This window comes from Thalassophryne amazonica, chromosome 6 (assembly GCF_902500255.1).
Source record: "Thalassophryne amazonica chromosome 6, fThaAma1.1, whole genome shotgun sequence".
Taxonomy (NCBI): Eukaryota; Metazoa; Chordata; class Actinopteri; order Batrachoidiformes; family Batrachoididae; genus Thalassophryne; species Thalassophryne amazonica.
In genome coordinates, this window is record NC_047108.1 from 108,144,558 (window position 1) to 108,216,646 (window position 72,089).

Here is a 72,089-nt window from a genome sequence, read left to right on the forward strand (position 1 = left end):
AAGTGAATAATGTGTAAATAATTTAGAGGTGATTCAGCAGAAGGAGTGCTTTAGTTAAGGCACGTGAAGAAACACTGGGAAACGTTACACTGGGAAACAAATCGTTATCTAGATAACTAGATCAATCTAACAGCGCAGATTAAACAGCTAACAGATACAGAAAAACACCACTGTGCTCCGGAACAGGAAGTGATACAATACCGCAGTGAGAGCCAACCACCAATATGAAAACACCATAATATTCACACATACTACATACCCATGGAACAATGCAATACCACTGTAATAGAAAACATGAATCATTACCCTGACCTCCAGTAATACTGTGAGAAATCTTGGAGTCATTTTTGATCAGGATATGTCCTTCAATGCGATATTAAGCAAATATGTAGGACTGCTATTTTGCATTTGCGCAATATCTCTAAAAGGGGGTCGTTTTGACCGTTTGGGTTTTTCTGTAATTATTGTATGGCTTTTGCCTTACAATATAAAGCGCCTTGGGGCAACTGTTTGTTGTGATTTGGCGCTATATAAAAAAAAATTGATTGATTGATTGATATTATCTGGGGTACGTGAGAGTAACTGTTGAAGATGGAAGAACCGGCCTGGTCCGTCTGCCTCGTGGGTACACTGCTTGTACCTGTGTTTTGTTGGTGCTATATAAATAAAATTGATTTGATTTGATCTCCTTCAATGACAAGCCATAGGACATTTTATTTGTTTATTTGTTTTTTCATCAGTATTTGCTAAGAACCTTTTTATGTTTTATACCATCTTTGGTCAAAACAATTGACTTCTGGATATAAATTAATGGAGGTTATGATGCAAGCAAGAATAGTTAAGATTTGTCAATTTGTATGTGAAATATATCTGAAATTAGAAGAAAATCACTTTTTCTGATAATGTATGCAAAATATGCAAATTAACTCATTAAATATCCACCATACAAAAATGTATGAGGAAGAATTGGATTCTACAGAAACAAAAGTACATAAGAATCAGTTGAGACATTTTCAGCAGGTTAATAAATCGAATTATCAAATTATGCCTATCAGTATGTGTACATTAACTGCGCCACATGCACCTGACCACTGGATGTTCCGTCGCTGACCGGTACAAGTGCTGTGGGCTTTGGGGCTCGCTGTGCCTCTTCCGTGCTCTTTTGGAGCCAGGCAGAGTCGTTTGTTTAATATTTATTTGATGACATGTTTCTTCGTCCTGCAGTGTTCTTTCAAGGTTTTGTTGATAAAATCCGAACATAGCGTGCAGAGGGCTTTACTGGGCAGCTCAACCTTGCGGGCAAATTCACAGAGTCTTGCCTTTGTCCCGTCCCGTCCACGCTCTAAACATGTCCACTTAAACCTTTTTCTTTACACCAATATCAGTGTCTTTAATGTGGTCTTCATCCTGTCTCTCTTTAATTTTGGCCATGTTACAGATGCAGCTCGACAATCCAAACTTGCAGAAAATCAAAATGTTCAGGTACCTTCAGTGACTTTAGATATTAACGAGATTCTGATTGGCTGAAAGTTAGGTGTTGTAGAAAAAGTAACCAATGACATTGTGCATTTTAGCTTACAGTTTCAGCAATGCAGTTCCCGTGCATATGAGTAAAGGTTAAACAAGCACAGCTGGCCCTGCTGCACGTCCACCCCCACTCCAATTTTTCTCAACGGATTTATGCTGATCTCAGGAATCCAGAAAAAGTCTGAAATCCACGGATCTGCGGCGAATTCTCATCCCTGATTAGGCCTATGAGATGATCACACTGGGGTTCACGCATGTGCCAGTGGACAGTGCGTTATATTTCATTACACTAGAAGTCTTTCAGAAAGTGCTGTAACTAGGTTTAAGGATATGATTCCTTCTTTATGTTCTCTAATGTCATATACCAACACAGAGCAGAGTAGCTACCTAAACTCTGTAAGGGAGTTAGAGTATCTTGTCAATAGTTTTACATCCTCATTGAAGACAACTTTGGATGCTGTAGCTCCTCTGAAAAAGAGAGCTTTAAATCAGAAGTGTCTGACTCCGTGGTATAACTCACAAACTCGTAGCTTAAAGCAGATAACCCGTAAGTTGGAGAGGAAATGGCGTCTCACTAATTTAGAAGATCTTCACTTAGCCTGGAAAAAGAGTTTGTTGCTCTATAAGAAAGCCCTTCGTGAAGCTAGGACATCTTTCTACTCATCACTAATTGAAGAAAATAAGAACAACCCCAGGTTTCTTTTCAGCACTGTAGCCAGGCTGACAAAGAGTCAGAGCTCTATTGAGCTGAGTATTCCATTAACTTTAACTAGTAATGACTTCATGACTTTCTTTGCTAACAAAATTTTGACTATTAGAGAAAAAATTACTCATAACCATCCCAAAGATGTATCGTTATCTTTGGCTGCTTTCAGTGATGCCGGTATTTGGTTAGACTCTTTCTCTCCGATTGTTCTGTCTGAGTTATTTTCATTAGTTACTTCATCCAAACCATCAACATGCTTATTAGACCCCATTCCTGCCAGGCTGCTCAAGGAAGTCCTACCATTATTTAATGCTTCAATCTTAAATATGATCAATCTATCTTTGTTAGTTGGTTATGTACCACAGGCCTTTAAGGTGGCAGTAATTAAACCATTACTTAAAAAGCCATCACTTGACCCAGCTATCTTAGCTAATTATAGGCCAATCTCCAACCTTCCTTTTCTCTCAAAGATTCTTGAGAGGGTAGTTGTAAAACAGCTAACTGATCACCTGCAGAGGAATGGTCTATTTGAAGAGTTTCAGTCAGGTTTTAGAATTCATCATAGTACAGAAACAGCATTAGTGAAGGTTACAAATGATCTTCTTATGGCTTCGGACAGTGGACTTATCTCTGTGCTTGTTCTGTTGGACCTCAGTGCTGCTTTTGATACTGTTGACCATAAAATTTTATTACAGAGATTAGAGCATGTCATAGGTATTAAAGGCATTGCGCTGCGGTGGTTTGAATCATATTTGTCTAATAGATTACAGTTTGTTCATGTAAATGGGGAATCTTCTTCACAGACTAAAGTTAATTATGGAGTTCCACAAGGTTCTGTGCTAGGACCAATTTTATTCACTTTATACATGCTTCCCTTGGGCAGTATTATTAGACGGTATTGCTTAAATTTTCATTGTTACGCAGATGATACCCAGCTTTATCTATCCATGAAGCCAGAGGATACACACCAATTAGCTAAACTGCAGGATTGTCTTACAGACATAAAGACATGGATGACCTCTAATTTCCTGCTTTTAAACTCAGATAAAACTGAAGTTATTGTACTTGGCCCCAAAAATCTTAGAAGCATGGTGTCTAACCAGATCGTTACTCTGGATGGCATTTCCCTGATCTCTAGTAATACTGTGAGAAATCTTGGAGTTATTTTTGATCAGGATATGTCATTCAAAGCGCATATTAAACAAATATGTAGGACTGCCTTTTTGCATTTACGCAATATCTCTAAAATCAGAAAGGTCTTGTCTCAGAGTGATGCTGAAAAATTAATTCATGCATTTATTTCCTCTAGGCTGGACTATTGTAATTCATTATTATCAGGTTGTCCTAAAAGTTCCCTAAAAAGCCTTCAGTTGGTTCAGAATGCTGCAGCTAGAGTACTGACGGGGACTAGCAGGAGAGAGCATATCTCACCCGTGTTGGCCTCCCTTCATTGGCTTCCTGTTAATGCTAGAATAGAATTTAAAATTCTTCTTCTTACTTATAAGGTTTTGAATAATCAGGTCCCATCTTATCTTAGGGACCTCGTAGTACCATATTACCCCATTAGAGCGCTTCGCTCTCAGACTGCGGGCTTACTTGTAGTTCCTAGGGTTTGTAAGAGTAGAATGGGAGGCAGAGCCTTCAGCTTTCAGGCTCCTCTCCTGTGGAACCAGCTCCCAATTCAGATCAGGGAGACAGATACCCTCTCTACTTTTAAGATTAGGCTTAAAACTTTCCTTTTCGCTAAGGCTTATAGTTAGGGCTGGATCGGGTGACCCTGGACCATCCCTTGGTTATGTTGCTTTAGACGTAGACTGTGGGGGGGTTCCCATGATGCACTGTTTCTTTCTCTTTTTGCTCCGTATGCATCACTCTGCATTTAATCATTAGTGATCGATCTCTTTTTCCTGGTTCTTTCCCTCAGCCCCAACCAGTCTCAGCAGAAGACTGCCCCTCCCTGAGCCTGGTTCTGCTGGAGGTTTCTTCCTGTTAAAAGGGAGTTTTTCCTTCCCACTGTGGCCAAGTGCTTGCTCATAGGGGGTCGTTTTGACCGTTGGGGTTTTTCATAATTATTGCATGGCCTTGCCTTGCAATGTGGAGCGCCTTGGGGCAACTGTTTGTTGTGATTTGGCGCTATATAAGAAAAAAGTTGATTGATTGATTGATTGATATGGGATATATATTTCATGGTGGATGAGGCATGTGCCGTTGGCACTTGACTAATTTAAACATCTCATGGCGCACCCAGGATGGCTGGGATTTTATCACAGGCTGCTGCCTGGCTGTTGTTCGCCCTGCACTTTGAGACACATCTGGAGCTGATCCAAAGGTGATTTTTTGCAATACAGTTGGAACGTCATTCCTCCTAAATAGTTTGATGGTGTATATGTCATAATATGTGGGTGATTCTTTAACTACGGGCACTATTGGCCTTCTAAATGTAATTTCCACCACACCATTGCCTTACAATATAAAGCGCCTTGGGCAACTGTTTGTTGTGATTTGGCGCTATATACATGTGCTCTGATGTCACTGTTTATCTCCATAGAAACTACCCAAACAATCTTTCATAGAAACTGTTTAAAGGGACATTAGTGTTGTGGTGGAAATTACGGCAATAGTGTGGGACAACTACATTTTGTTTAAAAAAATCACAACAGTTGTATGACATTGAATACCCCAATTATGTTTTTATTATTTTACTGATATTTTATTCAGAGATATTTTAAAACATTAGAAAAAATGTTTCTTTACCATTCGTTTTTATCATTGAAGATCAAAAGTCTGGGTGTGGGACAAGCACAAAACGGCAATATTTGCATATAATGATGCTGAAAAAAGGTGAAAAAGTCATCATAGACTACTAGAACAAATTTCTTAACACACTTTCATTGTAAAGATGACTATAAAAGTGTGAAATTTCCCCTTTTTTCTGTTTTTCATACAATATGATCAAAGGACATAGTAAGTGCCCGTAGTCTAAGAATCACCCGTGTATTCCAGCTGCTGTGATACGCCATTCAGCTGCAATGGGTCACACTGCGCCGAGCCTTTGAAATGCATTGACTTGCTGTGGGGCAACAGTGTGGCGCATCTGCTCATGGTGTTACAGCTATGATGATCATAATATTTCACATAAATTATCTAACCCATGGGAAGGAATGACACTGTATCAGTAATAGAAGGTTTATTAGTGAATATAACACCCTATTGAGATGTGGGCACTGCTCCGCAGCTCTGAGACGCATTGACTCACAGTGACACACGGTGCTTTTGGTTTGATTGTGCAAGGATCACATCTAGTTCACAAGATGAATATGTGCCACAGACATTGGACATAATATGTGCACCCCAAACAGGATCCAGTGGAGGTGCATGTACAGCTCATCCATGGCACACAAGGGACATGCCGGCAGGATTTGACAAGCCTGACAATAGCAAATTTCCCTCGAACATGATCAGACTGTTTCAAATGCTATTATGACACCGTCAGAATATGTAGAATGCAGTCGGATTGCGACCAGACTGCACGTTGACCGCTGTTCGAGATGTTTCCACCTTGAGCGTGCTTCAAGAGTAGAGAGCATGTTCTCTACATTTGGGCTGGTTGTATGACTGTGCAGTCTGAGTGTTTGGAATACACTCAGACTGCTGTTGGAGGTTTTCGAGTGGGCCTCGTCTTGCCTGGATGTACGTTGAATTTTCATTCGGGTGGCATTCGGCCTCTAGTGTGACAGGGTATAAAGTAAAACAGTTAAACTTCAAATGAAACCAGTTAAACATCAAAGTAAGCCAGTTAAATGTCTAGTGGAAACAAACACCAGTACCAGAGGAAGCTTCAGCCCTCGTGCGGCTAGAGCCCACTCCAGAGGACACTAGTCACCCTACTGAGGTTTCAAATCCCGCAAAATCTCATGCATTGAGACGCTCTGATCAGGCTGCACTTTAACCGCTGCACATGAACAACAGCATTAGGGTGATTCTTTAACTACGGGCACTATTGGCCTTATAAATGTAATTTCCACCACACCATTGCCTTACAATATAAAGCGCCTTGGGGCAACTGTTTGTGATTTGGCGCTATATACATGTGCTCTGATGTCACTGTTTATCTCCATAGAAACTACCCAAACAATCTTTCATACAAACTGTTTAAAGGGACATTACAGTGTTGTGGTGGAAATTACGGCAATAGTGTGGGACAACTACATGTTGTTTAAAAAAAATCACAACAGTTGTATGACATTGAATACCCCAATTATGTTTTGATTATTTTACTGATATTTTATTCAGAGATATTTTAAAACATTAGAAAAAAACGTTTCACCATTCATTTTTATCATTGAAGATCAAAAGTCTGGGTGTGGGACAAGCACAAAACGGCACTATTTGCATATAATGATGCTGAGAAAAGGTGAAAAAGTCATCATAGACTACCCGTGCCCGTAATAATGGGAAATTAAACAGAAACTAAGTGATAACAAAACCTGACATCACAGTACTACATAGAACAGAAATGAGAACAGCAAAAATAGGCAAACAGTAAATGATAAACCATGAAAACACAGACTGATAGAGCAAACAAGAATAGTTTTTGGTATGTTATTGTAACCCAGGTTAGCAATGTCAACTTTAAAGTAAAAGCATGTTAATAAAACATCAATAAATACATTAAAAAAAAAAGATAATAACTATGTCAGTATGGTTATTTTGGTTTAAAATGTCTTTAAGAGATATGTACAGTCCAGCAGAGGGCGTTAACTCTCAGACGGATGCACAGATCAGAAGGTTAAAGGGCGGCTCGCCATCTTGTTTCAACCTCGTGCTCAAAGATGACTTAAGTTGGCTATTTCTCCAACCCAACTCTGAATGGCCTACCGTAAACATAAAATGTGCATAAATACACAAAATACATAAACAGGTAGCTCTAAAATAAAGAAAAGTCTACTCTTTGTCTCAACTTGTGCCCATCAAAATGGCTATGTCACATAGACGGGCGGCAGCAAGTCCAGACATTGGACTTGCCTGCACAGCTGATGGCTTGGATGGAACTTCAGTCATAGACCTCATACAGTCTTCCAAGGTTTCTCACAGTATGATTTCCAGCAGTAACCATGAATATCTGGTGGAGCAGCTAATAAGCAAAGACAATTATGCCCAAGTAGCTAAGTGCACTGAACTTCAGACAAGAACTCCAGTAGCTGTAAAGGTTCAAAACCTTGAAGCTGCACAACGTGAACGTGACATGATGATGGTCATCAGCACTTTGGATCCAGAAAAATCTCATTTAATTAGGTTTTTTGAAGCCTTCATATATGAAGGACGTCCCTATATGGTCTTTGAATTGCTGGACAGGTCACTCATGGAAGCCATGGTTGAAGGATCACGCATTAGACTGGAGGAAATCAGGCCAATCATCAAACAAATGCTGGAGGCCTTGCGGGCCCTGGAAAGCATTGGCATGATTCATTCCAACATCAACATGAACAATGTAAGATTTGTAAATCATCAAGTTCAACCATACAGGGTCAAGTTAACAGAATTTGGTGCTGTCTTTCCAACACCTTGCTGGCACCAAAGATCAAGAAGAACTGAAGCCTTTTGGTGCTGGCATGAACACGATGTTATGGTGGTTTGAAACATCTTAAGTGCCAAATTTGATTATCTTATCTAATATAATGTAACACCTACGAGGGGTAATTACAGGGTAATAACCAGCAAAAGTGCTAATCAATATCCTATGGACCAGACCCTTTGTTCTTCCCAGTTTTCAATAGTCCTTTACTGTCTTTGAATTAGCAGTTCAGTGTCCACGGCAGCTTGCAGAATTTTGGGTAAATCCTACCAGTTCAGAAGGAATATATGTACAGTCCAGCAGAGGGCGTTAACTCTCAGACGGATGCACAGATCAGAAGGTCAAAGGGCGGCTCGCCATCTTGTTGCAACCTCGTGCTCAAAGATGACTTAAGTTGGCTATTTCTCCAACCCAACTCTGAATGGCCTACCATAAACATAAAATGTGCATAAATACACAAAATACATAACCAGGTAGCTCTAAAATAAAGAAAAGTCTACTTTGTCTCAACTTGTGTCCATCAAAATGGCTACGTCACATAGACGGGCGGCAGCAAGTCCAGACATTGAGCTCGCACACACAGAGTTTAGTTTTAGCTTCAATGCTTCACATTTTACCACAAAAGAACATAAATTCAATACTTTAGCTTCATATTTCCCTAAAGTATAACCACATTGTACAGCTCTCCATTAAAATAAAATACAATTCTTCTTTTCACTCACCAAGTCCCGTTTCTCCAATGTACAATTCGTCTCCTACACACGACAGGTTGAAAAAACAAAAATTACTCTTCTCTGTACCGTTTTTCTTAACAAAAATATATTTTTAACGTCTTTAGACTTCTATTTTGCTCCCTTCTTTCCCGAGGCTGTTATATATGTTAAGGATTTTATATATATATATATGTTATCACTGTTAAACATTTGTACCTTTTGTCTTCTTTCTCATGAGAACGGTGTTGTGCTGTTTTGCACTTCACCCTGAGAACGTACGTGTTATTCAACCTTGTTTTAGCTTTGTCGTCTTTCTCATGAGAACAGAGATGTGCTGTTTTGCACCTGTCTTAATGCAATCCTGAGAATTCAATTTTGTTTTAGCACTCTGGGGTCAATCTGAACTGGGAATGAAGGACTGGATGTACTTATTATTATTATTACACAACTTGTTTTCGTAGCCGCTAATGACTGGGAGTAAAAAGAACTGAAGGTTGAATTTTGACTGATTGTGATGTGATGCTTAGTGTTCCAGGCAGATGCAGAACAGCTGATAACTGCAACAGACGAACGAGATGTGCTGACCTCCGACGATAAGAGTAAAGAAAGAAACTGTTCTTCCTTACAGCTGCACTTGACGTATGCGTTTATGTTATGGGAAGAAACTTGTCTTGCGTCATTACCCCCACCCTTAGGACAAGTTTCTTGTTTATGTGATGAGGGCGTCTCTTAATAAAAAGAGCGGAAAAGCAGGCCAGACTTTAGTGTAGCCTTGGTGTACAGCCTGGCCGCACTCCGCGCGTAAAATTTGACTTTCTGTCTCACTGGTGTTTCTTGACTCTGTTTGTCTTGTTAAAGGTTATAAAAATGTTTGGAGGAGAAAATACCCAACATTGACTGGGGGCTCAGTCCGGGATCTCAACAATACCGGAGGTGTCCAGCGGAGGTCGTCAAGTCCAGACGTAAATCCTTGGCCAAGGTCCGATCGATTGATCGTGTCTGCAATTGTCGACCACCGTTGGCATCGTCTGGTTGACGAGATTTTCCCGAAGAAGACAGACAGGAAGTCGAGTCAGTGAGTAGAATTTCTTTGTAAATAGTACTGAGTGAGTGGTGATCAGATCACATAAACAGTTAAATTCCGCAAGCGATGATACAGAATCGTCTGTTAATGCAAAGCAGTTAAACTCTGTAAGGAGGGTGCGGACTCCTCTGTTTATATACGCGTACCGGTAGGGGATAAAAGTGATCACATAAAACAGTTAAACTCCGTAAGCGATGATACAGAATCGTCTGTTAATGAAACACAGTTAAACTCTGTAAGGAGGGCGGACTCCTCTACGGTTGCGAGGGACGCACGTAGTTAAATTCCGGAAGGAGGATACGGACTCCTCTGTTTTAATACGTAAAGGAAATCCCGGGTAGAAATACGTGCACTGTAAAAAAGCAGTTAAATTTGGCAGGGACGGCGGAGTCCCCTAAGGCAGGACATTAGTTAAATTTCACGGGAGGGCGAGCTCCCCTGACATAAGAATACGCGTACGATTATTAGGAGTGTTTCTATGGGTAAATAGTGTTTTGCGCAAGTGTAAATAACTGTGTGAAAACTGTGTGTGTGTAATACTTTGGACAACGTTAGTGACAACCGTGCGTGTGGAAGCAGAGGCAAGTGATTCCGCTTCCTACGGGGAGGTGAAAGGAATCAACCACACGACGGCAAATTAATTGTCACGTCCAAAGAAAGTGTGAAAACTTCAGATTTAGAACACCCTAGGTGTGCCCCCGTCTGAAGTCCAAATTATAACAAGGGATAATAAAAAATGGGGGGTAAGACGTCTATAAATAAGGGAAATTTATCAACTGACGACTGGAAATTTATGGAAGCAAAAAATCCAAAAACAACAAAGAAATTGGAGACCTGGATAAATAAACATGACTTTGACGGACGACTGAACCTGATCAGTATACAGAAGCTGAAGAAGGAGTTAGAACAGCAACATAAAGGTGATGAGAAAAAGATGCAGAAAGTAGGGGCAGATTTAGTGGCATTTTGGGAGGAGGAAGCAGAGAACAGACAGAAGGGAGCAGAGAAGCGACGATTAGAGAAAGCAAGGAAAAAGAAAGCTGTAGGTAAGGCAGAAGAAGATGTGATAATTCAGCACAGAGAACCAGAACAGCCTCAACAACCACCGCCGGCTGGATCGTCGGTGACAACAACACCCTTATCTCCTCTACCAGAGGATGACGATGTACCGCCACCACAGTATGATTTGGCAGTAAAACCTAAGGTAAAAAGTGAAAAACCAGAAAAAACCAGAAAAACCACAAACACGCAGTCAAGCGAAAGTGCCCACAGCCCCTCCCATGGTGGAACATAGTGATCAGGGAGGTGCCTATCCTATGATAGAAGTACCAAATCCTCGTGCAGGAACAGCAGGACAGCTATCAACCATGCTCGTATATCGAACATGGAATGCTGATGATATCAAAGCAGCAGTCGACATGATACCATCGCCACATGTCGATATTGAGGGATTTATGCAGGATATAGAAAACATTAGAAGTTCTTACCACCTTAGTGGACCTGAAGTCCAACAGGTGTGGATGAAAGCATGTGGCCCTAAATGAAGTCAGATACGCGGAGACTGGAATCCTGCAGACCAACAAGGTGTACCACTGACACATGATGATCCAGTCTTAGAAACAAGAGTGGAAGCTATGATTACACGGGCAAAAGGAGTGTTAGGACCAAAGATAAATTATACTGAAATTACCAGGACAACTCAGAAAGAAGGAGAACCATGGACAGAGTTTAGATGCAGATTTGAGAGTGTATTTAGAGTCCATAGTGGCATATTGCCAGGAACACCAGTGTATGAAAACAAATTGAAAAATATTTCACCTGTGAAGCTGACAATGACCGATTTGATTCATGATGGCAACTCAACAGCTGTCATAACAGTAACAGGTCCCACTGAAGATGTTTTAAAATTGAGATTCACAGGTATGCCATTACATGTGTCACTTTGTAAACCATATTTGACAGAATGGCAAGAATTGGGACTGACAGTCATAACAGCTTTGTCAGCCTCTGATTGGAGCAGAGTTGGACCACGAACGGAGTTCAGTCCATCAACTAAATTGTATAAAGTGCCAGTTAATGTCTCATTGGTGCTGACAGCTGGAACACACATTGATGTGTCCACTTCACTATCCTGAGTGTTTCAGTTGAGTCCTGAAGAGGATGCTCTTCTCTCTTCAGTACCGTCAGGATTGTGGACAACAGGTCCTTCAGACGTAGGACTGATAAAAAATGCACAACCTGTAGTTATAAGGCCAAAAACAGAATACAGACCATGTGTAAGACAGTATCCATTGAAACCTGATGCAATTGAAGGAATCAGGCCGGTAATAGAGGATTTATTAACAGCAGGAGTAATAGTGCCATGTCCAGATTCACCATGTAACACACCCATATTTCCTGTGAAAAAGGCTCCGCCCTCAGTGGGGTGGAGAATGATTCAAGATCTGCAGGCAGTAAATGCTGCTGTGATTAAAAGAGCACCATGTGTCCCAGATCCACATACCTTGTTAAATTCGCTGAGACCAAATTCTAATAGTTTCTCAGTAATTGACATAAGTAATGCATTTTTCTCTGTGCCAGTACACCCGGATAGTCAATTCTGGTTTGCTTTTACCTTTAAAGGACAACGATATACATTCACCAGATTACCGCAGGGTTACGCAGAGAGTCCAACTATTTATTCTCAAGTCATGTCAGCATGTTTAGCCAATTTCGTTCCACCGGCAGATAGCCAACTATTAGTGTATGTCGATGACATTCTGATTGCCTCTGACACACGGGACAACTGCATAACTGACACAGTAGCATTATTATGTTTCTTATTTGATAATGGCCACAGAGTGAGTAGAAACAAAGTTCAGTTGTGTAGGGATAAAGTAAAATATTTAGGACATGAATTATCAGCCACAGGGCGTACGATCCTGTCTGACAGGAAGGAAGCAATTTTACACGCTCCAAAACCACAAACCAAAAAGCAGATGATGTCATTTCTTGGACTGACTAATTACTGCAGGGCATGGATTCCCTGCTATGCAGAATTGACTAGTCCACTTTCTGATTTGATGTACAAAGATGATATTTCAATGTCAACCGTGTTGGAATGGAACAAAGAAGCTGAGGAAGCCTTTGTAAAAGTAAAACAAACATTAGTGTCATCCACAGTTTTGGCACTACCAGATTATAGTAAACCATTTACTCAAACAGTTGATTGTAAGAATAAGTTCATGACTAGTGTTTTGGTTCAAGTGTATGGCTCAAAATTGAGGCCAGTTGCCTACTACTCATCTAAATTGGATGCAGTAGCAAGTGCTTTACCACCATGTGTACAGGCTGTTGTTGCAGCCTCTATGGCTGTTCAAAGTAGCAGTAATGTTGTTCTATTCCATCAGCTGACATTGAAAGTTCCACATGCAGTCTCTGCACTTTTGTTGCAGACAAACATGAGCCTTTTGTCCCCAGCAAGACATCTTTCGTGCATGTCCTTGCTATTATCACAACCACATCTTACGGTAGAGCGCTGTACAACATTGAATCCATCCACATTGATACCCTTACCTGAGGATGGTGAGCCGCACAATTGTCTTGATGTAGACGAAAGCACGCCCAGACCTCCAGGACACACCCATTCCAAACAGTACAATTGCGTATGTGGATGGTTCTTCCACTAAAAACGCTTATGGACAAACACAATCTGGATATGCTGTTGTCACAAATTCAGAAGTATTGGATTCTGCTTCATTGCCATCCTCATTTTCAGCACAAGCAGCTGAATTAGTTGCTTTAACTGCAGCTTGCTATCTGTTTAAAGGTACGGCTGTAACAATTTATACAGACAGCCAGTACGCTTTTAGCACAGTGCATGTGTTTGCAAAACTGTGGGAAGAGCGTGGAATGGTGACATCATCTGGAAAGCCAGTGACTCATGCCACTCTCCTAACTGCCCTACTGCAAGCTGTGAAGTTGCCTCAACAAATTGCTATATGCAAATATGCGGCTCACACTAAAGGCTCTGACAGTGTTTCAAAAGGAAATGATTTTGCTGACAGAGTAGCAAAAGAGGCAGCAGCAGCTTCTTCTATTTTTGTTATACAGGAAACAACTCCAGATTTGTATATTGGTCGTACACTGCTTGCTGACATGCAACAGCAGGCAACAGACAGAGAAAAACAAATGTGGATAGCTAAAAGGCGCTACGTATGCAAATGACTTGTACGTATGACCACAAAAGAAACCCATATTGCCAAAAAATATGTTTAAATGGGCAGCTATTATGAGCCATGGCGTGACGCATGTCTCATCAGGGGGTATGATATCGCAATTGCAATCTATTTTTTGTCTTTATGGGTTCGATGCATATGCAAAACAGCATTGTAGAGCATGCATGATATGTGCAAAACACAACTCACAAGGCAATTTGAGACCCCAAAGAGGTAAATTTCCAACACCACAATATCCCTTTCAAGTGATTCATATGGATTATATACAGCTGAGTAAACATGAAGGGAAGGAATTTTGTTTAGTCATAATTGATGCCTTCTCAAAATGGGTAGAATTGTTCCCTACAAAACATGCAGGTGCACTTACAGTGGCTAAGGCATTGTGCAAAGACATCATTCCATGATTTGGAATACCAGAAACAGTCTATTCAGATAATGGAGCGCATTTTGTTAAAACAATAGTGCAATACGTAGGAGAAGCGCTACAGGTCAATCTCAAAAATCATTGTGCTTATCAACCACACAGTGCTGGATTAGTGGAAAGGACAAAGGGCACAATAAAAATAAGATTAAGGAAATGTATAGAAGAGACAAAACGAACCTGGATTGAATGTTTGGACCTAGTAAAATTGTATATGAGAATAACACCAACACCATCAGGGTTAACACCATTTGAGATACTTTATGGACGACCATATCGTCTACCAATTTTGACATGGATACTAAAACAGCAGATGAGGAACAAACATTAGCAAATTTTATGAAAAAGACATTAACACAGAAAGAGATAACTTAAACACATTTACTGCCGAATAATTTTGATCTTCCACAGGACGGCCTTCCAGTAGTCTAGCCAGGAGACTGGGTGTTCATCAGAGTCCAGTCCTCGTTGGGAAGGTCTATACCAAGTGCTGTTAACAACACCAACTGCAGTAAAGATAGCGGAGAGATCAACGTGGAAACATCTAAGTCACTGTAAGATACAGCGTGTGTTGGCGGCCTCCACAGTGTAAGGGGAAGTCTGGCTACAAAGGGAGTCTATTTAATTAGCAATAGATTGTCTCAATGCCAGTGAAGCAGGGAGATCCTTGCACTATTAGGTGAGGTGGTTAACAACACTGTATCCTAGCAATCATGACTGAACTACAGCAGACCCCGGAGCGGCGTGCTCAGCGCCGCCGCTGCCGGACTGTTGGTAGGGCAGCCGGTTGCGTTGTGATCTTATTGTGTTTCGTGCTCCTCAGATTCCTGGCCTGGTGGTTGACCCAAGAATTGCAGCTCACTGTGGACCAAGCCAGAGAACAACGCAAGCAACGTCAGAAGAGGTTTATTCATAATGTGAATGAGACAGATGGACACCCTCATATATACCATACTAATATGTGGTACAGATATGTTCATTTATTGGCTATGGAATTACGTTACTAATTGTTATGTTTGTTCGCAAATACCTATATCCTCAACACACCCAGCTCTGACGGCTAAACCGTACCCTGCTAGGGTGACAGAATGTCTTATCATACGGATGCATAATCAAACTGTATTTCGGGGGCAGCAGTTCTCAGCAAATCTGATAAGATGTAACACCACTTGCCTCAGTGCAACCACTTATATGATAGGGATTTCAACAGAGGACGTACAAGCGTGCCCAAGTGCTGCTCCATTGACTAGACTGAAGGGAAACGCAAAAATATCATCACGTTAAATTGTCATCACAACGGCCATTCCCAATTTGCTTTTACGGGACAGGGAATAAAAATGTAGGTAAAATTAAGAAACGTCTGTGTACCCAAACGTATGTTTTATCAAATAATTTAAGCCTAACCAAAACATAATATGTGGATGGTACTTATCTTCATCACATTGGACGGGGATGTAATTATACAGGCTCCTGTCCATGGGGAACGGATGAATCATGTGCTTATGTTAGTAAGTTTTTGCTACCACCTGTAAATGGTACTCCGGTGTATGATGACATCTATTGGCTTTATGGTTCCAGACTGTACATGAGTCTCCCACCAAATTGGGGTGGTGTGTGTGCACCTACCCAGGTGACTGACCATACATATGTGGTAGGACCTCCACAGAGAAGAATGGCAGCACCAGACGGAGGAGATTGATATACCCAGATGTGTTACCACATAATCACATGTGGGGCTCGGATGTACTAAAGGACCAAAAAATTGTGGTCTGTAGGAGATAAAATAGCACATTCATTGTTCCCCTGGATAGGAGTGGGAAAAAATTCATTAATGATTGAAACTCTGAATTATCGATTGGGTCTGTTCATGAATGTAAAAAAAAAAAAATAGTAGCAGCTCAAAACACTGAAATAGATGCTTTACGTACCATGGTGATGCAAAATCGCATGGTTTTAGACTTGCTTACTGGTTCACAGGGAGGAGTTTGTGTTCTGCTGAACACAACATGCTGTACTTTCATCCCAGACTCCATTCATTCAGTGGATATGCAGGACGCATTGGAAGAGCTGAATAAACTTCGTGATGCAATGCATAAAGACACCCTAGCCGTGAACCGGTGGAATCCCTGGTCCTGGTTGACTTCAGAACCATGTTGGCAGTTACTATTGAAAATGGTGACACCAGTTATTATAGTCCTAATTCTGATTGGACTTTGCATGTGTTGTGTGATCCCTTGTATCAAAACAATGGTTGGCAAAATGGTGTCAAATACATTTGTACAGTGTAATCTGGCCTTCCAACAAACTATGCCAAAATATCAAGCATTGAAACAGTCAGACCTTAGTGGAGAAAACTATAATGACTGTACTGAGAATTATGATGATATTGAAAAGCTCACAACTCCAGTTCAAGCTTGAACTGTTGACGTGATGAGTTAACACACTCTTAGCCTATGAAGCTTTAGCTGAAAAAGTAATAAGACAAGTGGTGTAGTCGAATAATACAGAAAAACGGTTCATTTATACCAGTCGGTAGGAGTGATTAAGTTAATAAACTAACTAACTAAGCTGGGTGATGCCTACTGTATGTTTAACAGGTGATAAACAGGTGGGAAATGTTAAGGATTTTATATATATATATATATATGTTATCACTGTTAAACATTTGTACCTTTTGTCTTCTTTCTCATGAGAACGGTGTTGTGCTGTTTTGCACTTCACCCTGAGAACGTACGTGTTATTCAACCTTGTTTTAGCTTTGTCATCTTTCTCATGAGAACAGAGATGTGCTGTTTTGCACCTGTCTTAATGCAATCCTGAGAATTCAATTTTGTTTTAGCACTCTGGGGTCAATCTGAACTGGGAATGAAGGACTGGATGTACTTATTATTATTATTACACAACTTGTTTTCGTAGCCGCTAATGACTGGGAGTAAAAAGAACTGAAGGTTGAATTTTGACTGATTGTGATGTGATGCTTAGTGTTCCAGGCAGATGCAGAACAGCTGATAACTGCAACAGACGAACGAGATGTGCTGACCTCCGACGATAAGAGTAAAGAAAGAAACTGTTCTTCCTTACAGCTGCACTTGACGTATGCGTTTATGTTATGGGAAGAAACTTGTCTTGCGTCATTACCCCCACCCTTAGGACAAGTTTCTTGTTTATGTGATGAGGGCGTCTCTTAATAAAAAGAGCGGAAAAGCAGGCCAAGACTTTAGTGTAGCCTTGGTGTACAGCCTGGCCGCACTCCGCGCGTAAAATTTGACTTTCTGTCTCACTGGTGTTTCTTGACTCTGTTTGTCTTGTTAAAGGTTATAAAAATGTTTGGAGGAGAAAATACCCAACAATATAGTCTTCAGAAGTTTTGAATTTCCACCCATCCCAGTTTTTGATGAAGAAATCATGAGTATGTTGCCCATTGGTTAGGAGGTCATCCGATGGTTGACCTTGAGTGTCCATGAGGAGTCTCATCATGTCATAGTCACATTGGACAGGGTACAGATCAAACCCCAGGAATAAGTATGATGTCAGCAATCCTAAACTCCACATATCAATGGCTGGTGTCAATGGCAGTCCTAATATCACTTCTGGATCCCTTCTCCCTTCGGTCTGACACATCATGCCAATTTGTGCAAGTGATGTTGGAAAGGCAGCACCAAATTCTGTTAACTTGACCCTGTATGGTTGAACTTGATGATTTACAAATCTCACGTTGTTCATGTTGATGTTGGAGTGAATCATGCCAATGCTTTCCAGGGCCCGCAAGGCCTCCAGCATTTATTTGATGATTGGCCTGATTTCCTCCAGTCTAATACGTGATCCTTCAACCATGGCTTCCATGAGTGACCTGTCCAGCAATTCAAAGACCATATAGGGACGTCCTTCATATATGAAGGCTTCAAAAAACCTAATTAAATGAGATTTTTCTGGATCCAAAGTGCTGATGACCATCATCATGTCACGTTCACGTTGTGCAGCTTCAAGGTTTTGAACCTTTACAACTACTGGAGTTCTTGTCTGAAGTTCAGTGCACTTAGCTACTTGGGCATAATTGTCTTCGCTTATTAGGTGCTCCACCAGATAGGGTTGCCAACTCTCTGAAAAATAAATAAGGGACACCTCACCGCCAGTGCCGACCGGCCGACTGACCATTGCCTTCACCCTTCCCAGCGTCTGTGTGAAACGATTTTTAACCATTTGACTGACTTGACGAGCAGAGGTGGTGGACAAGTGGTTAATGCGCTTGGTTTCAGTTCAGAAGGTTCCGGGTTCAAATCCCACCCCTGCCACATTTCTCCATGTGATGTGGAGTTGCGTCAGGAAGGGCATCCGGCGTAAAACCTGTGTAAACCTTGTGCCAATTCAACATGCAGATCCACCTTGGATTTGCTGTGGCGACCCCAAGTGCAAACAAGGGAGCAGCCAAAGGGACTTACCTACTGTTGACTTGACCCTGAATTTAGGTAGATGCATACATGCATTTGTTCTGATATGAACACGTGGAAAACAAATTATTATTTAGCAATTTATTTTTAGTGCAAAATAAATTTTCAATCACAATTTCAATATGAGCATTCTGTCTTCTTTAAAAATAAATCTCTGTAGTGTTATTGCTTAACTTAAATTGTATAAGTAAGTCCCTTTGGCTGCTCCCTTGTTTGCACTCGGGGTCGCCACAGCAAATCCAAGGTGGATCTGCATGTTGATTTGGCACAGGTTTTACGCCAGATGCCCTTCCTGACGCAACTCCACATTACATGGAGAAATGTGGCAGGGGTGGGATTTGAACCCAGAACCTTCCGAACTAAAACCAAGCGCATTAACCACTTGGCCACCACCCCTGCTCTTAACTTAAATTGTATAAATTAAAAAAAAAAAAAAATTAACAAAAAAAAAAACAATAGAAAATTTGCATCATCCAAAACAATGTAACAGTGCACATTTACACATTTAGTGTAATAAAAAGTGCAAAAAATAAAGTCTGAAAAGTAAACAATACTGTTGTCGCGCACCTTTTCCACCCAGCCATTTTCCTTTTCTCATTCTCCCCTGTATTTTTGCATTCTTTTTTGTTTTTTGTTTTTTTTGGAGGAGTAGTAACGACGTTACAGATATTGCTGTCCGTAGGCATATCTGCAGTGCCAGTGTCGGTGTCCGTATAGATATCGGCCATGCTGCTTTGTTAATGTCGTCCAGCGACCGTCGTCGGCTCATGACGTCGGTATCTTCTTGCGAGCAGATGTCCCTCGACCAATGAGATAAGAGTGATTCTGTATTGTCAACTCGTGTCTGTCAGCTCATTGGTGAAAAGCAGGAGAGAGGCTGGGATCAAATTTACCATAAGTTTCCATATAAAGCGCCAGTCAATTCCATTGACATTTTACAGACTTTTTGATTCTCACAGAAATACGGGACAAACTGCGTCCCGTTTCAGGTCAATACGGAACGCACACTTTTATTTCCAAATAAGGGACGATTCCGTTTTTCAAGGGACGGTTGGCAACCCTACCACCAGATATTCATGGTTACTGCTGGAAATCATACTGTGAGAAACCTTGGAAGACTGTATGAGGTCTTGTCGTGTGTAGGAGACGAATTGTACATTGGAGAAACGGGACTTGGTGAGTGAAAAGAGGAATTGTATTTTATTTTAATGGAGAGCTGTACAATGTGGTTATACTTTAGGGAAATATGAAGCTAAAGTATTGAATTTATGTTCTTTTGTGGTAAAATGTGAAGCATTGAAGCTAAAACTAAACTCTGTGTGTGCGAGCTCAATGTCTGGACTTGCTGCCTCCCGTCTATGTGACGTAGCCATTTTGATGGACACAAGTTGAGACAAAGAGTAGACTTTTCTTTATTTTAGAGCTACCTGGTTATGTATTTTGTGTATTTATGCACAGTTTATGTTTATGGTAGGCCATTCAGAGTTGGGTTGGAGAAATAGCCAACTTAAGTCATCTTTGAGCACGAGGTTGAAACAAGATGGCGAGCCGCCCTTTGACCTTCTGATCTGTGCATCCGTCTGAGAGTTAACGCCCTCTGCTGGACTGTACATATATTCCTTCTGAACTGGTAGGATTTACCCAAACTTCTGCAAGCTGCCGTGGACACTGAACTGCTAATTCAAAGACAGTAAAGGACTACTGAAAACTGGGAAGAAGAAAAGACTTTATATTCATTTTGTGAAGAAAAAAAAGACTTTATATTCATTTTGATACTGTGGTATGCAGATTGTTCAGTCTTTTGCTGAATCACTTTTATTTTGACTATTAGCAAATATATTGTAAAGAGATAATTTTTACAATGCAATTGCTTTTCTTTGAATGGTGTTAAACAAGGAGTAGATTTTAAAAAGGGTAACTTGAATATTTGAACTTAAAGGTGAACTTCACTGAATTTAAACTAAACAGAGTTAACTCAAAATAAATCTAAAACTCAACTGAAAATAGAACTAAAGTGAACTAAAACTAACAAAAAGGTTGCAACCTGAAACTAAACTTGAACTAAATCTAGACTTACAACCAATATTAAATAAAACCAAAGGTTTAATTAAAAGTGTTGAATCTTAACTACCTAAAACAGGAGTTAATGTATTGTAAAATTTATGTTTATTGTTGTCCATTGTCTTTTGTCTGATTTATAAATAATAAGCTGGCAATTTAAACTTATTCCTTGGTCTGTGGTCTTTCAACACCCTTCCTACGTTCGGTAATCCAACTTTTACTCCAGTAGACGAACTTAGTTGATTGTTTCTGGTCCATAAGATATTGATTAGCACTTTTGCTGGTTATTACCCTGTAATTACCCCTCGTAGGTGTTACATTATATTAGATAAGATAATCAAATTTGGCACTTAAGATGTTTCAAACCACCGTAACATCGTGTTCATGCCAGCACCAAAAGGCTTCAGTTCTTCTTGATCTTTGGTGCCAGCAAGGTGATTTTAGGCAGTCTCCTCCAGAGGTGTTCTAACCACTGAAAATTCCTGCCCCAGAAGGCTTCAGTTCTTCATTTTCCTTGGTGACATCAAGGTGGTTTTTGTTGAGACCGCTGATTGAAACACTTTTAGATTTTGTGCCTGTCTGAATAGTTTTGTTGCCATAAGAGAAATTTAAGATATGGGAGAAAAGGTTTTTGGTCTTCTTTAAATATTCCGTAAAAACCTCAGACACACAAAGATATAAATTTTGGATCCATGTCCAAGGTCTGAATTTTGTTCCACCTGTGTTGTCAGTGGTATCACTCACTAAATTTCCAAAAGAGTGGACCATTTCAACCCTGTCATTATAACGTGACATAACATCGTAACTGTCAGAATCACTTTCTGAATCGCTATGAGAGACTCCCATGTCCACAGCACAAATAGTGTGTCCAAATTCAGGTGGGCTTGGTTCAGTGGCTGAAACATTATCACAATCACATGACATTTCAGCGTGGTGTTCATCCATGCAGATACCAACACATTCATGACTGTTACATAAGAGAACCCTCAATGAAGATTTGTGACAAACAGCTTTGTTCTCAGTTATTTTTAGTCTGTGCATGTTTTTGAGGACATGACTGCTTGAGGGTCTGTCCCACTGCCCTATGTTTACATCACTGCTAGCTTCATGACTGTTACAGGAGAGAATGTTCTCATTTGTGACAATGTCAACAGACATACTGTCACTAGAGTCATCTATGACTGAAGTTCCATCCAAGCCATTAACTGTGCAGGCATGCATAATTTGGAAACACTTTTGAAAGTATGGAGAGTCTTTATCCAGATTTTGCATGGTAATGAAGTCATGCTGCAGAGCCTCGGTGGGCGTAATCCTCTCTCTGGGATCCATCCTAAGCATTTTCACCAGTAGGTCTATGAAGTCTTCCAGGGCTTGAATTTCTGACAAATGAGTTACATTATAAGAACTTGTCATTTCAGGGAGATTTTTGAAATTGCACCTTGCCTCAACATCACACTGTTTGCCCGAGGCTGTTATATATTCTTCAGAAGTTTTGAATTTCCACCCATCCCAGTTTTTGATGAAGAAATCATGAGTATGTTGCCCATTGGTTAGGAGGTCATCCGATGGTTGACCTTGAGTGTCCATGAGGAGTCTCATCATGTCATAGTCACATTGGACAGGGTACAGATCAAACCCCAGGAATAAGTATGATGCCAGCAATCCTAAACTCCACATATCAATGGCTGGTGTCAATGGCAGTCCTAATATCACTTCTGGAGCCCTTCTCCCTTCGGTCTGACACATCATGCCAACTTGTGCAAGGGATGTTGGAAAGGCAGCACCAAATTCTGTTAACTTGACCCTGTATGGTTGAACTTGATGATTTACAATCCTCACATTGCTCATGTTTATGTTGGAGTGAATCATGCCAATGCTTTCCAGGGCCCGCAAGGCCTCCAGCATTTGTTTGATGATTGGCCTGATTTCCTCCAGTCTAATGCGTGATCCTTCAACCATGGCTTCCATGAGTGACCTGTCCAGCAATTCAAAGACCATATAGGGACGTCCTTCATATATGAAGGCTTCAAAAAACCTAATTAAATGAGATTTTTCTGGATCCAAAGTGCTGATGACCATCATCATGTCACGTTCACGTTGTGCAGCTTCAAGGTTTTGAACCTTTACAGCTACTGGAGTTCTTGTCTGAAGTTCAGTGCACTTAGCTACTTGGGCATAATTGTCTTTGCTTATTAGCTGCTCCACCAGATATTCATGGTTACTGCTGGAAATCATACTGTGAGAAACCTTGGAAGACTGTATGAGGTCTATGACTGAAGTTCCATCCAAGCCATCAGCTGTGCAGGCATGCATAATTTGGAAACACTTTTGAAAGTATGGAGAGTCTTTATCCAGATTTTGCATGGTAATGAAGTCATGCTGCAGAGCCTCAGTGGGCGTAATCCTCTCTCTGGGATCCATCCTAAGCATTTTCACCAGTAGGTCTATGAAGTCTTCCAGGGCTTGAATTTCTGACAAATGAGTTACATTATAAGAACTTGTCATTTCAGGGAGATTTTTGAAATTGCACCTTGCCTCAACATCACACTGTTTGCCCGAGGCTGTTATATATTCTTCAGAAGTTTTGAATTTCCACCCATCCCAGTTTTTGATGAAGAAATCATGAGTATGTTGCCCATTGGTTAGGAGGTCATCCGATGGTTGACCTTGAGTGTCCATGAGGAGTCTCATCATGTCATAGTCACATTGGACAGGGTACAGATCAAACCCCAGGAATAAGTATGATGCCAGCAATCCTAAACTCCACATATCAATGGCTGGTGTCAATGGCAGTCCTAATATCACTTCTGGAGCCCTTCTCCCTTCGGTCTGACACATCATGCCAACTTGTGCAAGGGATGTTGGAAAGGCAGCACCAAATTCTGTTAACTTGACCCTGTATGGTTGAACTTGATGATTTACAATCCTCACATTGCTCATGTTTATGTTGGAGTGAATCATGCCAATGCTTTCCAGGGCCCGCAAGGCCTCCAGCATTTGTTTGATGATTGGCCTGATTTCCTCCAGTCTAATGCGTGATCCTTCAACCATGGCTTCCATGAGTGACCTGTCCAGCAATTCAAAGACCATATAGGGACGTCCTTCATATATGAAGGCTTCAAAAAACCTAATTAAATGAGATTTTTCTGGATCCAAAGTGCTGATGACCATCATCATGTCACGTTCACGTTGTGCAGCTTCAAGGTTTTGAACCTTTACAGCTACTGGAGTTCTTGTCTGAAGTTCAGTGCACTTAGCTACTTGGGCATAATTGTCTTTGCTTATTAGCTGCTCCACCAGATATTCATGGTTACTGCTGGAAATCATACTGTGAGAAACCTTGGAAGACTGTATGAGGTCTATGACTGAAGTTCCATCCAAGCCATCAGCTGTGCAGGCATGCATAATTTGGAAACACTTTTGAAAGTATGGAGAGTCTTTATCCAGATTTTGCATGGTAATGAAGTCATGCTGCAGAGCCTCAGTGGGCGTAATCCTCTCTCTGGGATCCATCCTAAGCATTTTCACCAGTAGGTCTATGAAGTCTTCCAGGGCTTGAATTTCTGACAAATGAGTTACATTATAAGAACTTGTCATTTCAGGGAGATTTTTGAAATTGCACCTTGCCTCAACATCACACTGTTTGCCCGAGGCTGTTATATATTCTTCAGAAGTTTTGAATTTCCACCCATCCCAGTTTTTGATGAAGAAATCATGAGTATGTTGCCCATTGGTTAGGAGGTCATCCGATGGTTGACCTTGAGTGTCCATGAGGAGTCTCATCATGTCATAGTCACATTGGACAGGGTACAGATCAAACCCCAGGAATAAGTATGATGCCAGCAATCCTAAACTCCACATATCAATGGCTGGTGTCAATGGCAGTCCTAATATCACTTCTGGAGCCCTTCTCCCTTCAGTCTGACACATCATGCCAACTTGTGCAAGTGATGTTGGAAAGGCAGCACCAAATTCTGTTAACTTGACCCTGTATGGTTGAACTTGATGATTTACAATCCTCACATTGCTCATGTTTATGTTGGAGTGAATCATGCCAATGCTTTCCAGGGCCCGCAAGGCCTCCAGCATTTGTTTGATGATTGGCCTGATTTCCTCCAGTCTAATGCGTGATCCTTCAACCATGGCTTCCATGAGTGACCTGTCCAGCAATTCAAAGACCATATAGGGACGTCCTTCATATATGAAGGCTTCAAAAAGCCTAATTAAATGAGATTTTTCTGGATCCAAAGTGCTGATGACCATCATCATGTCACGTTCACGTTGTGCAGCTTCAAGATTTTGAACCTTTACAGCTACTGGAGTTCTTGTCTGAAGTTCAGTGCACTTAGCTACTTGGGCATAATTGTCTTTGCTTATTAGCTGCTCCACCAGATATTCATGGTTACTGCTGGAAATCATACTGTGAGAAACCTTGGAAGACTGTATGAATTCTGCCATTTTTCACAACTGTAACGTGCTTGTCAGGAGTCTTTGGGCATTGGCCGCTCTTCTGTCATTCCTTTTGTTAACATAACAACATCTTCTGTACTTTAAAGATAAAAGTTCATTTTAAGGTTGTTTTTCAAATTCATATTTAACAGCCTAAAAGCATCACAGATTAAAGTACAGATGTTTTTTTTTCAGATGATAAAAGCTCAAAATTCTTAGATTCAAGTATACAAGTGTTATGTAACGGCTGAAATCATTGTCCTTTGATTGGTGGCTTGTGCATCACATGACATGGATGATTCATACAATTTACCATTTAGTTTCATTGACTGTGCAGTTCTTTTTGGCATGCAATTTTGTTGCTATATGAACGCGCTATAACTCATAAATATTCATTATTTGTATATTATTTTTCCTCTTTAATTAAATAATTAGAACACAAACATACTTTTTAAAGTAATCATAATATCTGAATATGCATTAAGACTGGAAAGAGATTATTACACCAACTTCTGTCAAAAGGTTTGTTGGATGGCATCACAGCCAATCATATTTGAGCTTACCCCTAAGTCCTGACCGTTTTGTTGACATTACAGCCTATCAGACTTGAGCCTGCCCTATGTCCTTGTTGGGGAAAAAACAAAAATAACCTTTTCTCAAAACACAGAAAATCTTAGGTTTCCCCTCGTGAGTCTGTGGGCAGTGCAATTCGAATACACAGACAACAATAATTTGAATTCAAGTTAAACCTACCAGGTTTATTAAAACAGCAGAGCAGATCAGTCATCAAAATCATTCATCTTTGCGCAAAAATGGGTTCAGAATGCATACACATCTTTAATAACACCACAAAACCAATACCCACAGCATGTGCAGCAAAAAGAACACTCTTCTTTTTAAAAACAGGCTTTGTTGTTAATCCTTAATTGTCCAGCGTTGTGATGGGAACTGATTTGATAATTGCCCTGGGTGCAGAGGTTTGCAAGCACATACACCCCCACTTTCTGCCTTTGTGGCAAAGTGTAACTAATAAATGTAAAATGGTGTTGAAGAACCACTGTTTTCTTGTTTTCAGCTCCGTGAGAACAGGTCCATGTGTTCAGTTCAGTGGCGTTATTGTGTTTCTCCAGACACTTTCAAGGTTGCCTCCCCGATAACAAATAACTGTCATTGTTCTCCCTCTGGAAGCAAAGTTCTTTCACACAGTCAAAATACGAGATCACTCACATGTTACAGAATGCAGAAGCAGCAATTAATTTTGAACAATACAGTCATTCAACTGTTCATTAATGATCAGCATAGTTCAAACAAATGTACAAACCATTTTTGATTATAAACAGAGGCAACAATATTATTTGCAGTAGACATCTTGACCTCATGACCTTTGAACATATGAAACATCATGTCAGGCATTACTCATGACTTTATTAAAAATGGTCAATGTGTGACATGTTTTAGAACCAACATGTTACATCCTACTTAAGCATATGTTATTTATGAAAACCTTAAACAAAAACAGTCAACAAATCTGTCAGCAGTTCAACATGTTCAATACAATTTATCATAAGCACATATTTCAATAATTAATCAAACAGTATAATATTGTATCATTTCAAAACCATCATAAATCAGTTGAACACCTTTTTGGAAATAATGAACACAAAACCTTTTATTTAGTTTGGTAACTTTTAGCATTGTTAGCATGTGTAGCAGGATGGATGACCTTAAAGATGTTCAGCTGGTGGATTGAGTGCAGCTGGTTGTGGCAGAGGAGTGTTTGTATAAAAGAGGGAGTGTGTGCTCTTCTTTCTTTTTCTGGAGATTGACTGCAGGTGTTTGGACGTGTTCACTTCCATGTCCCGTGAAGACAGGTAGGCGCCGGCCACAGCTGCAGGCTCGTTGAGGTGTGTGTTGAGTGTTTAAGCAAATGGTTTTGTTGTTTAGAGACCTGTGTGTGGGCTGTCGTTGGCAGTGCGCTGCTGAGAGTTTGCGGTACTCTTGACACTCTGGGGTGGTGTCGAGTTACAGCTGACTGCTGTGATGGATGGGTCGGAACATACAGCACGAAGTAAGCTCCTCTTTCAGATATGTTTATATTTATCTATTTAAAATGTAGGATTTTGGAGCAAGCTGTGGAAGGAGGCCCTGCTGCTTCTTATCGTGAAATTCTTTTTTTGTATTTGGAAACCACTTCTGTCTCAATCGCAACGGACCTGTGTGTCTTAAGTTGAAATTGTTCAAATCGTCGCATTCCCAGGGTGGTGTCAGACGTCCGACATATGTTAATTCATGATTTCTAATTGCCTTGACGATTTAGAGTAACTTGTCCACTTTGCTACACATGCAAAGCTAATTATGAGTAAAATAGCATATTTTCATGTATTCTTTACAATTCTCCCTTTTGTCCACAGTTACAGACATTCATCAACTTCTAATAATTCTTCTACTTCCCCAGGATCAATTCCCAATACAAGAAGCTGACTAGGAATAGTACTATCACTGAACTTGGTAATTAGAGTTCTGAGGCATGGAACAACACAACATCCAATCAATGTCATAACCAAGAACAAACAAATATCATAGCCATCTTGTTCATCCATTGTTTCTAACCTCCTGAAAATAACCAGTTAAAAATCCTCCATCTTGCACATATCCCTTTTCAATTGCATCCCATATTTGAGTCAGATTAGCTTTGGTGTGAGCAATGACACCACTGTCACCTGTCAGGCCCCACAATTACCTTCAACCAGATCCAATCTCCTTTATTCTCCACAGGTCCCTGTGGAGGATTGCCTTCTCGTTGTTGCACCTGGAACAAGAGTAAGGCTACCAATGCAGTTAGTAGCGAATAATAGGTAGTGTGTTGTTTTTGTCTGATAATTTAGGGGCGTCGCCCTTACGCCGTGGCAGCTGGATTGGGAAAAGTCCTTCCTGTGCAAAGTTCATGTGGGGAGAATCCCATCGACGAGTAAACGGAAGCCCTGATAGCCATTAAGGCAATTGGCAATGCCTGCACCCAGGTCAGTTTTGAGTCTGCACAAATTTTAGCCAGCTTCTCCTTTAGTGTCCGATTTGCTCTCCACCAGTCCTTGGGACTGTGGGTGATAAACCGAGCCAAATCTATGTTTACTGCCCATACTTTGACTCTAGCCAAATCTTCATTTTTAAAATGTGAACCATTGTCTGATCTGATTGATCTCGGAAACCCATGTCTAGGTATGAACTGATTGATCAGATAATTGCAAACTGATGCAGCATCTTCCTTCTTGGTAGGGATGCCCTCTACCCACTTTGTATAGCAATCCACAATGACCAGCAAGTACCTGTAGCCTTGTTCGGTTTTCTGGGCCCATGTCTGTGTAATCAATTACTAGCTCCTGAAAAGGAGCAGTTGGCACTGGATATGACCCCATTGTAGGGGTCATGCCTGGTTGCGCATTGTACTCCAGACATATCTTGCAGTTTTCCAATTGATGATTAATCAGTTCAGTTAGTCTGGGATGCCACCAGTGTTCTGACAATTTTTTCTGTCTGCCTTCTTGACAAATGAGCCATACCATGTGCTCCATCAATTATATGTGCCAATGCTGATGGTAAGCAGATTCTCCCATCAATAAATCTCTAAAGTCTGTCCATTTCTATTGCTCCATATTGTTTCCACACTGATTTCTCATATGCTCCTGCATCATCTTGCATGTCACACACATCCCACTTTGTTAATGTACGAGGTCTATTAGGAAAGTATCAGACCTTATTTTTAAAAAAAAAACATATGGATTTGAATCACGTGTGCTTGCGTGAGCCAACCTTGAACCTTCATGCACATGCGTGATTTTTTTTTTTACGCCTGTCGGTTGCGTCATTCGCCTGTGAGCAGGCTTTGAGTGAGGAGTGGTCTAGCCCTCTCGGCAGATTTTCATTGTCAGGGAAATGGCTGAGAGACTGCCGCTTTGCTTGATCAATTTTTTTTTTTGAAACTGAGGCACATCCATATGAACACCATTTGAGAAATTCAGGTGGTTTTTGGTCAAAATTTTATGGGCTTCAAAGCCATTAAGGGATGTTACCGTCCCTTTAAGGACGGCCCACAGCAGCTGTGGGGCGCGCCGCGCTCCAGCTGCCATCGACAGGCTGAGCGACCATTTCATTTCTAAACGGATGGCTCTGTGGATCCGTGACCATCGTGTGCAATTTCTCTGGTTATCACAAGAGCTGGACATCAACTATTTTAAGAGGAATGGACGCTTTGCGCGTCACGACGTCAAGCAAGACAAAGATCACCTCCGTTTCGGAGTGCCAGAAGGACAAGCTGGGACATGTCCAGCTCTCCACAATTTCTGATACTCACTCGACTGGTAAGCACTGAAAGGCTTGTCCTTCTGGCACTCCGAAACGGAGGTGTTCTTTCTCTCGCTTGACGTCGTGACACGCGAAGCGTCCATTCCTCTTTCCATGACAAACTCCTCATTAAAAGTGGAATGTGCCGTTCATTTCCAAACAGGACGCTGTGTTTTATCCGGGACGTCATCTGGACTACCACAGGAATTGTGAAAAGACGTGGACATCAGCACTTTTTTGGCAAATTGAGACAGACGTGCGGAGGAATTCCACGCGTTGCGGCACCCGCGACGTGCAAAGCAATGCCGTGATGAAGCGTCACAGAACATGTTCTGGCATGTCCAGGCTCGTCCACAATTTCTTGGATAATCACTCGACTGAAAAAACCACTGACAGCTGTCTGAACGCCATCTCAAAGCCGTCCTGTGAGACCAAAACGGAGGTGGTTTTGTGTCTGTCCAGCAGCGAATCCATCGTGATGCGCGAAGCCTCCACTCGGCTTTCCATGACAATCTGTTGTTAAAAGTGAAATCTGCAGGAAAATAGATGTCCAGCTCTTGTGATAACCAGAGAAATTGCACATGATGGTCACGGATCCACAGAGCGATCCGTTTAGAAATGAAATGGTCGCTCAGCCTGTCGATGGCAGCTGGAGTGCGGCGCGCCCCATAGCTGCTGTGGGCGGTCCTTAAAGGGACAGTAACATCCCTTAATGTCTTTAAAGCCCATAAAATTTTGACCAAAAACCACCTGAATTTCTCGAATGGTGTCCACATGGATGTGCCTCAGTTTCTAAAAAAAATTTGATCAAGCAAAGCGGCAGTCTCTCAGCCATTTCCCTGACAATGAAAATCCGCAGAGAGGGCTGGACCACTCCTTACTCAAAGCCTGCTCACAGGAGAATGAAGCAACCGACAGGCGTGAAAAAAATCACGCATGGGCATGAAGGTTCAAGGTTGGCTCACGCAAGCACACGTGATTCAAATCCATTTTTGTTTTTTAAATAAGGTCAGATACTTTTCTAACAGACCTCATATGTCCTTGCAACTCTGCTTCTTCCTCTTCTGAGTACATAATAGCCAGTTTGTTAGGTCCCATCATGGCTTCTGTCAGGTGAGTCACTGTCATAATGTTTTACAGGTTGTCCTGCTGCTGTCAAAGTCAGTCCTGTACCATCTTGCCATCTCATAGTGAACTACACCATAAGCATAGGCAGAGTCAGTGACTGTTTACATGCCGTCAATATTCGGGTTAAGGTCAATATTCCAGTTTGTGAATCATTAGGAATAACCCGTTTACATGCTTAAGCAAACAGTTACTCCTGTATACATGGTCACTGGTATCACTTGGAATATCCCCATCTAAACAGCGACGCAGGTCTTCCACCAGTGCTTAATTTGGTCTGCCGTTCGTGTGAATCCTGCTTCGTGTAAAACCCCTCACTACACACTTTATACACTTTTCTCAAACAGGCATTAACATTTTCTCACTTTTCTCTCCTGTGTAAACACTTTTTTCTTCTGGGCAAAAAGATTATAACAGACACACGCAGAACACAATGCGCGTGCTCTCCCTATACTCATACGGATGCGGGACCCTCAAAGAATCTAAGTCATGACCACAGAGCTCTGCCGCTGCAGTATACTGAGACCCTGGAGTGCTGTGGATTTTTTCCTGCAAGAAATCTATCCTTGCGGGCTGCCTCCACATCAAAACAGCGAGCGTAGTCTTTGGACCTGTTGCCAGAGTTGGCGCAGCTCCACACAGCAGAGAGGGGGGTGGTGTGAGTGGCCCGCTGCGGCGTTTACCAAGCCCACAGACTCAGAAAGCGCATCGGAGGTAGAGCAATCACGATGATGCCAACCGGTGCTGCGACCAGCCCACCTGATAAGGACGCAGAACACAATGCGCTGTTTACATCTGCTTCTGTGGTGTCCGGTGGGTTGCGCACGCCACGTACAAGTAGTTGCTGTACTCAAAAGACCAAGATTCCTTGTGGATAGGACATGCGCAGAACACAAAATAATGTTAATTTCTATGGGGATATCCTGATGCATGTTTATGACCTGATATTCCGGTTAGAAAAGGAGTAACCCAGGGGTCTTATTCAGATTTTTAAGAACCGGAATATGAGCTTCGGGTTTTTGCGGGTGTTGACATGGCCGTGCACAACCGGGTTATTGCTAATATTCCGGTTATGAAAGGGTTTTTGGCTGCATGTAAACGTAGTCAGTGTAGATCGCCACATTTTCACCTTTTGAATGTTTTAGCGCTTCAGCTAATGCATGTAATTCAAAAAATCTTTGGAGTTGAACCAACAAAGGAACATTAAAAAAGTTTGCCAGATCAATTACTGTGAAGAACTTATGTTTTGGCATCAGCAATGACAAAGCTGTGTATGGATTAGGAACAGGTAGGCACTTTGAATGTCATTAATACGTCTCAAATCATGCACCATGCGGTATTTGCCTGTTTGGTTTTGGAACAGGTAAAATAGGAGTGTTGTAGCCAGATTCAGTCTCTATCAAAACACCGGAGTCAATTAGCCCTTCAATGGTGGTCTTTATGCCTTGTGCAGCAGTGTCTGAAATGGGATACTGTGGAATCCGAACAGGTGGACCAGGTTTGACCTCAAACATAACAGGTGGCACATCAATACGGCCAACATCTGTTGGAGAGTTGACCCACAATTTGTAAGGCATGCTGTCCAACAGAGGTATGGTATTCCCATGGTCAGTTTGTTCGGCACCATGGTGTCGTTCCAAAAACTGTTTCTTTACAAAAATACACTATAGGACCAAGGAATGTAGTAGGCTTTCTGGGACGGTGAGTACTTGACTTGGGGCAACTGAGTTCTGCCAGGCCGTAGTTTATTTTAGTCTCTTTGTCATGGGACCCAATTCTTTTGCTTGGTCTCCAGAATGCAATGCAAGTGAGACATGAGGGTAAGAAACAGCAGAGTGCGCAACCCACTCGTTTTGTTCTGCATCTAGTTCCACCACTGCAACAACGCCTTCAGGACCAACAAACAACCCATCAGAGACAATGAATCAACATGTCTGATCAAGCTGCTCTTGAAATGCTTCATCATACACAAGGTCTGTCTGCCTGGTTTAATTTAGGGTGACATGAAAAGGGTCTGGTGGAGGAAATAAGGTGGAGAGACGTGATCCAGGGCTCCCAATTACAATAGAAAGTCAATATGGCTGTGGCAGATTCTGAACAAAGCAGTCCCCAATAGATCTCAGCATGTTCGTTGGGTGTAGTGGGTGCAGTGTCAGGTTGCAACATCATCCCTCCATTGAGCTGGGAGTGGCAGGGCAACACTTTGCCATTTCTCAGTCACTATAGTCCCAGCCTCTGAACAGGACACTTCTACACCACACTTTACCATGATGTCTCTTCCCAATGCATGAATCTCTAGCTTCCCATAGTCACATGAACTGGCAGTTTTTGGTATAGCTGCAGAATTCCCAGAGAACCCCTTGACCCTCACAGCAGTAGAGGATAGTGGAATATTAGTCAGCCTTGGTCAGCATGGAGTAGGTCACACCAGTGTCCACCATGAAATCCACTTCCCTGTTCAGACATGGTCAGGATGGGAGGGGCTAAGGCTCCCTGCGTAGGGTTCTCTAGGCCTCACTATTGAGGAAACTGACCTCCTTGTGGTGACCAGAAGGGATTGCCAGCTGATGGTGCCATCTCCTGTTGGGGTTGCTGTACATAATTCTGGGCAGCTTGTGAGCAGTTCTGAGCCCAGTGTCCTGGCTGACCACAGTTGTAGCACATGCCTGGCTGTGGTCCACCCTGACCTGTCCCTCTTCCCCTCATAAAACCTCCTCGCCCCCCCACGTCCTTTTTGCGAGTGGAAACAGGCTCTACCTTTTCCACCCCTATTTCGAATCATACCTGACGGCCATTGCTGTTGGCCGGGCCATGGAGGTGGTGGTACATAAGGTGGATATGGCCAGTTCTGTCCAAAGGCCCCAGCCACAGGTTGTAGCACTTGAGCCATCTGGAGCTGATCTGAGCCATTTTTATCCTTTTTGCTGATTTTGGCTTCAGCTTCTTTGAGTTGCATTTTGAGCAACTTCAGTTCAGTAAGTGTATCACATGTAACTTCCATCTATCAATCAGCATGACAGAAATCTCAGGTGTGTCGTCCAATTTAGTCTTTACAGGAGCAAGGAGACCAGAAAACACAGCCTGTTTAAGCAGTATCTGTGCACCAGCGTCACCTGTACCCGGATGTCGGCCAGTTAAGTCAAACCAGTGATTTACCGCTCATTGGATGAATCCTTCAGGGGACTCATCTTTTGGTGAGTAAGAGGCTGTGCCAGATGTTATATTGTAAGGGTATTTATCTGAGTGCAGCATAATACTCATGCCTTACATTATCAATTGGCATATCAGGAAATGTGTTTATTTTAGCTGCTTCTTCCAGTACCACGATTCCATTTCTGGATGCACAGGCTGCCACCAGAGCGCTCACATCACCCAATGCTAAATACATACCTCCTGTGAGGTCTTCCAATTGCCTGATCCAGGGGCCTACAGCCCCAGACAGGGGCGGCAGCCCATCCCCGACTGCAAACATCTCACGTGTTTTCCAGGCTTGATGGACCTGGCATCCTCCTACTCCAAACAATAGTGCATTCAGAGGAGTTTATGAATCAGATTCACTTAATGCAGTGTTTTTAGTCTTTTGTCTAGTCTAATTTCTGATACATTTTTTCATGTACTTTCTCCTCACGTTTTATTGTCTTGTCTGAGAAATTTATGCGAGTCAAGGTCAAGGAAGTCTCCCCCATAAATTCCACCTTCCCATCCTGTCAAGTCATATCTGTCATCATCACTTTCTGAATCCTCCTTCCTGCTTGTTTTTTCTTTCCATTTCCTTCAGACTGATGGACCCTGTGGAGTAGAGGATCTTATTGGGCCTCTAATAGATCCCGAGGTGCCCCTCAGGTCACCACCAGTATCTCCCTGGGGAGACGGTGGAGGACCCTCACTGCTGTCCTATCCTGGAGTCTCCACAGTCCATCAGTTCAGACTTAATCACTAGAACTGGAGCTTGGACAGGCTGTGGAGTCATTGGCAGTGTGCCATTTTGAATCACATTATTATAAGGTGGTGAGTCGATGTCTGTCAATGAAGGATAAATTCTCTGAACCACAGGTGCCATGTCACCCTTTAGAGGCAGTGGTATTTTCTCAGATTTGTTGTGTCAGATTTAGCCATATTAATTTCAATTTATTTTCATTTATATAGTGCCAAATCACAGAGTTGCCTCAAAGGGCTTCACACAGACCCCCAGAGCAACAGTGGTAAGGAAAAACTCCCTCTGAGGTAGAAACCTCAAGCAGACCAGACTCAAAGGGGTGACCCTCTGCTTGGGCCATGCTGCAAAACAATTCATGGACGAATATACAAGAAATGCAATTGGCGCACAGGACAGGAGGAGTGCCAACACAAACAACTCCCATCTCTGGATGGAGCTGCACCTTAAACTGAGAAAAAACAGAATCATGCATCAGAAAGACAAGAAATACTATATAATTTGCCAGCATTAAACAACAAGAAAAACAGAAATACTAAGGTGATTGCCGGCCGCTAGCCCTAAACTTCACTAAAAGACCCAGAATTTAGGTAAAGATGAGGCCGCGGCCCGCTCCAATTACTAATAAAATTAATTAAAAGTTCTTCTTTGTCTTTCGGCTGTTCCCGTTAGGGGTCGCCACAGCAGATCAATCGTTTCCATCTCACCCTGTCCTCTGTATCTTCCTCTGTCACACCACTCTCCATTACTTTGAACAGTTGACCCCAAATATTTAAACTCATCTACTTTCACCACTTCTACTCCTTGTAACTGCACTATTCCACTGGGCTCCCTCTCATTCACACACATGTACTCAGTCTTGCTTCTACTGACTTTCATTCCCTTCTCTCCAAAGCATATCTCCACTTCTCCAGACTAGACTCAACTTGCTCTCTACTCTCACTACAGATCACAATGTCATCTGCAAACATCATAGTCCATGGGGACTCCTGTCTGATCTCATCTGTCAACCTGTCCATCACCACTGCAAACAAGAAAGGACTCAGAGCTGATGCTTGGTGTAATCCCACCTCCACCTTGAATGAGTCTGTCATTCCGACTGCGCATCTCACCGCTGTCACACTATCCTTGTACATGTCCTGCACTACCCTAACGTACTTCTCTGCCACTCCAGACTTCCTCATACAATGCCACAACTCTTCTCTTGGCTCCCTATCATAAGCTTTTTCTAAGTCCACAAACACACAATGTAACTCTTTCTGTCCTTGTCTGTACTTTTCCAACAGTATTCTAAGAGCAAACATTGCATCTGTAGTGCTCTTTCTCGGATTGAAACCATATTGCTGCTCACAGATCTTCACCTGTTTTCTAAGCCTAGCTTCTACTACTCTTTCCCATAACTTCATGCTGTGGCTGATCAACTTTATGCCTCTGTAGTTGCAGCTCTGCACATCAGACTTGTTCTTGAAAATAGGAACCAGCACACTTCGTCTCCACTCCTCAGGCATCCTCTCACTTTCCAAGATTTTATTAAACAATCTGGTTAGAAACTCTACTGCCATCTCTCCTAGACATTTCCATGCCTCCATTGGAATGTCATCTGGACCAACTGCCTTTCCACTCTTCATCCTCTTCATAGCAGCCCTCACTTCATCCTTGCTAATCTCTTTTACTTCCTGATTTACTTCATTTTCTTTATTCATCAACTCTTCAAAATATTCCCTCCACCTTCTCAGCACACACTCCTCACTTGTCAGCACATTACCATGTGCATCTTTTACCACCCTAACCTGCTGCACATCCTTTCCAGCTCTGTTCCTTTGTCTGGCCAATCGGTACAAGTCCTTTTCTCCTTCCTTACTATTCAACTTCTTGTACAGCTCGCAATATGCCTTTTCCTTTGCTTTTGCCACTTCTCTTCTCGCCTTACGCCGCATCTCCTTGTACTCCTGTCTACTTTCTTCATCTCTCCGACTATCCCAAAACGTTTTCGCCAACCTCTTTCTCCTTATGCTTTCCTGGACCTCTTCATTCCACCAAGTCTCCTTGTCTTCCTTCCACTGTCCAGATGTCATACCCAGTACTGCCCTAGCTGTCTCCCTCACCACATCTGCAGTACTTTTCCAGTTGTCCAAAATTGCTTCCCCTCCAACTAGTGCTTCTCTCACCTGCTCGCTAAATTTCACACAACAGTCTTCATCTGATCCTTTGTTGAGCTCTCACTCTCTTCTTCTTCTTTACCTCTAAAGTCATCCTACAAACAACCATCCTATGCTGTCTAGTGACACTCTCTCCTGCTACCACCTTACAGTCTGTGATTTCTTTTAGCTTGCATCTCCTATAAAGAATGTAGTCCACCTGTGTGCTCCTCCCTTTTCTTAAAGTAGGTATTCACCACAGCCATTTCCATCCTTTTTGCAAAATCAACTACCATCTGTCCTTCCCCATTCCTATCCTTGATACCATATCTACCCATTACTTCCTCATCACCTCTGTTTCCTTCACCAACATGCCCATTGAAGTCTGCTCCTATCACCACTCTTTCATGCTTGGGCACACTCTCCACCACCTCATCTAACACACTCCAGAAATCTTCTTTCTCCTTCATCTCACAACCTACCTGTGGGGCATATGCACTGATGATATTCATCATCACCCCTTCAATTTCCAACTTCACACTCATCACCCTGTCAGACACTTGCTTAACCTCCAACACACTTTTAACATACTCTTCCTTTAAAATGACCCCAACACCATTTCTCTTCCTGTCCTTGCCATGGTACAACAACTTGTACCCACCGCCGATGCTTCTGCTCTTACTTCCCTTCCACTTGGTCTCTTGCACACACAATATGTCTACCTTTCTCCTCTCCATCATATCAGCCAGCTCTCTCCCTTTACCAGTCATACTACCAACATTCAAAGTCCCCACTCTCATTTCCACCCTTCTAGTTTTCTTCTTCTGCCGCTGTTCTTGGCAACGTTTTCCTCCTCTTCTTCGTCGTCTTCGCCCAGCAATAGCCCAATTTCCACCGGCACCCTGTTGGGCAATAGCACCAGTGGCGGACGTTGTTAACCCGGGCCGCGACCGATCCGGTATGGGAATTCGATTCTGAGTCTGCATAGTTGGGTTGGCTTGTTTTACGCCGGATGCCCTTCCTGACGCAACCCTCCTCATTTATCCGGGCTTGGGACCAGCACTCAGAATGTACTGGCTGCACACCCCATGTGGCTGAGTTAATAAAATGAATTGGAGTAAAAAGCGTAAAACAAAACTGTACCAGTATACTAGCCATATGAAAGGGAAAAGTGCGTCTTAAGTCTGGACTTGAAAGCCTCCACAGAATCTGACTGTTTTATTGATGCAGGGAGATGATTCCACAGAACGGGCACGACAAGAGAAAGCTCTGTGACCCGCAGACTTATTCACCTTAGGGACACAACGTAGTCCTGCACCATGAGAACGTAAAGCCCGGGCCAGTACATAAGGTTTAATTAGGTCAGCTAGGTAGGAGGGTGCGAGTCCATGAATAATTTTATAGGTTAGTAGCAGAACCTTAAAATCTGATCTCACTGGGACAGGAAGCCAGTGAAGGGATGCCAAAATGGGTGTAATGTGGCCGAACTTTCTGCTTCATGTCAAAAGTCTGGCTGCAGCATTTTGAACCAATTGGAGACCCCTAATGCTAGACTGCGGTCAACCAGAAAATAGAACATTGCAGTAGTCCAATCTAGAAGAGAGAAATGCATGGATCAGGGTCTCAGCATCAGCCATAGACAGGATGGGACAAATCTTCACTATATTTCACAGGTGGCAGAAAGCAGTCCTAGTAATATTTCTAATGTGGAGGGCAAAGGACAATGAAGGATCAATAATTACCCCAAGGTTCCTCACTTTGTCAGTGTGATGTATGACACACGAGCCAAGTCTGAACGTTAACTGGTCAAATTGATGTCGATGTCTCACTGCACCCAGAATCATTTCAGTCTTAGAGTTTAAAAGTGGGAAGTTTCTAGACATCCAACTTCTCACTGCTGCAAGGCAATCTTCTAAGGATTTTATGTGAACGAGATTACCAGCAGTTATTGGCATGTATAACTGAGTATCATCTGCATAGCAGTGAAAGGTAATCCCAAAACACCGCAATATGTGCCCAACAGTGATGCCTGTAACGCGTTACTCTAATCTGACCACTTTTTTAGTAACGAGTAATCTAACGCGTTAATCTTTCCAAATCAGTAATCAGATTAAAGTTACTTCTCCAAGTCACTGTGCGTTACTATTTTGCATTGTGGGTCGACAGCATTAAACTTGGCCTGTGGGAGGTTGGGGTTCGACTGAACTGCCCACTTTAAGCGAGCTGTGAGCTTTTCATCCGCGGTTTTCTGCAGCAGCTACGACTCGTCCTCACCTCTTAAAGCACAGTGACAACAGCACACCTGCACTGAGCTTTACAAAGACATTTTTATGCTTTTTTTTTCTCCTTTATTTAGAATTCTGAGCTGATTCACTCCGTATCTGCTGCTAAAAACAGCTGATCCTCCGCGTCAACAGCTAACACTATTTTCCACTCAAATGCACCTAAACTCTCTTTCTGAGGACCACATGATGTGAAAATGCAATAAAACTTTATTACCTGTAAATCTGGTCATGTTTTCTGCATAAATAAATGTTATCGATTCTTTGTGCTCAAACGCCAAAGCAGGGGCAAATCCAGAGGGAATGGGGGCGTGGGGCAAGGATGTGCCCCCCTACAACACCCCTAGATTAAAGGTCCAGTTTTGAAGCCTTTTTTTACTACAACTACTAATACTACTTAAAATAATAATAATTTCGACAAGTAAAATGTTTAGAGAGAATTTAAATGTTAGAAAAAGTGTTAGAATTAATTTAATAGTTACATTTATAAACAATGTAGGTTAGAAAATGCAAGTTTTACTGTTACAGTGCTGTCAACAGTTAAATATGAGGTCAAGAAAGAGGTCTTTATTTTACTTTTTATAAAACAAGTATTTTTCATTTAAGCCAAGAAAGGGTGACTATAAAATGAGTTTTGGCAAAACAGGTATCATTGTCATGTTGAGGTGGCAGAGGGTTGTTGTCAGCAGCTGGGGAAAGTAACTAAAAAAGTAACTAGTAATCTAACTTAGTTACTTTTCCAATTGAGTAATCAGTAAAGTAACTAAGTTACCTTTTCAAGGACTAATCAGTAATTGGATTACTTTTTCAAAGTAACTGTGGCAACACTGGTGCCCAAGCGGTGCTATATAAAGGGAGAAAAGCAGGGGGCCTAAGACAGACCCCTGTGGAACCCCAAATTTCATGTCACTAAGGTTAGAGGTAGTGTTACTGTACAAAACAGTGAGAACGACTGGTCAAGTATGACATCAGCCACGCAAGGGCACTCCCAGTAATCCCAAAATCATTTTCCAGCAGCAACAGAACCATAGTGGTGTCCGAATCCATTGTAAGCAGAAGATCATTCACCACTTTAGTGAGAGCCGTCTCTGTGGAATGATATTTTCTAAAAGCAGACTGCAGTGGCTCAAAGAGATTATTCTCAGTAAGATAGTTTATGAGCTGCCATGACACCACATTTTCCAGAACTTTAGAGAAAAAAGAGATTTGATATCGGCCGATAATTTGTCAATACACTAGGGTCAAGATTAGGTTTCTTAAGTAATGGTTTAATTACTGCAGATTTGAAACATTTAGGAACAGATCCAGAAGTTAGAGATGAATAATTTCCAGCACATTCGGCCCAAGAGTGGGCCACAGGTCCTTAAACAGTTTTGTTGGTATAGGATCAAATAAACAGGCTGTGCTTTTTGTTGACAGTGAGTTTTGTCAGCATGCCTAATGAGATACTGTCAAATTCTGTAAATCTAGGTAATACCTCAGTAGTGGCGCCCACATCAATAGCAGGGTGTAGTGGCTGGATTAAGGCATGCAAGGATATGTTTAACCTGATGTCTTCTATTTTCTTCCCAAAGTAATCCAGGAAATCTTGCGCTGTAAAAGGAGAGCGAACTACAGGTGGTTGTCCATGCAAAAGTGTTGCCACTGTGTCAAACAAGAACTTTGAGTTTTGCCTGTTTTTGTTGATCAAATCAGAGTAGTAAGTCCGCTTTGTAGCCAATAATGCATGCTTATAGTCTAAGATAGCATTACGCCATGCAAGGTGGAATACTTCTAATTTTGAACAAAGCCATTTCTGTTCTAGACCTCTTGCTTTATGCTTGAGGTCACACAGATAATCATTGAACCACTATGACTGATTTGGGGGAGTGCGGTTTTAACACAGGGGGGTGCAATCATGTCGAGTGTAGTTTTGAGCACTGAGTTAGAAGCTAGAAGTAGGATCAACCTGTTGTAAACATGGATGAGACATTGCTTGCTTAAATGAATTATGACAGTTATTAACATGATAGTTTTGGAATGCGCTTATTATGCTGAACAAGATGATATATGATTTGGGATGCTTTGATGAAGGGACCAAAAGTATTTGGACAATTGGCACTTATGCACTTATTAAGAAATGATGCATTGTTGGTATCATGTGAAAGATCTTACTCTGATGATGATGGTGTATTTACATTCAAGGATTCATGGACTGGAGAAGCTTTATTGTCATTTTAAGAATTCTCTGTTGGTCATTTTTCATCTGAGCCACAGTTTCTTCCCAGGATTAACAGGCACAAAGCTGTATTACAGCATTGTGATAATGAATATGATTTTTCTCAGCTGTTTTGCACACATTTTGGTCTTGATTTTAAACAGGTCCTTATTTTCTTCATTCAATTTTTGTACTTCTAATTTATTTATTTATTTATTTATTTTAATAGAGCTACTCTGTACTGGTGTTCAAAGGCAGTCAGCATTTTTTGACAAGTACTGAGAGCTCATTTCAGGCCATTTTAGCTCTTCTCCTCCCTGCATGTCACTGAGAATTGTCTCTAAAATTTTTTCTTCTGGTTTACGATTTTTCTGTTCTACAGATTTCGAATGTCTTGAAAGTGGACCAAAGGTCCATAAATGATCTTGGTTCAGGCATTGTCAATTTTAGTGTTATATCACTGATACGGAGACACACAAACTACTTTCGGAAACACGAAAAATTTTACAGTTGCCAATAATGTCCCTCTTGTGCTTACGTGGCCTCAGATCAAGATCAATGATCAAGGTTCGACTACAGTCGTGCAATGGGGAGAACCACTGATTGCAGCGGATCAATTCTGGGTGTTACTTCACAATCTTGATCTGGTTTTAACAAAGGGAACAGTCCGACAGTTCAACCACCCACAATAAATACCCACAGAAACTCCTCAGTGAGCCCTTTATTGTTTCAGGAATCTTCAGTCATGGAGCAATGTTGAATTCTTCTCTGGTACCTCTCAACACAACACTCTTCGGTACCAAGGGGACTTATCACTGAGGAGCGAACCATCCCAGCACAAAGTACCACCAGAAAATACAAACCCAAACAAAATAGCAATTACGTCACACAGAACCAATGGATCAAATACTTGTTCTGTATTAGTTCTTCTGAAGCTAATTATAATTAAATATATAAAACTAATTATATATAATAATTCTATTATAATGAATTATTGTGCACCTTATTACTCTATTTCAGAATTGTTTTTGAGACATACAAACATTTAAGACAGACGCGTCAGAGATCACACACACTCAGCTTTGTGATGAAACCTGATTGGCACCTTTAATGAGGGATCACACACCCTCCTTCCAGGATCGAACACCTGGGTATCAGGGATCCCACACCCTGCTTTGAATTCGGTACTAATAACTTTTTGTGATTTGATCTGATCTGCTGTAAAACATATTTTAAGCACGAGCAAGATGTCTGCTTTTCTTCAAAACCACAATTTTTGGAAATGGCCAGTAGGACAATTTTGTTAAAGGTTTGTCCTTACCTTTGTGTTGGGTACCCTTTAAAGTGGTGTTTAGAGAAATTAGGACGCCTTCAAGTCCGGGAGAGGTCTCTGTCGACGTTCTTTAAAAGTTTTGAAAAACAGATATAAAAGCAGGTTAAATCAGAGAATATGGTAAAATTATATAATTCTACTTGCCACTGCCCCACGTTGGGTGGCAATTTTGTTGGGGGAAAAAACAAAAATAACCTTTTCTCAAAACACAAAGTCTCAGGTTTCCCTTCATGAGTCCATGGGCAATGGAAATAGAATACAGACAACAATACGAGGTCTGTCAATAAAGTATAGGTCCTTTTTATTTTTTTCAAAAACTATATGGATTTCATTCATATGTTTTTACGTCAGACATGCTTGAACCCGTGTGCACGTGTGAGTTTTTCCACGCCTGTCGGTGACGTCATTCGCCTGTGAGCACTCCTTGTGGGAGGAGTCGTCCAGCCCCTCATCGGAATTCCTTTGTCTGAGAAGTTGCTGAGAGACTGGCGCTTTGTTTGAACAAAATTTTTTCTAAACCTGTGAGACACATCGAAGTGGACACGGTTCGAAAAATTAAGCTGGTTTTCTGTGAAATTTTTAACGGCTGATAAGAGATTTTGAGGTGATACTGTCGCTTTAAGGACTTCCCACGGAGCGAGACGTCGCGCAGCACTCCCAGGCGCCATCGTCAGCCTGTTTCAAGCTGAAAACCTCCACATTTCAGGCTCTATTGATCCAGGACGTCGTGAGAGAACAGAAGTTTCAGAAGAAGTCGGTTTCAGCATTTTATCCGGATATTCCACTGTTAAAGGAGTTTTTTTTTTTAATGAAAGACGTGCGGGTGGATTGCAGCGTCGGCTCGCAGCCGCCGCGACGCTCCACCACAGGAAAAACACTTCCATTGGAAGCCTTAAGGACAAGTTGGAACATGTCCAGCTGTTAAACAATTTCTCATATACTCACTCCACTGAAAGCCATCAAAAGCCGCCTGGATTTTACAAATGGTTATCAACACGGAGGTGTTTTCCTGTGCCACCGCGCCGGCTGCATCCCGACGCGCGGACCCGTCCGCACGTCTTTCATTAAATAAATCTCCTTTAACAGTGGAATATCCGGATAAAATGCTGAAACCGACTTCTTCTGAAACTTCTCTGTTCTCTCACGACGTCCTGGATCAATTGTTTGTTCAAACAAAGCGCCAGTCTCAGCAACTTCTCAGACAAAGGAATTCCGACGAGGGGCTGGACGACTCCTCCCACAAGGAGTGCTCACAGGCGAATGACGTCACCGACAGGCGTGGAAAAACTCACACATGCGCATGAGGGTTCAAGCATGTCTGACGTAAAAACATATGAATGAAATCCATATAGTTTTTGAAAAAAATAAAAAGGACCTATACTTTATTTACAGCCCTCGTAATTTGAATTCAAGTTAATCCTATCAGGTTTATTAAAACAGCAGAGCAGATCAGTCATCAAAAATCATTCATCTTTGCGCAAAAATGGGTTCAGAATGCATACACATCTTTAATCTTCTTTGTCTTTCGGCTGTTCCCGTTAGGGGTCGCCACAGATCAATCGTTTCCATCTCACCATGTCCTCTGTATCTTCCTCTGTCTCACCAACCACCTGCATGTCCTCCCTCAGCACATCCATAAACCTCCTTGTACATGTCCTGCACTACCCTAACATACGTCTCTGCCACTCCAGACTTCCTCATACAATACCACAGCTCTTCTCTTGGCACCCTATCATAAATTTTTTCTAAGTCCACAAACACAGAATGTAACTTTATGGCGTTCTCTGTACTTCAACAGTATTCTCAGTGCAAACGTTGCATCTGTAGTGCTCTTTCTCGGCATGAAACCATATTGCTGCTCACAGATCTTCACCTGTTTTCTAAACCTAGCTTCTACTAGTCTTTCCCACAACTTCATGTGGTGGCTGACCACCTTTATGCCTCTGTAGTTATTGCAACTCTGCACATCAGCCTTGTTCTTGAAAATAAAACCAGCACACTTCATCTCCACTCCTCAGGCATCCTCTCACTTTCCAAGATTTTATTAAATCTTGTTAGAAGCTCTACTGCCATCTCTCCTAGACATTTCCATGCCTCGACTGGAATGTCATCTAGACCAACTGCCTTTCCACTCTTCATAGCAGCCCTCACTTCTTCCTTACTAATCTCTTGAACTTCCTGACTTACTCTCACCACATCATCCAGCCTTTTCTCTCGCTCATTTTCTTCATTCATCAGCTCTTCAAAATATTCCCTCCACCTTCTCAGCACACACTCACTTGTCAGCACATTACCATGTGCATCTTTTACCACCCTAACCTGCTGCACATCCTTTCCAGCTCTGTCCCTTTGTCTGGCCAGTCTGTACAAGTACTTTTCTCCTTCCTTACTATTCAACTTCTTGTACAGCTCACAATGCCTTTTCCTTCACTTTTGCCACTTCTCTTTTCGCCTTACACCGCATCTCCTTGCACTCCTGTCTACTTTCTTCATCACTCCGACCATCCCAAAACCTTTTTTCACCAACCTCTTTCTCCTTATGCTTTCCTGGACTTCCCTCATTCCACCACCAAGTCTCCTTGTCTTCCTTCCACTGTCCAGATGTCATACCCAGTACTGTCCTAGCTGTCTCCCTTGCCACATCTGCAGTACTTTTCCAGTTGTCTAAAATTGCTTCTCCAACCAGAGCTTCTCTCACCTGTTCACTAAATTTCAATCTTCCTCCTTCAGCTTCCACCATCTGATCCTTTGTTGAGCTCTCACTTTCTTCTTTACCTCTAAAGTCATCCTATAAACAACCATCCTATGCTGTCTTTCGACACTCTCCTGCCACCACCTTAGTTTGATTTCTTTTAGCTTGCATCTCCTATAAAGAATGTAGTCCATCTGTGTGCACCTCCCTCCACTCTTATGTTACCCTGTGCTCCTCCCTTTTCTTAAAGTATTCACCACAGCCATTTCCAACCTTTTTGCAAAATCAACTACCATCTGTCCTTCCCCATTCCTATCCTTGATAACATATCTAACAATTACTTCATCACCACTGTTCCCTTCACCAACATGCCCATTAAAGTCTGCTCCTATCACCACTCTTTCATGCTTGCGCACACTCTCCACCACCTCATCTAACACACTCCAGAAATCTTTCTCCATCTCACAACCTACCTGTGGGGCATATGCAGTGATAGTATTAATCAGCCCTTCAATTTCCGACTTCACACTCATCACCCTGTCAGACACTCGCTTAACCGCCAACACACTTGACATACTCCTTTAAAATGACCCCAACACCATTTCTCTTCCTTTCCTCAACATGGTACAACAACTTGTATCCACCGCTGATGCTCCCGCTCTTATTTTCCTTCCACTTGGTCTCTTGCACACACAATATGTCTACCTTTCTCCTCTCCATCATATCAGCCAGCTCTCTCCCTTTACCAGTCATACTACCAACATTCAAAGTCCCCATTCTCATTTCCACCCTTCTACTTTTTTTTTCTTCTCCCATTGTTTTGGAAATTTTCTGTTCTTCGTCGTCTTCGCCCACCAGTAGCCCAATTTCCACCGGCACGCTGTTGGGCAACAGCACCGGTGGCAGATGTTGTTAACCCAGGCCGCGACAGATCCAGGATAGAAATTTGATTCTTAGTCCTTACCACTGTTGCTCTGGGGGTTGGTAAGGTTGGAACTTACCTATGTGAAGCACTTTGAGGCAACTCTGTTGTGATTTGGTGCTATATAAATGGAAATAAATTGAAAACTGAATAGTTGGGTTGGCTTGTTTTATGCCGGATGCCCTTCCTGACGCCACCCTCCTCATTTATCTGAGGAGGGTGGCACTGTTAATCCTTAATCGTCCAACGTTGTGATGGGAACTGATTTGACAATTGCCCTGGGTGCAGAGGTTTGCAAGCACATAAACCCCCACTTTCTGCCTTTGTGGCAAAATGTAACTAATAATGTAAAATAGTGTTGAAGAACCACCGTTTTCAGCTCTGTGAGAACAGGTCCATGTGTTTCTCCATACACTTTCAAGGTTGCCTCCCTGATAACAAATAACTCAGTCATTGTTCTCCCTGTGGAAGCAAAGTTCTTTCAGTCAAAATATGAGATCACTCACATTTTACAGAATGCAGAAGCAGCAATTAATTTTGAACAATAGTCATTCAACTGTTCATTAATGATCAGCATAGTTCAAACAAATGTACAAGCCATTTTTGATTATAAACAGAGGCAACAATATTATTTGCAGTTCACATCTTGACCTCATGACCTTTGAACATATCATGAAACATCATGTCAGGTATTAGTCATGACTTTATTAAAAATGGTCAATGTCTGACAGGTTTTAAAACCAACATGTTACACCCTACTTAAGCATATGTTATTTATGAAAACCTTAAACCAAAACACTTTACTGATTTGAGAGTCAACAAATCTGTCAGCAGTTCAATATGTTAAATACAATTCATCATAAGCACATATTTCAATCATTAATCAAACAGTATAATATTGTATCATTTCAAAACCATCATAAATCAACTGAATGCCTATCAAAGCATAGGCATACACATTTTCATTCATTTGACATCATGATAAAAACCAAGTATACACTCTATTCAGCTTCACTCATTCAATACAATATCTAGTTCATTTAAACCTACATTATGTCCATACTTCTAAACGTTACTTTTTGAAAATGAACACAAAACCTTTTATTCAGTGTGGTAACTTTTAGCATTGTTAGCATGCAAAGCTAATTATGAGAAAAATAGCATATTTTCATTTATTCTTTACACTCACCCCTTTTGTTGAAATCACAGCCAATCAGTGCTGAGCTTGTCCGCTTCCAGTCCTGACCACTCAGCCCATATATGATCTAGAAATTTTGACTATATTTTCATTTGAAGACATCCATTACATAAAGGGCTAATTCTGTCTGTCTGGGATAAACTCCCAAACTATAATATGTAGCCCTAAAAACTATATATTCTGAATCTTTGTTTCATGGGGAACAAACTGGTACCATTTTTTAAAAAGTGGAATGTAACCAAAACAATTTATGCTTTAATCTATTCTCTTTATCTGTTTACCTTTTATGGTATTACTGGGCAACTGGTTCAAGCTGCCCTGGTTGCCCAGGTCTATAGACCTTCAATCATGGAGTTACTGGGCAACCAGGGCCATCTATATGTATTCAACATCTGTGATATGAATGTTATGTCTTCTGGCCATCTATAAACATATACATCCTGAGGATGTCATCAAGAAAGCCTGAGTACAAAAAGTATAAAGCAGTCAGAATTCTAATTTTGATTAAAGTTCCCCATGTCGTGAGTATTCAGAATATACGAGGTCTATTAGAAAAGAAACCGACAGTTTTATAAAAAAACTATATGGATTTGAATCACGTGCGATTACACCAGACATGCTTGAACCCTCGTGCGCATGCGTGTTTTTTCACGCGTTGGTGACGTCATTCGCCTGTGGGCAGGCTTTGAGTGAGCACTGCTCCAGCACTCTCGGCTGAAATCCTTTGTCTGAGACGGCGCGCGTTGCTTTATCAAAATTTTTTCAGGACCTGTGAGGGATATCCGAGTGGTCACTATTCGAGAAATTCTGCTGGTTTTCGGTGAAAAGTTTAACGGCTGATGAGAGGTTGTGGAGTTTCTTTCGCTTTAAGGACAGCTCACAAAGCGGATCGGCATGGTCGGAGGTGGCATCCGTCTGGCTGTTTCAAGCTGAAAACATACTAATTTAAGGCTCTGTTCACCCAGGATGTTGTCAGAGAACAGAAGTTTCAGAAGAAGTCGGCATGAGGAGTTTATGTGGACATTCCACTGTTAAAGGAGATTTTGTAATGAAAGAACGTACGGGCAAATTCGCTGAGTCGGTTCCGTGACACCGCTGCAAATCTGTCTGCGCCGCGACAGGAAAAACACCTCCGTGTTGAAAACCATTTGTAAAATTCAGGCGGCTTTTGATGGCTTTCAAGGAGTATCTGAGAAATTGAAACTGGACATGTTCCAACTTGTCCGTTAAGGTTTCCAATGGAGGTGTTTTTCCTGTCGCAACCCCCCGTGGTCAGGTCCGGCCCGACATGCGAATCTACCCGCTCGTTCTTTCATTACAAAATCTCCTTTAACACTGGAATGTCCACATAAACTCCTCATGCCAACCTCTTCTGAAACTTCTCTGTTCTCTGACGACGACCTGGGTGAACAGAGCCTGAAATGTGGAAGTTTTCAGCTTGAAACAGCGAGACGACGCCGCCTCGGAGCGCAGATCGCCGTCAGGCGCCGTGGGCCGTCCTTAAAGCGACACTTGCACACCAAAATCTCTCATCAACTGTTAAAATTTTCACCGAAAACCAGCTGAATTTATCGAATGGTGTCCACTCAGTTGTGCCTTACAGTTTTTGAAAAAATTTTTATCAAACAAAGCAGCAGTCTGAGCCGTTCCTAAACAATGAAAAAAAACGATGAGAGGGTGGGCCACTCCTCACTCAAAGACTGCCCACAGGCGAATGACGTAACCGACAGGCATGAAAAAACTCTTGCATGCCCACAAGGGTTCAAGCATGTCTGATGTAATCACACGTGATTCAAATCCATATGGTTTTTGAAAAAATAAGGTCGGATACTTTTCTAACAGACCTCGTATACAGTTTTTAGGGCTACATATTATAGTTTGGGTGTGGTGGAATTAGAATTAACCAGTTTATACCAACCAATAATTTAATGCCTTAATCTATTCTCTATCTATTAGAATTCAGCTTTAATCATTATTGCTAGAAATCTTAGACAAAGAACTTTCACTTTAATTCTTTATGGTTACTGGACTAATGCTTTAATCTATTCTCTGATTTATTTGTGTTTACATTTACTGTTACCTATCTTTTGTAATTTTGTTATAAATTTGATTGCAAAACAGTCTGCATGAAGGACTTCAAATGTGTTTGTCTTTTAACCAAGTATTTCCACTTTTTTGGGGGAGTCCACCTCTTATAGTTCTGTTGGACAAACTTTAGCCCATTAAGTATTACATTTGTAAGACATCAGCATTACAAAAACAAATGTTGGGCAATTGTTTTGATTAAAATGATTGAATGATTGCCATTTGGCCTATGTCTAAAACAGATTAAACCGGGCAGAGCCGGGTACCCCAGCTAGTTAATAATAGATTTGTGTTATAATGTGATTGTGCCATCATAAAATACTGTATCTAATAGAGATATAAATTGTGAAATACAAAATGAAGTAGTTTTGGTGGCTTCAAATGTTTTTATTTAAAAACAAGATAATTTCAGTGGTGTTTGGCTTGAGTCTTCCCCTCCAGTTTTGGAGAGAAGACACACACACAGCACAGAAGTTGGTGTCATATGAAGACAGGTTTTATCCAACTTGTAAAGACAGCTACATTTGACATTCACATGAACTTCTGCAATTTCTCCGTAAACCCACGGATAAACCAACAGTTTCACTTACACATTTAAAATCCCAACGCAACCCTAAACAACAGAAACTAGACATCCTGACAGAAGTTTCTCACCCCACACATGTCTGGTTTTCTTCATAATTCTGCACAACCACAAGCTCTATTAATATATGCATAAATGATCACTTCTCAAACATTAATACAGACTCATGTGACAATAACTATCCTCAGCTTAATAAAGAATAAAACATGACATCATTAAATAACTGTAATAAGGCACAAACGGTTAATTTATATTTAAGCACGTTTAAGATATACAGTAGTGTTCAGAATGATAGTAGTGCTATGTGACTAAAGATTAATCCAGGTTTTGAGTATTTCTTATTGTTATATGGGAAACAAAGTACCAGCAGATCCTCACAAATCCAACAAGACCAAGCATTCATGATATGCACACTCTTAAGGCTATGAAATTGGGCTATTAGTAAAAAAAAAAGTAGAAGGGGGTGTTCACAATAATAGTAGCATCTGCTTTTGATGCTACAAACTCAAAACTATGTTCAAGCTGCTTTTTTTTAGCAAAACTGTGAATCACTATACTAGTATTTAGTTGTATAACCACAGTTTCATGATTTCTTCACATCTTTGTAGCGCGATGGCCTCGAGTAGACCTAATTAAATAATATATATTAATTCTGTCTCAGCCACAAAAACCCACTGGATGCAGAGACTGCGTTTCCACCTCAGTGGAGCAATTCCTAAGTCAAATGCTTAATTTTATTTTAGGCCAAGAGCCATTGCTAAGCTACCACGTGGCATTCATTCATTGTTTACCTTTGGGACAAACTCAAAGTTTAACCTGATGCTTTTAAAGTTTTACTTTGGCTCCAACCATTTTTGAAAGCTACTAAGAACCCTTTTTCAACAAACACCTTCCACCTCCAGGTCACCGCACGCTGACACGCAGCTGTTTCCAAACCTGACTGCAGCAGCTGGTGAAACCAGCCGACACTAGCCCTGGGATCACACCGGGGACACCTGAGTGAAACCCTCCAACCCAGGTGAGCTCACGCTGCCCGATATCGACGACGGATGGATGGAACCAGCCCTCCAACAGCAGCTAATCGACCCAGTCCAGGCTCCATGAAGGTTTGTTGTCAATGGGTACAGGTGGCTCCTTATCTCCTTTTTCTTTAGACATTCTAGTAATATTTTTCTTCATAATTGGTTTCAAAATTCATCACTAAATTTCAATCAGATTTTTTTAAAGTTTTAAGCTTCAACTCTTTCTTCCAATATCTCATGAGTAAGAAAATTGTTTCCCTGAATGAACGTATTTTTCATTACTGTCTATAAAATGCCAGTCAAATGTTCATTTATTATGTAAATTGTAAATATTTTCTGCTGTGGTTTATTTTGGGTACAGAAGGAAACTCTTGGTCAACTGTATTGAAGAATTCATGATTTTCAGATCAGAGATTGATTAAACCAAATTGAGATTAATTAATTTGAGACTGATAAATTAATGTTTAAGTTATGGTACTTATGCCATATAAAAGAAAAATAGGTGGTGCCCCATTAATGCTTAAATAATAAGTATTAAACCCTAAATCAATTATTTTGGTGACCCATTATTTTGGGGTCTAATTCAATTTGGGAGTTTCCTCTTCCCTACAACTAAATGCTACATATAATTGGTCCCCGTAGTGAGGCCTGAATATATGTAAAGCAAAGTGTCTCCACTCAAATCACCAATAATCACTACCTTCTACATTTTATCAGTGCTCCGTGTGAGCGCGATTCAGTAAATTAATAAATTTATTCCAATAAATTTAGTAATATTCGTTAGTTTCTTTGGTGCCTCCATGTAAGGTTTAACCCATATTTGTTACATTTTATTGGTGCCCCGTGTGGAGACATAATATTGCTACAAATTTTATTGGTGCCTCCGTGTGAGGTTTACATAATATTGCTACATCTGCGAGGCATTAATTTTGTTGGTTTGGAACCAAGATTTTGCTCATTTACTAGTGTGCTTGGGGTCATTGTCTTGTTGAAACACCCATTTCAAGGGCATGTCCTCTTCAGCATAAGGCAACATGACCTCTTCAAGTATTCTGACATATCCAAACTGATCCATGATACCTGGTACGCGATATATAGCCCAACACCATAGTAGGAGAAACATGCCCATATCGTGATGCTTGCACCACCATGCTTCACTGTCTTCACTGAAATGTGGCTTGAATTCAGAGTTTGGGGGTCATCTCACAAACTGTCTGTGGCCCTTGGACCCAAAAAGTACAATTTTACTCATCAGTCCACAAAATATTCCTCCATTTCTCTTTAGGCCAGTTGATGTGTTCTTTGGCAAATAGCAACATCTTCTGCACATGTCTTTTATTTAACAGAGGGACTTTGCGGGGGATTCTTGAAAATAAATTAGCTTCACACAGGCGTCTTCTGTCACAGCACTTAAAGGTAACTCCAGACTGTCTTTGATCATCCTGGAGCTGATCAATGGGTGAACCTTTGCATTCTGGTTATTCTTCTATCCATTTTGATGGTTGGTTTTCTGTTTTTCTTCCACGCGTCTTTTTTTTTTTTTTGTCCATTTTAAAGCACTGGAAAGCATTGTAGATGAACAGCCTATAATTTTTTGCACCTGCGTATAAGTTTTCCCCTCCCCAATCAACTTTTTAATCAAACTATGCTGTTCTTCTGAACAATGTCTTGAACGTCCCGTTTTCCTCAGGCTTTCAAAGATTAAAGCATGTTCAACAGGTGCTGGCTTCATCCTTAAATAGGGGACACCTGATTCACACCCGTTTGTTCCACAAAATTGACAAACTCACTGACTGAATGCCACACAGTGTTGTATAAAGTACCGGAAAATCACACTTAAGTAAAAGTACAGATACCCATTTAAAAAAAATGACTTTAGTAGAAGTTCAACTCACTGATTGAAATACTACTCAAGTAAGTCTTAAAGTATCTAGTATTTATTGTACTTAAGTATGATAAGTAACGTACAACTAAATGTACTCAAGTATTGAAAGTAAAAGTACAAGTAAATGTTAATAATCAAAAATACTTTTTTTTTTAATATTACAAACTTTATCTAGTGTGTGTTGGGGGGTTTGGCTGGACATTTTGGTGTTCTTTTCTTTTCTTTGCTCTCCAGGTGGTATGCAAACTGATTTATTGTCTGTGGAGAAGGTGCTGGCAGAAGAGTCCTTCACCCTCATCAACGTGATGTGCAGCACCTGTGGATGATGCTCACGTGCAACCTTAAAGACTTTCCATTGAAGCAGATAATGAGATGGCGTTCTGCATTTAAGCCATGTGTGATTCAAGCAGAATTGCCGGGAACTCGACCTTGTGATGTTCATTTGTGAGACGCTGAGGACCGCGCCTGGGTTTGACACATCGTGCCTGTGAAGGAGGACGGGTGAGGGACACATGCTGTCAGTACACATCAGAGGTGATTAATTGTCTGAATAAGTGTTAACAGTAATTTGGGATTTGTTACGCAGTATATGTGAATATTGATGAGTTGTGCAGCTCGCTTCTCACGGCCGTGGCGTGCGGACAGATGATCCTCCACCTGTTGTGAGAGGCTGCTCATTTACATAAGGCTTAAATTCAGACCTGAATGTGTTGCTGATAGTGTGTGCCTTTGAAGGATATTAGTTGTAGCTGCTGACTTACCTCACCTTTTCTATCCTTCACAGAGTCGGTTTGTCGTGTCCACCTGGGGGGTGTTTGGTGGTGAACGTGAGTCCAGAAGCACCGGGCTTCGATCCCTTTGGGCGCTGGAGAGCGCACCGTCCTTCACTCCGCCAGACAAACGCATCTTATGTTTGTACACTGAGTTTTGCACAAAAGGGGGAAAATAAACTGTTTTGGTTTTGGAACCACTTTCTGGTTATTTTAGCGCTGGGTTCAGTCAGACGCAGGTGCGCTCCTCAACCCGCGTCGGCACATAACATCTAGGCTCGTAAATGACTGGTAGTATTAGTCAAAATATTGAAAATTGTGCATATCACACAAACACTTCAGAAACAAGGTTTCAAAACCCAAACGAGAGTAGGCTACTCACTAGGTGTTCAGAGGAAAGTTATTTATAGTTATTTTCATTGTTACATGGTTTTATCTTTTCTGTTTTGTTTCATTAGGTTCTTTTTGTCTCTCTAAAATTGTATTGTAACATTATTAGTCTATTATTGACTATGGTTGTCTATTATGTAGGCTATTATTGTTTTTGCTATTAATATATGAATAAAATAAAATTACAATTTGACACTCTTACAACGAACGCTGAGCCATTTATACAGAAAACAAATCAACACAAATGTGCTGATGCAAACAGCTTAATACTAACATTGAAAACGCCATAGACATGCTAACACGTTAACATCAGTCCCGTTTTTAAGTTATAAAATACATCTGTATTATAAAATACACTGCTTAGATCTGCAAATCACTGCTTCGATTGGTTCAAGGTTCAAAGCAAAGCTGTGCTGCAGAAAAGTTGATTACAGACCCGCTGAAGGTCTGTAATCAATGTAGAGAAATAATAATTTTCCTGACAAACACCCCCCAAGTGCACAACTGCAAAAAAGCCTACCGGACATGCCTCATGACAAATCGGCCTGACTTCGTTGCAGTCACTCGTAATCAGTGGTGTCTCTGGGTTAAAATGACTTTTTTTCGCATACATGTCAGTCCCTTTGAGGGTCCACCTGTATAACCAAGTGAGAAAATCCACAAAATCCTTATAACCTCCAAATCGCACCAAAACTGCTTTTGTTGTGATTTGGTGCTTTATAAGCCCATTAAATTGAAATTGAACAACATTTTGAGTCTTAAAGTAAATAAATATGAAATTGGACACTGGATCCTTAAACTTTGGACATAATAAACTCTACGTAGTGGATCCTTCATCTCTGGACATAAATAGGAATAAACAAAATCTGTAGTTTTTGTCAAAAGCATTTCCTTTCAGACATTAAAGGCATGAATGTCTTTCCATACCGCTGAGATCTTATAGCTGTGCTGCGCATCAGTTTAATTCATAAAGAACACAGCACGTCTCATTTTGGGAAGAAAAAAAAAACGTTTTAGTCGATTGTAGTTTATTTTCTGTATTACAGCGTTTGGAAAGAGGTCTCATTTTATTTAAAGCGGCAATTTGAAGTTATTAATTCCGACTGGACGCTGTCTGTCTCAGCAGAGAGCCACGCAGCTGCGCGGCTCCAAATGCACGGAACGGAGGATGATTTCTCATTTTTTGACTGCAACAAGATGAGTCCCAGTTAGTGACTTTAATCCACACAAAAGCGACTCATGATATTTTACTGGCTTGAGAGGAGATAAGAAGCGGACTTGCCGTTTCTGAAGAGCAGCGAATCTAAAGAACCAACGAAACTCGTGGACGAAGCATTGATTCATGACTCATGCATCAAAGGTAAAGTCGCTCTGCAGAAACGGGTGATTACAGAGCCGCAGACCAATCCCTGATAATCCATAAGACTTTGTATGTTCGTATGACTCTGAAACTCGGAAAAATCCGTATAATTTATGGACAATCCATATAGGTTGACATGTATGTTTTCGTGTGGGTTTTTTTTTTTTTTGTAACGAGTAACAGCATGGTGCATAGAAAATGTATCGGAGTAGAATAGAACAGAAAGCCTTTATTGTCATTATACACAGCAAACAGTCTGCATAGTACGAGATTAGGGGGATTAAGTATGCAATTAAGGTCGGAAATGTAGTGAAGTGAAAGTAAGCTGAATTGAAAAAAAACAAGTACAAAGTCTCCCAAAACGTACTTAAGTACAGTAGTGAAGTATTTTTACTTCGTTACTATACAACACTGAAACAGGATTCCAACAAGAAGTCTTTCTTGCTAAAGAGTGAATTAAGTGCCAAAGTGCAAATCCAATTTTTACTCATGCTCCAAACATGATCCCAGGAGACAGAGGACAGGAATCACTCAGGCTGCAAAGTGCAAACCTATCATGCATGCACAGACAACCAAACAGAGACAATGGACCTGCACCTTAAATAGCATCTCTCATCAGATACAGGTGCAGACCAACCAAGGTGTAATTGATAATGTCTTATGTGTAGGGACAAAAATGAGCACTAGGTGGAGGTAAAGCAAAGACGGTCTAAGAAGTGTGAGGACATAAAGGATCACCAGAGGGAGGCAGAGAGTGCTAAATACTGAAAGGTGATAGATGGCAAATGCAGAGAATACTTTACAAGAAAATGGGGTGAAATAGGACAAGATGTGAAATCAGAGCAGGAAGCTGGGAGTGACTGAGAAGGAAATGACAAAGGACTGTGGCAAATAGAAAATAGGGGAATGAGAGAGAGGAATGACTGAGGCAAATCTGGGATAATGACTCCGCCCCCTTTTATTTGCCACGAGAGTTCCCTCAGCTCTTTTTCACTCTTTTACATTCATCCATGTGCTAATGTGACTGTCAGCCACCCAGCTGATCGAGGAGGGTGACAAACAGACTAGACGCCCTTTCACCTGACACTCCAAAAATTCTATTTTAGGGTGATTTTAATCATTGCCAGGTTCATAAGATTTTTAAAACATATGAACAATATGTACTGTGCACACTACTAAAGGAATTCAACCATTGACTTATGCTATGGCTCAGTACGGTGTGATAAATGGTTGAAGAGAAGTCCCTCACAGCTGCGCTGTGAGATCTCCTCTTTCCCACCAAGTCTTGGTGATTAAATTGTCCATTGCCACAAAGAAATACAAATGTTAAAATTAGTACGTTTTTGTTTGTCGACGTGTGGACGGTTAACAGTGTAACGTCCAAAGTGAACCTGAACTACACTACCCACAATGCTCGCTGTGTTGACCGACCAATCACGTCTTCTGCTTAATGATGACATCAGTGACAGCCAGTCTGCCACAAATACACAACAGACAGACTAAAATGTTTGATTTTAGGCTTTACAAACGTTTTTTACTGTTAACTTTGTTCACTTTACCAGGGAAAAAAAAAATGTTGGCAGACAAAGTTATCGGAAGTAAATTTACCAGAAGATAATTGGTCCGATGATGGTTTTAAAAACGTCCTGAGGTCAAAATACATATAAACTTTGGGTGATCATGTTTTTGCAGCTGCTGAACAAAAACTGCAGAACAGGTTACTGCTGATTTACACACAGTCTGAGCACTCTTTAAATCAAAGCTCAAGACTTATTTATTTAAAATGTCTTTTAAACACCTGGTGGTGCTGTAGCGTGTTATTTTCATGTGTCTTTTTTATTTTCTGTTTTTAATTTTCTGAATTTCATTCCTTGATTTCATGGTTAAAGCACTTAGTCTGGCTGCTGGAAAGGGAAATATCAATAAATGAAACAGTGTTTGACAGAACAAAAAAAAAATGCTTAAAACTCAACATTTTATTTATTTCTCAACACTCCATCCAAGTTTCAAAGCAGTCATATGGGACATGTTTGTGGAACAGATCTGAGTAAACATAGAACTTTGTCTCACAGTATGTCTGTGCCCACGGCAGGGGGTCTGCTTCATGATCCAGTGGAGTGGAAAGACACTGGGAGCCATCTCACTGGGGGAGTCCCTGAAACACGAGTAAGAGCTGTCAAGTACTTAGGTTTTAAACTATTTTCTACAGCTTCACCCCAACAACCAACCACCTTCAATCACTAACCACAATAAAATGTTGCTCTACAACACCACTGGAACATGTGGCTGTTTATGGTCTGTCCCTGTCTGTTAGTTGTGTTTTCTTGTACGTATTTCACACTTCAAGCCTTTCTTGAGTTCTACTTTATTTTTCTATCTTGTTCCTGGGTTTTGTTGTCAGTCAGTTTTGGTTCCCCTTTAGATTTCTTTATGGTTTGTGTTTTATGTTCTATCTCACTCAGAGTTCTTTGTGGTTTGATGTCTCACTGTGTCTCTGTCCATCCTGTGTGTGTTTGTAGGCGTGGCCCTGTCACTTGGGTTCCCTTCACAGGTGTGATCATCACATTCACCACACTGTCTCTCACCTTCTCGTTACATGTCACTGGGTTATTCCAGTTTGTTCTGCTCTGTTGGTAAACAGTTCGTTCTGTGTTTGCTCGGACTGTCAATTTTTTTTCAATTTATTTTCATTTATGGGTGATTCTTAGAATCGGGTGCTTATTATGTCCTTTGATCATATTGTATGAAAAACAGAAAAAAAGGGGAAATTTCCACACTTTCTAGTTATCTTTACAATGAAGTGTTAAGAAATTTGTTCTCTGTAGTCTGACTTTTCCGCATCATTATATGCAAATATTGCCATTTTGTGCTTGTCCCACACCCAGACTTTTGATCTTCAATGATAAAAATGAATGGTAAAGAACGTTTTTTTTCTAATGTTTTAAAATATCTCTGAATAAAATATCAGTAAAATAATCAAAACAAAATTGGGGTATTCAATGTCATACAACTGTTGTGATTTTTTTTTTTTTTTTAACAAAATGTAGTTGTCCCACACTATTGCCGTAATTTCCACCACAACACTGTAATGTCCCCTAAACAGCTTGTATGAAAGATTGTTGGGTAGTTTCTATGGAGTAAAACAGTGACATCAGAGCACATGTATATAGCGCCAAATCACAACAAACAGTTGCCCCAGGCACTTTATATTGTAAGGCAATGGTGTAGGTGGAAAATTACATTTACAAGGCCAATAGTGCCCGTAGTTAAAGAATCACCCTTATATAGCGCCAACTCACCAACGAGTTGCCTCAAAGCGCTTCACACAGGTAAGGTCCACCTTACCAACCCCAGAGCAACAGCAGTAAGGAAAAACTCCCTCTGAGGAAGAAACCTCAAGCAGACCAGACTCGACGGGGTGGACCCTCTGCTTGGGCCATGCTAAAACATAATTACAGAACAATTCACAGAACAGTTCACGGACGAATATACAAGAAATGCTATTGGCACACAGGACAGGAGGATCGCCAACACGAATACAAGTCCATCTCTGGATGGAGCTGCACCTTAAACAGAGAAAAAACAGAATCAGGCATCAAAGACAAAAAAATACTGTAATTTGTCAGCAATTAACAAGAAAAACAGAAGAAATACTAAGGTGATCGCCGGCGACTAGCCCTAAACTTCACTAAGACCCAGAATTTAGGTAAAGTTGAGGCTGCAGCCCATTCCAATTACTAATAAATGAATTAAAAGAGTAAAAAGCATAAAACAAAACTGTACCAGTATGCTAGCCATATGAAAGGGAAAATAAGTGCGTCTTAAGTCTGGACTTGAAAGTCTCCACAGAATCTGACTGTTTTATTGACGCAGGGAGATCATTCCACAGAACAGGGGCACGATAAGAGAAAGCTCTGTGACCCGCAAACCTCTTATTCACCTTAAGGGCAACAAAGTAGTCCTGCACCCTGAGAACATAAAGCCCGGGTCGGTACGTAAGGTTTAATTGGGTCAGCTAGGTAGGGAGGTGCCAGTCCATGAATAATTTTATGGGTGATTCTTTAACTATGGGCACTATAAGCCTTGTAAATGTAATTTCCACCACACCATTGCCTTACAATATAAAGCGCCTTGGGGCAACTGTTTGTTGTGATATGCCGCTATATGACAAAGACAAAGTGACAAAGTTTTTTTATTCGGCACACAAATATTCAAATAGAAAAAAATGAACAATTCCACAAACACAGACAAACATGTACATGTGCTCTGATGTCACTGTGTATCTCCATAGAAACTACCCAAACAATCTTTCTACAACTGTTTAAAGGGACATTAGTGTTGTGGTGGAAATTACAGCAAATAGTGTGGGACAACTACATGTTTGTTTAAAAAAAATCACAACAGTTGTATGACATTGAATACCCCAATTCTGTTTTATTATTTTACTGATATTTTATTCAGAGATATTTTAAAACATTAGAAAAAATGTTTCTTTACCATTCATTTTTATCATGAAGATCAAAAGTCTGGGTGTGGGACAAGCACAAAATGGCAATATTTGCATATAATGATGCTGAAAAAAAGTGAAAAAGTCATCATAGACTACTAGAACAAATTTCTTAACACACTTTCATTGTACAAATAACTATAAAAGTGTTTTTCATACAATATGATCAAAGGACATAAGTGCCCGTAGTCTAAGAATCACCCGTATAACTGAGTATCATCTGCATAGCAGTGAAAGGTAATCCCAAAATGCTGCAATATGTGCCCAAGGGGTGCTATATAAAGGGAGAAAAGCAGGGGGCCTAAGACAGACCCCTGTGGAACCCCAAATTTCATGTCACTAAGGTTAGAGTTAGTGTTACTGTACAAAACACAGTGAGAACGACTGATCAAGTATGATGTAGCCATGCAAGGGCACTCCGAGTAATCCCAAAATGATTTTCCAGCCTATCAAGTAGAATATGATGATCCACTGTATCAAATGCAGCACTGAGATCTAACAGCAATAGAACCGCAGTGGTGTCCGAATCCATTGTAAGCAGAAGATCATTCACCACTTTAGTGAGAGCCGTCTCTGTGGAATGATATGTTCTAAAAGCAGACTGCAGTGGCTCAGAGATTCTTCTCAGTAAGATAGTCTTACGAGCTGCCGTGACACCACTTTTTCCAGAATTTTAGAGAAAAATTATAGATTTGATATCGGCCGATGCATGCGCACGAAGGTTCAAGCTTGGCTGATGTAAAAACATACGAATCAAATCCATATATTTTTTGCATAAAATAAAAAGGTTGGATAGCTTTCTCACAGACCTCATGTATGTATGTATGTACCCTCAACAAAAATATAAACGCAACACTTTTGGTTTTGCTCCCATTTTGTATGAGATGAACTCAAAGATCTAAAACTTTTTCCACATACACAATATCACCATTTCCCTCAAATATTGTTCACAAACCAGTCTAAATCTGTGATAGTGAGCACTTCTCCTTTGCTGAGATAATCCATCCCACCTCACAGGCGTGCCATATCAAGATGCTGATTAGACACCATGATTAGTGCACAGGTGTGCCTTAGACTGCCCACAATAAAAGGCCACTCTGAAAGGTGCAGTTTTATCACACAGCACAATGCCACAGATGTCGCAAGATTTGAGGAAGCGTGCAATTGGCATGCTGACAGCAGGAATGTCAACCAGAGCTGTTGCTCGTGTATTGAATGTTCATTTCTCTACCATAAGCCATCTCTAAAGGCGTTTCAGAGAATTCGGCAGTACATCCAACCAGCCTCACAACCGCAGACCACGTATAACCACACCAGCCCAGGATCTCCACATCCAGCATGTTCACCTCCAAGATCGTCTGAGACCAGCCACTCAGACAGCTGCTGAAACAATCGGTTTGCATAACCAAAGAATTTCTGCACAAACTGTCAGAAACCGTCCTCAGGGAAGCTCATCTGCTGCTCGTCGTCCTCATTGGGTCTCGACCTGACTCCAGTTCGTCGTCGTAACCGACTTGAGTGGGCAAATGCTCACATTCGCTGGCATTTGGCACGTTGGAGAGGTGTTCTCTTCACGGATGAATCCCGGTTCACACTGTCCAGGGCAGATGGCAGACAGCGTGTGTGGCGTCGTGTGGGTGAGCGGTTTTCTGATGTCAATGTTGTGGATCGAGTGGCCCATGGTGGCGGTGAGGTTATGGTATGGGCAGGCGTCTGTTATGGACGAAGAACACAGGTGCATTTTATTGATGGCATTTTGAATGCACAGCAATACCGTGACGAGATCCTGAGGCCCATTGTTGTGCCATACATCCAAGAACATCACCTCATGTTGCAGCATGATAATGCACCGCCCCATGTTGCAAGGATCTGTACACAATTCTTGGAAGCTGAAAATGTCCCAGTTCTTGCATGGCCGGCATACTCACCGGACATGTCGCCCATTGAACATGTTTGGGATGCTCTGGACCGGCGTATATGACAGCATGTACCATTTCCTGCCAATATCCAGCAACTTCACACAGCCATTGAAGAGGAGTGGACCAACATTCCACAGGCCACAACTGACAACCTATTCAACTCTATGCAAAGGAGATGTGTTGCACTGCATGAGGCAAATGGTGGTCACACCAGATACTGACTGGTATCCCCCCCCAATAAAACAAAACTGCACCTTTCAGAGTGGCCTTTTATTGTGGGCAGTCTAAGGCACACCTGTGCACTAATCATGGTGTCTAATCAGCATCTTGATATGGCACACCTGTGAGGTGGGATGGATTATCTCAACAAAGGAGAAGTGCTCACTATCACAGATTTAGACTGGTTTGTGAACAATATTTGAGGGAAATGGTGATATTGTGTATGTGGAAAAAGTTTTAGATCTTTGAGTTCATCTCATACAAAATGGGAGCAAAACCAAGTGTTGCGTTTATATTTTTGTTGAGTGTATGTATACACACATACATGTGTGTGTATATATATATATATATATATATATATATATAAATTGAATTCAATAAACTCTTTACTTTTTACTCCTGCTGGTTTGTGTCTGCATTTTTGGGTTCAAACCTGATGAAACCATAACAGAATAACCCAGCCACAAAATGAACCCAGCACACAGTAGCAATGACATTTCTGCACCGAAAGACATTTTTTCCTCTGATTTTTCTACAGTTTTCATGAGGGCTACCAACCTGGGAAAAAAAAAAATCAATTTTTAGGTGATGCTTGGGACTTAACTGAAAGAAATCTTTGGGTCATGGACTATTTTCCTGAGCTGGAAGATCTGGATGTTCCGTTTAATGAGAAGAGGCTCCCTGATTGGATTCATCATCCTGAAAAATTCTTGTCCATCACACCCAGGAAGTCCTGCCTCTCCCACTCCTGACAGATTATTCCTTCAGTGATTCAGAAGCAGCGTTTTCCTCAGGGAAATCAGCTGAGACACCCGTTGTTCACTTACACTGATGACTTGCTTTTTGCAACTCTGGTGCTGCTGAACAGGATGTACTACCATAGAAGAAATAGTCAAAGAAAATCCCAACCTTGTCATTTTTTCCTGGGTTTTCCCAGCTAAAAGAACACTTTTTACACAAGTCACTTCCCAACTAAATCAAAAACCCAATCAACTTTGTCTTCCAAGCTACTCCTCCTTCATCCAGACCTGTAACTAAGCTATTGAGAATGTGGACACAGGTCTTACTTTGGTTGAATTGCGACGGGATCACACATTGCAGCAGTTCTGGAACATTCGTAACCCATGTTGAGGGTCCAAACGGCACCTCAGAATTGAGACTAAATTGGCAGACACGTACTTTGACATAACCCTGTATGTGTCTTCCCTTCCTGCCACCTCAGAACCAGGAAATGAAGACAGTCATTCACCCTATTGCGATATCCCATAATCCCTTGTGTGCCACAGTCGCTGCACTCTAAACAACATGATGACAACCACATGACGATTACAAATGAACATTATACAACCAAAATGTAATTTTTTATGCTTTTCATCACGTTAATAACAAACTGCTGCATGAGACCCTGAAAATTTGCTAAAACAAAGAATCCGTGTCTGCTACCTTTAACCTGCATGGAACTTCAACACAAACTGAATTTCAGGCATCTTATGTATATTACGCTGGAACAAACAGGACAAACAGTGTTGTAAAGGACAATAATCAGGACGTTAAAGAACAAACTTCACTTTCCCCCAGAACGACATGAACAGGAAGCGATCGCAGCTCACAGCGACTCCCATTGAAAATAAAGGAGAAACAACCTGTGCTTCTCACATTTTTACATAAAACAAACACATTAACAATGTCTATAAACCCAGAGAATATATTCACCACAGTTTTAGATACAATATACAAAGTTTTATGTTGTGATATTAATGGGTGATTCTTAGACTACGGGCACTTATTATGTCCTTTGATCATATTGTATGAAAAACAGAAAAAAGGGGAAATTTCACACTTTTATAGTTATCTTTACAATGAAAGTGTGTTAAGAAATTTGTTCTAGTAGTCTATGATGACTTTTTCACCTTTTTTCAGCATCATTATATGCAAATATTGCCGTTTTGTGCTTGTCCCACACCCAGACCTTTGATCTTCAATGATAAAAATCAATGGTAAAGAAACGTTTTTTTTTCTAATGTTTTAAAATATCTCTGAATAAAATATCAGTAAAATAATCAAAACATAATTGGGGTATTCAATGTCATACAACTGTTGTGATTTTTTTAAACATGTAGTTGTCCTACACTATTGCCATAATTTCCACCACAACACTGTAATGTCCCTTTAAACAGTTTGTATGAAAGATTGTTTGGGTAGTTTCTATGGAGATAAACAGTGACATCAGAGCACATGTATATAGCCCCAAATCACAACAAACAGTTGCCCCAAGGCGCTTTATATTGTAAGGCAATGGTGTGGTGGAAATTACATTTATAAGGCCAATAGTGCCTGTAGTTAAAGAATCACCCTAATGCTGTTGTTCATGTGCAGCGGTTAAAGTGCAGCCTGATCAGAGCATCTCAATGCATGAGATTTTGTGGGATTTGAAACCTCAGTAGGGTGACTAGTGTCCTCTGGAGTGGGCTCTAGCTGCACGAGGGCTGAAGCTTCCTCTGGTACTGGTGTTTGTTTCCACTAGACGTTTAACTGGCTTACTTTGATGTTAACTGGTTTCATTTGAAGTTTAACTGTTTTACTTTATACCCCGTCACACTAGAGGCCGAATGCCACCCGAATGAAAATTCAACGTACATCCAGGCAAGACAAGGCCCACTTGAAAACCTCCAACAGCAGTCTGAGTGTATTCCAAACACTCGGGCACAGTCATACAACCAGCCCAAATGTAGAGAGCATGCTCTCTACTCTTGAAGCACGCTCAAGGTGGAAACATCTCGAACAGCGGTCAATGTGCAGTCTGGTCGCAATCCGACTGCATTCTACATATTCTGACGGTGTCATAATAGCATTTGAAACAGTCTGATCATGTTCGAGGGAAATTTGCTATTGTCAGGCTTGTCAAATCCTGCTGGCATGTCCCTTGTGTGCCGTGGATGAGCCGTACATGCACCTCCACTGGATCCTGTTTGGGGTGCACAAAGGAAATATTATGTCCAATGTCTGTGGCACATATTCATCTTGTGAACTAGATGTGATCCTTGCACAATCAAACCAAAGGCACCGTGTGTCACTGTGAGTTAATGCGTCTCAGAGCTGAGTAGCAGTGCACACATCTCAATAGGGTGTTATATTCACTAATAAACCTTCTATTACTGATACAGTGTCATTCCTTCCCATGGGTTAGATAATTTATGTGAAATATTATGATCATCATAGCTGTAACACCATGAGCAGATGCGCCACACTATTGCCCCACAGCCAGTCAATGCATTTCAAAGGCTCGGCGCAGTGCGACCCATTGCAGCTGAATGGCGTATCACAGCTGGAATACACAGGTGATTCTTAGACTACGGGCACTTACTATGTCCTTTGATCATATTGTATGAAAAACAGAAAAAAGGGGAAATTTCACACTTTTATAGTCATCTTTACAATGAAAGTGTGTTAAGAAATTTGTTCTAGTAGTCTATGATGACTTTTTCACCTTTTTTCAGCATCATTATAGCAAATATTGCCGTTTTTGTGCTTGTCCCACACCCAGACTTTTGATCTTCAATGATAAAAATGAATGGTAAAGAAACATTTTTTCTAATGTTTTAAAATATCTCTGAATAAAATATCAGTAAAATAATAAAAACATAATTGGGGTATTCAGTGTCATACAACTGTTGTGATTTTTTTAAACAAAATGTAGTTGTCCCACACTATTGCCGTAATTTCCACCACAACACTAATGTCCCTTTAAACAGTTTGTATGAAAGATTGTTTGGGTAGTTTCTATGGAGATAAATAGTGACATCAGAGCACATGTATATAGCACCAAATCACAACAAACAGTTGCCCCAAGGCGCTTTATATTGTAAGGCAATGGTGTGGTGGAAATTACATTTAGAAGGCCAATAGTGCCCGTAGTTAAAGAATCACCCACACATATTATGACATATACACCAACAAACTCTTTAGGAGGAATGACGTTCCAACTGTATTGCAGAAAATCACCTTTGGATCAGCTCCAGATGTGTCTCAAAGTGCAGGGCGAACAACAGCCAGGCAGCAGCCTGTGATAAAATCCCAGCCATCCTGGGTGCGCCATGAGATGTTTAAATTAGTCAAGTGCCAACAGCACATGTCTCATCCACCATGAAATATATATCCCATATAACGCACTGTCCACTGGCACAAAGCACAGCATCCAGCTGGACAGCAGGACACCCTGTAGTGCATCAGGGCAATAACACACGATTGCAAAGTCCAGACAGTATGTCATGTGAAGCATTATCTGATTGCCACGGCACATGCGTGAACCCCAGTGTGATCATCTCATAGGCCTAATCAGGGATGAGAATTCGCCGCAGATCCGTGGATTTCAGACTTTTTCTGGATTCCTGAGATCAGCATAAATCCGTTGAGAAAAATTGGGGTGGGGGTGGACGTGCAGCAGGGCCAGCTGTGCTTGTTTAACCTTTACTCATATGCACGGGAACTGCATTGCTGAAACTGTAAGCTAAAATGCACGATGTCATTGGTTACTTTTTCTACAACACCGAACTTTCAGCCAATCAGAATCTCGTTAATATCTAAAGTCACTGAAGGTACTTGAACATTTTGATTTTCTGCAAGTTTGGATTGTCGAGCTGCATCTGTAACATGGCCAAAATTAAAGAGAGACAGGATGAAGACCACATTAAAGACACTGATATTGGTGTAAAAAAAAGGTTTAAGTGGACATGTTTAGAGCGTGGACGGGACGGGACAAAGGCAAGACTCTGTGAATTTGTCCGCAAGGTTGAGCTGCCCGGTAAAGCCCTCTGCACGCTATGTTCGGATTTTATCAACAAAACCTTGAAAGAACACTGTAGGACGAAGAAACATGTCACCAAATAAATATTAAACAAACAACTCTGCCTGGCTCCAAAAGAGCACGGAAGAGGCACAGCGAGCCCCAAAGCCCACAGCACTTGTACCGGTCAGCGACGGAACATCCAGTGGTCAGGTGCATGTGGCGCAGTTAATGTACACATACTGATAGGCATAATTCGATAATTCGATTTATTAACCTGCTGAAAATGTCTCAACTGATTCTTATGTACTTTTTTTCTGTAGAATCCAATTCTTCCTCATACATTTTTGTATGGTGCATATTTCAATCAATCAATCAATTTTTTTATATAGCGCCAAATCACAACAAACAGTTGCCCCAAGGCGCTTTATATTGTAAGGCAAGGCCATACAATAATTATGTAAAACCCCAACGGTCAAAATGACCCCCTGTGAGCAAGCACTTGGCTACAGTGGGAAGGAAAAACTCCCTTTTAACAGGAAGAAACCTCCAGCAGAACCAGGCTCAGGGAGGGGCAGTCCTCTGCTGGGACTGGTTGGGGCTGAAGGAGAGAACCAGGAAAAAGACATGCTGTGGAGGAGAGCAGAGATCAATCACTAATGATTAAATGCAGAGTGGTGCATACAGAGCAAAAAGAGAAAGAAACAGTGCATCATGGGAACCCCCCAGCAGTCTACGTCTATAGCAGCATAACTAAGGGATGGTTCAGGGTCACCTGATCCAGCCCTAACTATAAGCTTTAGCAAAAAGGAAAGTTTTAAGCCTAATCTTAAAAGTAGAGAGGGTGTCTGTCTCCCTGATCTGAATTGGGAGCTGGTTCCACAGGAGAGGAGCCTGAAAGCTGAAGGCTCTGCCTCCCATTCTACTCTTACAAACCCTAGGAACTACAAGTAAGCCTGCAGTCTGAGAGCGAAGCGCTCTATTGGGGTGATATGGTACTACGAGGTCCCTAAGATAAGATGGGACCTGATTATTCAAAACCTTATAAGTAAGAAGAAGAATTTTAAATTCTATTCTAGAATTAACAGGAAGCCAATGAAGAGAGGCCAATATGGGTGAGATATGCTCTCTCCTTCTAGTCCCCGTCAGTACTCTAGCTGCAGCATTTTGAATTAACTGAAGGCTTTTTAGGGAACTTTTAGGACAACCTGATAATAATGAATTACAATAGTCCAGGCTAGAGGAAATAAATGCATGAATTAGTTTTTCAGCATCACTCTGAGACAAGACCTTTCTGATTTTAGAGATATTGCGTAAATGCAAAAAAGCAGTCCTACATATTTGTTTAATATGCGCTTTGAATGACATATCCTGATCAAAAATGACTCCAAGATTTCTCACAGTATTACTAGAGGTCAGGTCCCATTAGAGCGCTTCGCTCTCAGACTGCAGGCTTACTTGTAGTTCCTAGGGTTTGTAAGAGTAGAATGGAGGCAGAGCCTTCAGCTTTCAGGCTCCTCTCCTGTGGAACCAGCTCCCAATTCAGATCAGGGAGACAGATACCCTCTCTACTTTTAAGATTAGGCTTAAAACTTTCCTTTTCGCTAAGGCTTATAGTTAGGGCTGGATCAGGTGACCCTGGACTATCCCTTGGTTATGCTGCTTTAGACGTAGACTGTGGGGGGGTTCCCATGATGCACTGTTTCTTTCTCTTTTTGCTCTGTATGCATCACTCCGCATTTAATCATTAGTGATCGATCTCTGCCCCCCTCCACAGCATGTCTTTTTCCTGGTTCTTTCCCTCAGCCCCAACCAGTCTCAGCAGAAGACTGCCCCTCCCTGAGCCTGGTTCTGCTGGAGGTTTCTTCCTGTTAAAAGGGAGTTTTTCCTTCCCACTGTAGCCAAGTGCTTGCTCACAGGGGGTCGTTTTGACCGTTGGGGTTTTTCATGGTTGTTGTATGTACTTGCCTTACAGTGTGGAGCGCCTTGGGGCAACTGTTTGTTGTGATTTGGCGCTATATAAAAAAAAAGTTGATTGATTGATTGATTGATTAATGCCATCCAGAGTAAGGATCTGATTAGACACCATGTTTCTAAGATTTGTGGGGCCAAGTACAATAACTTCAGTTTTATCTGAGTTTAAAAGCAGGAAAATAGAGGTCATCCATGTCTTTATGTCTGTAAGACAATCCTGCAGTTTAGCTAATTGGTGTGTGTCCTCTGGCTTCATGGATAGATAAAGCTGGGTATCATCTGTGTAACAATGAAAATTTAAGCAATACCGTCTAATAATACTACCTAAGGGAAGCATGTATAAAGTGAATAAAATTGGTCCTAGCACAGAACCTTGTGGAACTCCATAATTAACTTTAGTCTGTGAAGAAGATTCCCCATTTACATGAACAAATTGTAATCTATTAGACAAATATGATTCAAACCACCGCAGCGCAGTGCCTTTAATGCCTATGGCATGCTCAATCAGAGAGAAAGAGTCTAACCAAATACCGGCATCACTGAAAGCAGCCAAAGATAACGATACGTCTTTGGGATGGTTATGAGTAATTTTTTCTCTAATAGTTAAAATTTTGTTAGCAAAGAAAGTCATGAAGTCATTACTAGTTAAAGTTAAAGGAATACTCAGCTCAATAGAGCTCTGACTCTTTGTCAGCCTGGCTACAGTGCTGAAAAGAAACCTGGGGTTGTTCTTATTTTCTTCAATTAGTGATGAGTAGAAAGATGTCCTACTTTTACGGAGGGCTTTTTTATAGAGCAACAGACTCTTTTTCCAGGCTAAGTGAAGATCTTCTAAATTAGTGAGACGCCATTTCCTCTCCAACTTACGGGTTATCTGCTTTAAACTACGAGTTTGTGAGTTATACCACGGAGTCAGGCACTTCTGATTTAAAGCTCTCTTTTTCAGAGGAGCTACAGCATCCAAAGTTGTCTTCAATGAGGATGTAAAACTATTGACGAGATACTCTATCTCACTTACAGAGTTTAGGTAGCTACTCTGCACTGTGTTGGTATATGGCATTAGAGAACATAAAGAAGGAATCATATCCTTAAACCTAGGTACAGCGCTTTCTGAAAGACTTCTAGTGTAATGAAACTTATTCCCCACTGCTGGGTAGTCCATCAGAGTAAATGTAAATGTTATTAAGAAATGATCAGACAGAAGGGAGTTTTCAGGGAATACTGTTAAGTCTTCTATTTCCATACCATAAGTCAGAACAAGATCTAAGATATGATTAAAGTGGTGGGTGGACTCATTTACTTTTTGAGCAAAGCCAATAGAGTCTAATAATAGATTAAATGCAGTGTTGAGGCTGTCATTCTCAGCATCTGTGTGGATGTTAAAATCGCCCACTATAATTATTCTATCTGAGCTAAGCACTAAGTCAGACAAAAGGTCTGAAAATTCACAGAGAAACTCACAGTAACGACCAGGTGGACGATAGATAATAACAAATAAAACTGGTTTTTGGGACTTCCAATTTGGATGGACAAGACTAAGAGTCAAGCTTTCAAATGAATTAAAGCTCTGTCTGGGTTTTTGATCAATTAATAAGCTGGAATGGAAGATTGCTGCTAATCCTCCGCCCCGGCCCGTGCTACGAGCATTCTGACAGTTAGTGTGACTCGGGGGTGTTGACTCATTTAAACTAACATATTCATCCTGCTGTAACCAGGTTTCTGTAAGGCAGAATAAATCAATATGTTGATCAATTATTATATCATTTACCAACAGGGACTTAGAAGAGAGAGACCTAATGTTTAATAGACCACATTTAACTGTTTTAGTCTGTGGTGCAGTTGAAGGTGCTATATTATTTTTTCTTTTTGAATTTTTATGCTTAAATAGATTTTTGCTGGTTATTGGTGGTCTGGGAGCAGACACCGTCTCTACGGGGATGGGGTAATGAGGGGATGGCAGGGGGAGAGAAGCTGCAGAGAGGTGTGTAAGACTACAACTCTGCTTCCTGGTCCCAACCCTGGATAGTCACGGTTTGGAGGATTTAAGAAAATTGGCCAGATTTCTAGAAATGAGAGCTGCTCCATCCAAAGTGGGATGGATGCCGTCTCTCCTAACAAGACCAGGTTTTCCCCAGAAGCTTTGCCAATTATCTATGAAGCCCACCTCATTTTTTGGACACCACTCAGACAGCCAGCAATTCAAGGAGAACATGCGGCTAAACATGTCACTCCCGGTCCGATTGGGGAGGGGCCCAGAGAAAACTACAGAGTCCGACATTGTTTTTGCAAAGTTACACACCGATTCAATGTTAATTTTAGTGACCTCCGATTGGCGTAACCGTGTGTCATTACTGCCGACGTGAATTACAATCTTACCAAATTTACGCTTAGCCTTAGCCAGCAGTTTCAAATTTCCTTCAATGTCGCCTGCTCTGGCCCCCGGAAGACAATTGACTATGGTTGCTGGTGTCGCTAACTTCACATTTCTCAAAACAGAGTCGCCAATAACCAGAGTTATTTTGCATTTAATGAGTTAATTTGCATATTTTGCATACATTATCACAAAAAGTGATTTTCTTCTAATTTCACATATAAATTGACAAATCTTAACTATTCTTGCTTGCATCATAACCTCCATTAATTTATATCCAGAAGTCAATTGTTTTGACCAAAGATGGTATAAAACATAAAAAGGTTCTTAGCAAATACTGATGAAAAAACAAATAAACAAATAAAATGTCCTATGGCTTGTCATTGAAGGAGATCAAATCAAATCAGTTTTATTTATATAGCACCAAATCACAACAAACAGTTGCCCCAAGGTGCTTTATATTGTAAGGCAAAAGCCATACAATAATTACAGAAAAACCCCAACGGTCAAAACGACCCCCTATGAGCAAGCACTTGGCGACAGTGGGAAGGAAAACTCCCTTTTAACAGGAAGAAACCTCCAGCAGAACCAGGCTCAGGGAGGGGCAGTCTTCTGCTGGGACTGGTTGGGGCTGAGTGGAGAGAATCAGGAAAAAGACATGCTGTGGAAGAGAGCAGAGATCAATCACTAATGATTAAATCCAGAGTGGTGCATATAGAGCAAAAAGAGGTGAATAAAAAGAAACACAGTGCATCATGGGAACCCCCCAGCAGTCTAAGTCTATAGCAGCATAACTAAGGGATGGTTCAGGGTCACCTGATCCAGCCCTAACTAAAAGCTTTAGCAAACAGGAAAGTTTTA

At 41.2% G+C, this 72,089-nt stretch overlaps 1 long non-coding RNA gene across 1 annotated transcript; it reads right to left on the reverse strand.

Moving 5' to 3' along the window:
• Positions 1-37,310: 37,310 nt before the first annotated feature.
• On the reverse strand, positions 37,311-45,949 carry LOC117512877. Its single transcript, XR_004561406.1, has 3 exons — positions 45,818-45,949; positions 44,224-44,227; positions 37,311-37,326 (listed from the first exon to the last, which is right to left on the reverse strand). It is a non-coding gene; the product is annotated as an uncharacterized LOC117512877 (long non-coding RNA).
• Positions 45,950-72,089: the final 26,140 nt, after the last annotated feature.